Source organism: Taudactylus pleione, unplaced genomic scaffold (genome assembly GCF_031769625.1).
Source record: "Taudactylus pleione unplaced genomic scaffold, aTauple2 ptg001003l, whole genome shotgun sequence".
In the NCBI taxonomy this organism is placed as follows: Eukaryota; Metazoa; Chordata; class Amphibia; order Anura; family Myobatrachidae; genus Taudactylus; species Taudactylus pleione.
The window spans coordinates 123,798-185,111 of record NW_028285404.1 but is presented as its reverse complement, the minus strand read 5'-3'; the positions used below and the strand labels follow the sequence as shown (position 1 = coordinate 185,111).

Below are 61,314 nucleotides of genomic sequence, written 5' to 3'. Positions count from 1 at the left end.
GGAAAAATCCAGGTAAACGGTTTCAGCCCCAGAGGCGCTTAGCCATGGCTTATCCGTTTGCGGACAATTATTTTTCTAAGAGGGAATCCCCTCCACAAGTGGATTCACGTGTCACACGCCTAGTCAAAAGTGCCACGTTGCCTATGCCTTCGATGTCATCCATGAAGGATGTCACTGACCGCAAGGTGGAGATCTGCCTCAAATCCGTTTATTCCCTTGCAGGGGGAGCATCCAGACCGGCTATGGCCGTGTGTTGGGTAGCCAGAGCTATGGAGCGCTGGGCGGATAATTTGGAGGCGTCTTTGGACTCTGACTGTTCGGCTGAACAGACCAGGTTGGTGGGCAATCTCCGAGTCTCGGCCACTCACATTAATGAAGCGGCCTTAGATATTTGTATGCTCACCTCTAGGATCTCCTCTGCAGCCGTGGCTGCTCGTCGCACCTTATGGTTGCGTTCTTGGAAAGCGGACGCGGATTCCAAAAAGGGATTAGAAGGTCTGCCTTTCAATGGAGAGGTACTATTTGGTCCAGATCTGGACAAAATAATAGCTACATTGGCAACAGCAAAATCTGCATGTCTTCCGTTTGCTACGATTCCTTCTAGTGCTGGTGGGTCATCCTTTCGGCCTCACAGGGCCCAAGGTAGGCCTAAAGCACAGTCCTTTCCACGGCAGGCTGGGACCAAGAAATTGTCCAAGCCCAAGAAACAGGTCTGGAGTACCAGACGTCCGGCTCCTAGGTCAGATGACAAACCTGCGGCCTGACGGTCCGGGCCTCCTTTTGGGGGATCCTAAAGTGGGGGGCCGCCTGCTTCAGTTCGCCCAGTGCTGGTCGAGGACTACGACAGACACTTGGGTTCAGGAGGTGGTCTCTCACGGGTATGTCCTCTCCTTTCGGCACAGGCCTCCATCCCGGTTCTTTACCACAGGCCTTCCGCTAGACCGGAGCAAAGCCTCGGAACTGCGAAAGGTTTTGCACACTATGCTCCAGGCGGGAGTTATAGTGCATGTTCCAATTTCCCAGAGGGGCCTGGGTTTCTGTTCCAATCTATTTTTGGTGCAGAGACCCAATGGGTCTTACTGTCCAATACTAAACCTAAAGGCCCTCAACAAGTCCTTGAGGGTGCCTCTGTTTCGGATGGAGACCCTGCGGTCCATTCTTCTGGCACTGGAACCTGGGGACTACATGGTGTCATTGGACATCCAGGACGCTTACCTGCATGTTCCTATTCTTTTGCGCCATCAGCAGTTCCTCAGATTTGCAATCTGCAACGAACATTTCCAGTTCCGGGTGTTGCCTTTTGGCCTGGTGACTGCTCCACGGGTATTCACCAAGGTCATGGCGGCTCTTCTGCGGATGCAGGGAGTCCGACTGTTGCCTTGTCTGGACAACCTCCTGTTGATAGCGGGGTCTCCAGAGCTTCTTTTACACCATCTGGATCTGACGATTGCGGTACTGCAACGTCGCGGCTGGTTGATAAACTGGCAGTAGTCTACTCTCACCCCGTCTCAGAGGATCCTGCACCTCGGGGCCTTATTGGACTCCAGGCAGCAGCGGATCTTTGTGACGGAGGAAAAGATCCTGTCCAGATGGAATGGATTGCCTCAGTGTCGCAAGTCCCAGACGATGGTGCTCACTCCGGAGGTTCGCCTGTCTCTAACCTGGTGGTTGCAGACGACCCACCTCGACAAGGGTCGCCTGTTCTGGGTGGCGAACTGGGTCCCATTAACATCAGACACCAGTCTCCGGGGCTGGGGAGCTGTCACGGGTCCACACTTGTTTCAGGGCAGGTGGACTCGGGCAGAAGCGGAGCTTCCATTACACATTTTGGAACTCTGTGCGGTGTTCAGAGCTCTCCAGCTGGCACAGCCGGTTCTCCAGGGTCACCCTGTGCAGGTCCAGTCAGACAACGCCACCACGGTGACCTATTTAAACCAACAAGGAGGAACCCGAACTCGGGCAGCACTCGCAAAAGTGTTCCGTATTCTGGTCTGGGCGGAGCGCAATCTCCCAGCAATATCAGCAGTGTTCATTCCGGGAGTCCTCAACTGGGAAGCGGTTTTTCTCAGCAGGCAGGACGTGCATCTGGGAGAGTGGTCTTTACACCAAGGACGTCTTTCAGAGTCTGGTGGACAAATGGGGTCTTCCAGAGATAGACCTCATGGCGTCCCGGCACAACAACAAGTTGCCGGTGTACGGGTCTCGAACAAGAGACGAAAAGGCGTCTCTGGTGGATGCTCTGTCCGTCCAGTGGACGTTCCAGTTTGCCTACCTTTTCCCTCCGTTTTCCCTTCTTCCGTGGATGATACGGTAATTCAAACGAGAAGGAGGTACGCTACTGTTGATAGCTCCCAAGTGGCCCAGATGGCACTGGTTTTCCGACCCCCAGAGTCTGTCAGTAGACTTTCCTCTGAGGTTACCATTACGACCGGATCCTCTGTCACAGGGTCCTTGTCTTCACCTGGATCTGACTCGGCTGTCGTTGCCGGCGTGACTGTTCAAACGGTCATGCTAAAGTCCAGAGGGTTTTCTGGCTCTGTGGTGCAAACCATGCTAAGAGCTCGTAAACCTTTCTCGGCAAGAATCTACCATCGTGTGTGGCATATTTTCTTCCGGTGGTGTAGACCTAGAGGGTATTCCCCTAGCGAGTTCCGCCTGTCTAGGGTGTTGGCTTTCCTACAGGCTGGACTGGATCATGGGCTTCGCCTGGCTTCTCTGAAAGTGCAGGTGTCTGCCCTGTCAGTCTCGTTTCATCATAGGATTGCTGCGCTCTCTGATGTGCGCACCTTTATGCAAGGTGTTCTTCACATTCAGCCACCTTTTGTTCACCGGTGGTGCCTTAGGAGTTGGCTGTGGTCCTCAGAGTTCTCCAGGGATCGCCGTTTGAAACACTGGGCTCAGTGGACTTTAAATGGCTTACAGCTAAAACCATATTCCTTCTGGCCACTGCCTCGGCCAGAAGGGTTTCGGATTTAGGGGCTCTCTCTTGTAGACCCCTTTTTCTGATTTTTCAGAGGAATAGGGCGGTGCTTCGCACTCGTCCGGGATTCCTTCCCAAAGTGGCATCCAGTTTTCACATCAATGAAGAAATTGTTGTACCGGCTTTCAATTCACCTGGACTTTCCGTGGGTGAAGCCACTTTGGATGTTGTGCGGACCTTAAAGATTTATGTGGACCACACTTCTTCGTTTAGGAAGTCGGACGTCTTGTTTGTCCTCCTATGGCTTCCGTAAAAAGGGTTCAAAGCAGACTTTGGCAGGCTGGATTCGTATGGCAATTTCAGAAGCTTATCTTCATGAAGGTCTTTTAGTTCCCTCCTCTGTGAGGGCTCATTCCACTAGGTCTGTGGGGCCTTCGTGGGCAGCTAGTCGTGGTGCCTCTGCAGTTCAGATCTGCAAGGCTGCTACATGGTCTTCTGTCCATACCTTTGTGAGGTATTACGCTTTTGACACCTTTGCCTCTCAGGATGCTTCCTTCGGGCTGCGGATTCTCCTCTCAGCACAGGAGCGTCCCCACCCTTGGAGGATACTGCTTTGGGACATCCCCAAGGTATCCTGGGGATACCCTATGGACCCTGCAGTAGAAAATAAGAGATATGGTAAGAACTTACCCTTGTTATCTCTATTTCTACGAAGTCCATAGGGTTCCACAGGACTCCCGCCCTGTCGCACCTGTACTGCAGATGGGCTTTATTCTGGTCACCTGTTTTTCCGTCTCCCTATGGTGAGAATGTGATGCTTGTGAGTGTCCAGATCTTTCTTCTCTCTCTTTCTTCTCCTCCTCCGGCCTATGGCTTGTGACGTAACTGAGATGCCTTGGCCCGGGGGAGAGGTATAGGAAAGGGACCCAAATGCATTCTGGGAGGCTGAAAACTTTAACTCTGTGGTGCCTGTAGACTGACGTCATCACCTATACCCAAGGTATCCTGTGGAACCCTATGGACTTCGTAGAAATAGAGATAACAAGGGTAAGTTCTTACCATATCTCTTATTTTTTGCAGGGTTAACCCGGGCAGCTCCCTGGTGTAAAAGGGGAGAGGGTTGGATCGCCGGGTCAAGTGACCTGGCAATACAACCCAGGTAACTAGCAGGGTTTAACACGGGCGTAGCCCGTGAAACCCTGCTGTGAGAACAGCGCACTCCGGGTCACGATGACCTGGAGTGCGCTTGCTATCCGGCCGATTGGTCTGGCTTCAGTGGCGCTTGGAGATGACGTCATCTCCAAGCGTCCACTTTCACGCCGGGAAAGCCGGGTCTATGCAGACCCGACTCCGGTGTGAGCGGCGCCGACTTGAGAATATCCAGAGTCGGCGCCGGCTAAATTCCGGGTCTGATCCGGATAGGAACTCTGGGCCTAATTCAGACCCGCTCGCGAGCGCTGAGCGCTCGCAAGCGGGTCGATGTTGGCAAAGTGCGCATGCGCACGACGGAGGCGGCTCCGTCGTGCGCATGCGCGAGACCCGAATAACGACGGCCAAGCAGTCGTTATGGGAACGCCTACCGTCTGGACGGCCAAGCCGTCGTTATGGGAACGCCGTCCCATGGGAACGCCTACTGTCTGGGTCCGGCCCCACTGACATCACTAGTGATGTCAGTGGGAGTGTTTTTGGCTCTGATAGAGCTAAAAGCACTCCGGGCTTGCGGCAGACGAGACCCTACCACAAGGGTCTCGTCGCAAGCCCGATGGTCGCGATGGTCTTGACCATCACGACCATCTTTTTGGCCGCTCGCATAAGCTGTGGGTGGTCACCCACAGCTATGCGAGCGGCCAGGATGCCGCTCCAATTTTAGGTAGGCCGGCCCTGTTTCAGAGCGAGCGCTCTGGTCAGAGCGTCCGGCTCTGAATTAGGCCCTCTGTTCCAACTCTGGGTCAGACCCGGAATTTTGGTGGAAAAGGGGTACTACTTTCTGTTATAGGTCACAAGGGAAAAAAACTAATTAATTAATATTGTGAAAGAAACAAATATTTAACTGACAAATTTAAACAAAGTACATGCAGAATCTACCCTATAGTGGAAAGAACACCCCAATTATACAGCAGCTGATAAATAAAAATACAATTAAAAATAAAATAAATAAATAAAAATAACAGTAATAATGATAATCAGTTTGAATCCCATTGAAACCAGAATCATACATGAACGTCAGATCATTGATATATCAACATAAATTTCAATTTCACATGTTTGATATACCATATGGTTAGTAAGATGAAACAATGGCCTTCATTCAGAGGCGGCCGTACGGTCTACGACCGCATGGCCGCCTCGATGTTTTGCCAGTGCGCATGCGCACGAGGGAGCCGGCTCCCTCGTGCGCATGCGTGAGACCCGCTACGACCGACAGCGCTGGTCGTAGCGGGTCTCTTTCCAAAGGGGGCGAGCTGTCGATGTTGATTGACAGCTCGCCCCGTTTGGAAGGTGGGCCGGGGGGGTGGCAGCCCAAACGGAGGCATTCCTATGGGAACGCCTACCATTTGGGGGCGGCCCCACTAGTGATGTCAGAGGAGAGCTTCCGGCTCAGACAGAGCCAGAAGCTCTCCGGGGCTTACGACAAGCGAGACCCTACCCTAGGGTCTCGTCGTAAGCCCCGATGGTCGCGATGGTCTCTGACCATCGCGACCATCACCGGAGCGGTCGTTAGAGCTGTGGGTGTAAACCCACAGCCTAACGACCGCAACAGAGGCGGGCGGTCAGGATGCAAGCGGCCGCCCAGTTTCTGAGCGACCGCTTGCATCCTCCGACCGCCTCTGAATGAGGCCCAATTTTCCATATATTAAGTATTCATCCTATAAATGACTAAACAATATACTAGAGATAATTTAAATATAAGAATATGAATAAAAATAAGAATAATAGAATATTTATGTAATAAAATGTATAACTTTTATATTAAATTGATAAGTAGAATTAAACTCTATGCCAATTATACCTATCTCAAATTGCTGAGTTCTAATGATAAAAATAATTCAATATTTATCAATGTAAAAATGAATCAAAATTATTCATATATATATATTGTGAAATTTAAAAAAAAATTTGTGAAAGGGTGACTATATGTAAATATATATAACCTAGTACAAAAGTACAATGCATATTATGTATACACATACCAACATGCATAACACATATAATGTGAAATCACAAATAACAAGTGCTATAGTGTGAATCTCCTATTAAAGGGTATGTTGATTATTGACATAGGTAAATAAATCCATATGTCTAAATAGTGTAAGGTGTCGAATTATGAAGAGGTTGTTATAATGTGAAAAACTATGTGAATAGTGATATAAATGGTGAAAAATAAGACGCAAAACCAAACACTAAAAAAATATATAACCACAAAAGTAAATGGATAATACTGAAAAAGCAAAAAAGTGAAAAAATAATAATAATAATGATAAATGTTGCTATGAAAGACACGTCAAAATCCCAGAAAAAACCCTGATATGTGCAAAAATGTGTGAATGATAAATACTTAATATATAAAGTGTATAATTGTGGTGGACTGGCAAAGGGTAAAAGATGGTCTATCACAGGTCAGATCACACTCGTGATCAACAAAAATAATAAAATTGATAAGAGAAGTCTTACATTAATATTAAATAATACTGACTTGTACCAAAAAAGGGGAGAGATAATGAGGATACAGGGCATATATGCATTATAAAAATACACTGTAGTTTATGTGTTCATTGAGACCATTATGTGAGAGGGAACCTAATTTAAAGGTCCACTCACTCTCTTTCCTCAAAAGTTCACTTATATAATCTCCTCCTCTTATACCCAATTAAATTTTTTCGAAACAGAACACTTTCAATTTGTGATTAGGATCATGATGTTGATGGTAGAAGTGCTTCAGGGCCGTAGCTAGGGTAGTGCGGCAGGTGCCATGGCACAGGGCACCACAGGGCAGGGGGCGCTGTTTGGGCCTGTCATATTTCTGTTTATTATCATTCTCACTTGTAGCTTCCTCTTATTTCATCCCCAGCATCTCCTGGCCTCTCCTATCTCTTCCCTGGCCCTTCCCCATGAGGCCATGGCCCTTTTTTGGGTGCATTATGTCCATTTGAAAAATTAGGGGGCGCCAATGCTCTTTCTGGCACAGGGCACCAAAAAGTCTAGTTGCGGCTCTGAAGTGCTTGGCCACAGTGGTGAGTTGTTTCATATTTCTCTTATCTCTATCCACATTTCTGATATTGCCCGTATGCTCCAAAATTCTGTTTTTAGCAAACGAGTGGTAATACCAACATATTTTTTGTTGCATGAGCATGTCAAACAGTATACCACATTGGTGGATTTGCAATTGAAATGATCCCGTATATGATAAGTGTAGCCAAATCTATCTTCTACAGATTCCATGGATGTGATGTATGGGCATGCCTTGCATGCCCCACAAGGGAAAGTTCCCCTGATACCATGTTCTGATGTTTTTTTCTCCTTGCTCTAGTGACTTTGCACCAAGGTGTCTCGCAAATTGGTCGATCTCCTCCAACTCATGGATACTTCATTACCTAATCTTGCTGCCAGGTCTGGGTCTGATCGCAAAATCGGCCAGTATTTTTGTATGGCCTTCTTAAGTTTTTTCCATTCATTGCAGAAATCGCCAATGAATCTATTTTCGTTCTGTAACTGTTCCTTGTGACCGCCAAAGATTAATAAGCCTCTCTTTATTCCCCTCAATGAGTTTTTAGATCTTTTGATCAACCTGTGGCTATAGCCACGTTCCCTCAATCGTGCTGTTAGTTCTATACATTGTGTATGATATTGTTCTTCATCTGAACAATTCCGTTTTAATCGTAGGAATTCTCCCTTTGGAATGTTTGTGATGGTTGGAGGGAAGAGCGAACTCGAGCTGAGGAGAACACTATCGGTTGCTGTCTCTTTCCTGTATAATGCTGTAGCCAGCATGTTATTTTTGTCACGATAGATGTTTAAGTCCAAAAATGACAATTTGTTCTTGCTGTGTTCTGAAGTCAGTCTCAAATTGATATAATTTGTGTTCAATTTCTGCACAAATTCAAATAGGAGATCCTCTGTTCCATCCCATATGATGAAGATGTCACGCCCACGTGGGAACTGTCAGTAGCCAGAGCCAATCAGCGGCCGCTCTACAGTCAGCGTGGCCACTGATTGGCTCTCGGGACTGCCAGCTCCGTGCATGTTCCGTCAGCTGGCATTCGGGAGCTATGAGTATGTGTGGCAACACACATACTGATAGCTGTTGCGTGGGTCGTGTATACTCATTTTGTTTTGCCAAGTACCTGGATTACTGCGGAGACCAGCGCCAGGATGTAGTTGAGTATGAATTTTTCTTTGCAGAGCCATGTTTTAAGGATATTCTACTGGACAAGGGGACAGATACATCTGGTATAGGTAAGTATGTGTGAATGGGTAGGTGTGTGTAATAAAGTTATACTGTCACGGTGTGTGTGTTTTGTCTTTTTATAACTACTTATTTTACAGTGAAGTTACAGGTGCCGCATGTCTGCTGGCACTTGTTGTTCCACAAGTGCAAAATGGCAGGCATGCTGGCACTTGTAGTTCCACTGTAAAACACAATAGTTTTACATTATTTGGCCCCCCTATTATCTCCATACCCACCAAGCTCGGGAGGGGGGGACCCTTCTTTGGGGGTCCCCGATCCCCGTGATCACCGGCTTGCGCTGACCGATTTGGGGTGCTAATGCTTTGGACCTGGAGCCCCGGTGATTGGGTCTCCGGGCTGTGGCATACACCCCAGTCGGTTGGGTCTGGTGCTGGTCTTAAATATAGGGGGATCCCCATGGTTTTTTTTACCCCTATATTTAAAACCAGAACTGGTCCCTGCAGCCTTGGGTTGGTTTCTAAAATACGGTGGAACCCTACACTTTTTGTTCCCCATATTTTTAGAAACCACCACTGCCTGGCAAGCCTGGGGCTGGTTTGGCTTTTGGGGGGGGGGGGGGCCTTATGTCATTTTATTTGTACATTTTTGCCCCGTTTTTTTACAGGTTAAACAAAATGGGAATTTTCGGGAAATATTCTAGGGGCCCCCCTAAAGATGTGTAGACATAGGGGATGACAAAGGGTACCGCCATTTTTAACTCCTGAAGGAAGTCGGGGTTTCTAATAGCCGTGGCAGGTGCGTAAATGCGGCTTTGAATAAGGTGATGCAGAAGCCCATGCCCATCTAATTTGGGGTACTTGAAAATGGGGTTCAGCATATTTTAAAGTTGCTAAAGTTACTTTAAAAAATCATGAAAAACCCACCTGCCGCAAACACCTGCAATCAAAAAAATACTTGGGGCATACTTGGGGACCCTCCCCCAGAGTCAAGGTCGCTATTTTTTAAGTTTGCACCCCAACTTTATGTTGTTTTGCCCCCTTTTTCAAAGTCAATTTCTGGGGTGTCCTTATTTTTTTTTGACACAGATTACCTTTGGGGGACTGTCTGAAGGCTGCACGGGGGTTCCTGAAATGTTGCACCCCAAAATCCCAATTCTGCACTTTTTACCGCCTGCCATTCATAGGCGATACTTTACCGCCTATTACATTGCATTGACTTAACGCCTAGGCGGAAAGTCTTTCAAACTGAATACGGGGTAAAATTGAAACAGGCGATAATGACGTCATCGGCGGTATATTACCGCAAATCCGGACTTAACGCCTCAAATTGAATACGGACCATAATTGTTTTGTGTGTGTGGACTCAGCGGCGCCCTCCAGTGGCCGGCGCCCTTAGGCAGCCACCTAAAGCTGTCTAATAGTAGCACCAGCCCTGCTAAAGGTTGATTTTGATTGATATAAAATCAATGAAAATCGATCAAACTCTATCAATATCGATGTGTTTTTGGGGCTAAATCACACATTTACTAACAGACAATTTTTGATTTAGTATTTTAAGCATTAGTAAATGTGTTATTTAGCCTCAGAAACACAACATCGATGTTGATCGATTTTCATCACTTTTAAATTGATCAAAATTGACCTTTAGTAAATACGGCTCTAAATGAGGAGCAGACTTTGTTCCTGGGTATTTGCTAAAATACCATAGTTCCCATACCGGCCTTGATAGCATAAATCTCTAAACCTGCATTAGGATAAAGGAGAATATAAAATAGAATGTACAGTTTACATAAATAAACAGCAAGTATAAATAGTGAAAAAACAAGCTACCCTATATTTATCCCGTAGTCACGCTTCCTCTTGCCAGCCTCAGAGCCTACCGCAAATGCAGGCTTTTGAATGAGAAGTTTCCAAACGGTTGTTTTTATAAAAAGAAACAAAACAGTATATATATATATATATATATATATATACACACACACATATATATAGCGTTATGTAGCTTGGCACTCTGTGATGAAAGCAAGTAAATGAATAAATCCTGGGTGCCTTCCTTTATAGTAAAATAAGGACTGGTTAACCCTTAAGGAAGAAGAGGCGGCACTCCATTCTTTTTTTTTTTTTAATCTCTCTATTTATCATAATAAATGACCAAAAATTCAGCAGTACCAATTATAAATTCTGTACAAAACAACAACAAAGAAAACATTTTTTTTTCTAATAAATCACATGTACATCAATATATTACTCAACTATCAGTTTTGCATTTTAAATCTATATTGTCAAAACTGACATAGTTGAAAATAAAACAACAAACGGATAAAAAATTCAAATAGAAATAATAGGTGGGGAAAAAAAAAAGGGGAGGGGTGCAGGGGCGGATTGTGGCACCGGGATATTTCCTGCTGGGCAGGTCCCCTCTCTCCTGTGCTGCTTTACACTGACCATCGACCGGCTGCTCTGACGGCCTCTACCGCGATCGGAGCTGAGCACAGAAGCTCATTTAGCAGTAAAATGTGAAATGGCCGCGGGAGGGCTACTGCAGCTCACGGCTCCGTCTCCGGGGTCAAGCAGCCACCACGCCCACCAGGGCAGGAGCAGGGAATGGGGCATAGGGCAGAGCAGACGCAGGACTGGCACCAGGACTCAGGAAAGCGAGCGGCCGCGAATGCCACGGGTTGCTAGAACACCGGAAATCCCCATGGAGGTCAGTCACTAGCCAAACACTAGAGAAGAGGGATCAGGGGGAGGCAACACCACAGCAGAGAGAGAGGAGGCCACAGAGCATATATACAGTATGTGCTTAAATAGAGACTGCACTACAAGATTCTTATTAATTATCATGACTGTATTGGCATAAACGTTGCAGAGCCCCTGTGGCTATGTTGACTTGATTGCCTTGAATAAAGAGCCACAGGGGCTCCGAAACCAGGTGGTGTATGCCAATACATGTATGATTATTTACAAGAATCTTGGAGTGCCGCAGTCTTTATTTAAGCCTGTCCATAATACTACTGAGGCCACCCAAGGAGTTGTATTTATCAGAGAGTGCCAGTAATAAAGCCCGAAACGAAACGTTGCAGCTATGATCTTGTGAAGGAAGTTTTATTTCTAAGACCGTTGAGTGCAGCACCTGGTGGACCATATTATTATTTGCAGCTGGCACTGCGGCAGTTGATTTCAGAGGGAAGGAGTGTGCTGAACCTGGTCGGTGATTATACATATATATATATATATATATATATTGTGATAGAAGCACTGGAGCAGTTTTGAAAGGCTTCTATGTCTGACCCAGATTCCTGTCCTATGTGTTTTAAAACCCCCAGGAGAAGTCTGTTTGGAAAAACAGACTAGAAATGTCGGCTTTAGTGAAAAGCCGGAACCTGAAAGTGGCTCAGATAAGCTGGGTTTTGTTATAGCTAAATGTCTCATACCTGGGAGAGCAGGCCCGAAGGCTAGTTTGCTCTGAGACACTGTGTGATACCACCTGTAAGTACTGTGGACGTGAACTTATTTAGTCTTCTGTTAGTGAGGGAACCGGCTGTCTAGTTAGAGCCCAGACGGGCTAGGATTTTGTTTGTGTTTAGTTTTATTTATGTGTCCAGCACAATAAAGACTGGCTCCAACCAGCTTGCACGAGAACCCCAGAATTGTGTCATGTTTCTCCGGCTGCTGTGTGTGTAAAGAGGGAGTCCATCTACCCAGGAGAGGGACCCCTATCCCGACTGTGTCACAATATATATATATATTATATATATATTAGGGATGTGCAGGCTCGGATAGGTTCGAGTTTGCACACCGAGTTCGGATTTTTCCCTCCAAAAAAACGGAACTCAGAACGAGGCAAAACGTCATCTTGCATGGACAAACATCATCATTCCCGGACAAAGTCCAGGACATCTAAAGACACACAAAGCGTGACTGCAGACTCTGTAGAAACTAAAAGTGGGTGTCTCAGTCCTTGCACATTCGGAAACATGGCTGTGCACCAGGGAGGGTACCTGTAACGTTCATCAGCATAAAGTCACAGATGAATTTGCAGCAAAAGACACAAGGAAGGCCGCAACTGCGTCCAACTCAGAATCAGGCCCTATGAGGAGGGATTACGCCCCCCCCCATGATAGACCCCACCCCCTCATCAGACCACGCCCCAATTAGGGCTGCTTCCATAAATTTCCCTGGCTGGCTTTCCGTCCCAATCCTCCCCTGGAGTGGTGGAAGGAAATGGCAACGAACAATGTACTACACAATCCTGTGAAGACCAGCTTCACTCTAATCCAGGCAGCCGCCTGGGAAATGTGGAATACCAAGGGTTCCAAATGCGTGAAATTTTAATACAGAATCATTGAGAAGAGCGGTTATATATTCCATGGAGACTAAGAACCACACTTTGTTAATAAGCGCTTGCATTGACGTGGCTTCGATTTCCTTCCAGTTCACAGCAATTAATAGTCTAGCCGCACTAAAAACATGGCCACAAGATTTGTTCTGAGGTTTGGAGAGGGATCTAGAGGGTTTGCAGAGAAGCATGTGTAATGGGTCCTTGGAGGGTGGAGACGCCAATCGCCTTATTCACCAAAGATATGACTTCATCCCAATATTTAGATATCATGGGGCAGTCCCACCACATATGCATAAAAGAAACAATGTGGCCAAACTGCCTCCAACAAAGATCTGACGTCGATGGAAAAATCTGGTGCAACTTGGTAGGGGCCAGATACCACCGTGAGTACACTTTATAAGAATTTTCTTTTATGTTGGTATTGATGGATGCTCTAGCCACCCACTGACTGACGTCCACCCAATTGTCATCCTCTAAGTTGATATCTAAGTCCCGCTCACTAGATTGCTCAAATGATTCTTTGAATTCGGAGGGTGAGGGGGTTAGCAGCGAGTAAAGACTTGATATAGAGGACAGCTGCCCCCGTTTGGTAGGCGGACCGTGGGGGGGGGGTTCCAAAACGGAGGCGTTCCTTTACGAACGCCTACCGTTTTGTGGGCGGCCGCACTGACATCATCAGTGATGTTAGTGGGGAGCTTCCTGCTCCATCAGAGCAGAAAGCTCCCTGGGGCTTACGAGTGCCCAGACCCTACCCTAGGGTCTGGTCGTAAGCCCCGATGGTGATCACCATCGCGATCATCAACCTGGTCGGTCATTAAGCTGTGTGTGGTAACCCACAGCTTAACGATTGACAAGGAGGCGGCCATTCAGGATGCAAGCGGCCGCCCTGATTCTGTGCGACTGCTTGTATCTAACGACCGCCTCTGAATGAGGTCCAGAGTCCTTGCAACCAGGATTGTAAATGCATCGACGTTCAAATGGAGTGGGTTGACGCATTTTGTGAGATTTGCAAAGTGAACGGACAAAACTACAGATTTGCATGTATGCAAACTGGAGGCTATTGGACGTGGCATACTTTTCACATAATTCTGTAAAATTTTGAGGAGCGAAATCACCTTGAATATGCATGATTCTAGTTATACCGCATGCTACCCAGGGACGTATATATGAAGACATGCATCCCAATGAGAAAAGTGGGTGACGCCACAGAGGAGTCAAGGGGGATGGGTAAGGTGCCAATTCTAGACTTTTATTCAGTTTGTCCCACACCTGTAAAAACGGTCTTCATGCAAGGGACTTCCTGGTCCGAGGCTAGTCACAAATTCGGGGGAATCCATGGAAGGAAACCAACTAATTGGTTACCCACCAGATCACATTCAAGTAGTACCCATTTTGTGCTACCTTCCATTGTGTGCCAAGACACTACGTGGCTCAGCTGCGTTGCAGTAAAATATCTGTCGAAAAATAGGAAGCCCCAAACCAACGATATTTGTTGATTTGGCCAAGCAAGCTCTGCGTTGTCTAAGTTTTTTTATTGGACCAAATGGAAGCTCCGCACAAAGATTGGATCTTACGGAGGTAAAAGGCCGGGACCGTAATTGGAATCGTCTGGAAAAGATATAATAGCCTAGGTAAGATATTCATCTTGACCAAATAACTTTGCCTGTCCATGAAATACACAGCGAGGCCCATCTTTGTATGTCCTTTTGAATCGCGTGTAGTAAGGGGGTGTAGTTAGCCTGAACTAACTGGTCGTATGTCTTTGTGATAGTTATCCCTAAATATTTAAATATTTTGGACACCACATATATTCAAAATTAAACTCTAAAAGTTTTTATATGTTAGGAGGAAGATTAAATGCAAGTGCTTCGGATTTAGTACTGTTCACTTTATGTTCTGAGTAGGGATGTGCAGGCTGGGATTAGTTCGGATTTTCCCGCCAAATTATGATTTTTTTTCCCGCCAAGAATCGGGTCTCAGAAAGAGGCAAAACGTCATCTTTCATGGACAAACATCATCTTTAATGTACAAACATCATCTTCCATGGACTTTTGTCAAGGAATGATGATGTTTGTTCATGAAAGATGACGTTTTGCCTCTTTCTGAGACCCGAAATTGGCAGGAAAATCCTAACTAATCCGAGCCTGCACATCCTTAGTTCTGAGCAAACATTATAAGAATGTAATTTGGCCTGTAGGTTAAGGAGGGTGGTCAGGGGTGACGTCAAGGTTATAAGCACATGATCTGCAAACAAAGAGAGGTTTTACTGTGACCTCTGTATCGAAACCCCCTGAATATCGGGAGTTATTTGGGATTTTGGCTGCTAAGGGTTCAATGCTCAGGACGTAAAGCAAATGCGAAAGATGACAACCCTGTCTTGTGCTGTTACCCAAGCCAAAAACCAGAGACGCAAGTCCATTGATTGAAATCAAAGCCGTTGGACCGTAATATAAGGCTTTTATAGCCGACATAAAGCCACCACTAACGCCATATGTCTGTAGGGCCTGAAACATGAATGGCCAGGATAACCTGTCAAAGGCCTATTCAGCGTCAAGTGACAATAATACAGCTGGTAATTTGAATTTATTGATGTAAGAAATTAAGTTAATCGTCCGTCTGGTATTATCCAGGGCCTGTCTCGTGGGCACAAAGCCCACTTGGTCGGCGTCAATCAACTGTAGTAAATATTAGTTCAGTCTATTTGCTAGGACCTTTACAAACAGCGTAATGTCAGCATTAATTAGGGAAATAGGCCTGTAATTGAGTCGACAAGTGGGGTCCTTTTGAGGCTTGGATAACACGATAATAACTGAGTTGAGGGAAACAGGGTGAAAATGCTCCCCTTGCATAATCCTATTAAATTCAGAAACCAAGTGTGAAGATATCAAAGCTGAAAAGGTTATGTAGTAGGCCGTGGGCAAACCATTGTGACCAGGGGGCCTTAGATGGTTTCTGTTATTTCAGGGCTATATTTATCTCCTCATCAAAATGGCTGAGTTCAATTTGGCAATAGCAGATTCAGACAGGTTAGGAAGTCTGCATGAGTCCAAATACTCCTGAACAACTGATGAAGGTGGAGTCGATGCCTGGTGGGGTGATTTAAGATTATACAGTGCTTTATAATAATTATAAAAGCAGTTGGTAATATCTGATGGGTCGTAGGTAAGCGCACCCTTACTATCGCAAACAGCCGCAATTGTTTGATAGGCCCTTTTAGCTTTTAATTTTGATGCCAACAGTGTAACGGGCTTATTACCTTTTTCGTACAATTTCTGATTTGCGCACCTAAGCAACTTTTCCGTCTGTTCAGCCAACACAGAATGAAGCTCACCTCTGATGCTCTGGAGCTGCTTAAGCACCTAAGCACCAATGAGGAGTGGGAGTGTTTGTGGGATTGCTCTAACTGTATTAATTGTATAGTTTAATGGACAATTCTTTTAGCTTGTTTTTATCCTGTGCGTAGCATATTTGACTACCGCTCCCCCCTAATAACTATCTTGTGAGCTTCCCATATTGTTGGATATGAGACCTCTGGAGTGACATTAAGATCTAAATAGTCTTTAATTTGGGTGCAAATGTAATCTTTGAATTGAGGGATTCGTAGGAGAACCTCATTCAATCGCCATGAGGGGCGACCCCTACTGGACTGCAATGGATCAATAACGGCCACAACCATTGAATTGTCCGACCACACTATAGGAATGATATCTACTTTTACCAATACATTCAAAATCCCACTACTTCCTAGATTCATGTCAATTCTAGAATACGAGTCATGTGTGGTCGAGTAGAATGTATAGTCTCTAGAGGACGGGTGGTGGGCCCTCCAAGTATCAAAAAGACCAGCCTTGGTAACTATCCTTCGAAGAGTGCCATAAGACAAGGGTGGGGAGCGTGTCTTGAGGTGCTTCTATCTAATTCAGGAGACAAAGTTGCATTCAAATCGCCCCCTAAAAGAACGAAACCCCTACGTAGTCTATGAATTTCAGCAATTAACATGCTAAAAAACTTTGCTTGGCCCACATTAGGCGCATACAGGTTCACGATAGTCACAATGTCCTATCTGTGCAACTAAAATCAGGTATCTCCCCAGAGAGTCTTTTTTTTAGATGAAAGAAGCTGGAAAGGGATCGATGAAGGGATCATAATAGCTACGCCATGTTTTTTAGAACTATGGATGGAGTGAAAGACATTGGGGTAGCATTTTGAAACGAGGGAAGGGTGGGAATTCCATTTAAAATGGCTTTCCTGTAGCAAAACTATGTCCCCCTGATGTGTCTGGGGTGTTCAAAACAGAAGTGAACGTATCCACTGATGTCACCAGCTCTGTTCCCCGGAAGTTGCTATGCCAAACTAAAACGCTCCCCCGCAACCAGACCCTAGAAATAAACAGTTGAAAAAGTGCATTAGAAAAAGTGTAAAACTGCTGGGTCGCGGTACTTAACAAATGTAGCTTTCATTTAATGCTTCTTGTCATTCAAAACTCCTAGCAGTTCAACAGGATTATGATGACAACAGGGTCTATAGATGGATCACTGGAACTGAGCCTATGCGCAGAGTTCCAGGATGACCCAACTGGCGCAATAAGAAAGGCCCTAAGGGTCAACATCAATCATCTCAGAGCGACAGCGATTTTGACATCATTGAATCAGATTAACGCCCCCCTTTAGTGGTGAAAACCTGCCGTGGCGGAAAGGAAGAAAAGACAAAAGAACCCGACGTGGGCGTCAAAACGAACGGAGGTTCAATAGCGACAACACAAAAAAGAAAAATTTATATTTAATCTATCGTCCCGTCCTTTAACCAAGAATGAAGAGGTTTCATAATTGAGGCAACAGTGCCCCCTACTGTTTTAATATTTATGTATATTTCTCAAAATGACCTTTATACCTGTTAAAATGCCTACTCAGGAGTGTTTCTCTCAGAAACAGTCTATATAAGCTGTAATGTGTCAGTATAGAATTAGCCTTATTCCTGGAACAACACTGACTGCAGAAGTGCTAGGACGTTTGAACATAATCCAGTCTCTAGATGCTGAGAGAAGGGCTCCTGGATTTGCTGATGTGATCGCTGTATCTACTGAATTAATCGACAACTGTAGCTAAGTATGATAATAAATTTACACTTTTATATTCAATTTGCTTGTTTAAGTATCATTTCTGGGAATCCACCCATCTGGAATCTCTTTGAACCCACCTGAAACAATAATGGACTGTCCTAGTATTGGTTCGCTGTGGTATCGTTCCAGGCTCCACGTTGGTCCGTGCTGAGTTTATTCGCAGTATCCTCCAGTGTGTCTTCCAGTGTTACCCACGTCCCGAATCCAGAGTGTGTTACATCTCCTCTCGCGTTTATTTTTCTCTTTTGTTCCAGTCTCTCTGCTTGTGACTTCCATAATCACCACCATATACCAAAGACCAGCGCTTTGATCTAGAGCTCTACCTGTGTCTGGATCCCTAGTGCATCTACTAACCCACGTCTGGGTCCTCAGTGCACCTATTACTGATATCTGCATCTGGATTCCCAGTACAACTATAACTGATATCTGCGTCTGGATTCCCAGTGGCCCTGTACTGATATCTGCATCTGGATCCCCAGTGCACTTATCCACTACCTGTGATCGTGACATTCCCGGAGTATCAAAGCTACTATACTCCCCCAGCGCTTCTCCTGTGTCTTCCTGTGAATTTGTTTCGTTCCCACTAGTACCGGATACCTGACCGGATACCAAAAGGCCGTCACTTGCTTGCCAGGTGCAGCTAAGCCCAAATCCCAATTGGAGGGGTCACTGGCGAACACCACCCGGTAAGTTAGACTCTACACCTTTGGTTAGGTCTCGTCAACATCCGGTGCTAGTGGATGAGGAAGACATATATACAGGTCCCCCGTCTCCTTTCCCCAGGGCCCAGATCCAAGCCCTCCGGCTGAGAATCCTGAGAACATAAGCATGACAGTAATGTGTTACTACAGGTGTTAGGGAGGGATTGTAATTCTACACAGGCGAGGGAGGGGAATGTGTTACTATAGGGATAATTGGGGGTAATGTGTTTCTACAGGATGTAGGTATGTGCCTGGTGGCCGCAAGGCAGCCGGTTACAATCCCGACGGCAGAATGCTGGCTAGGGATTTATGACAGGCGTCGACATACCGACGCCTGTCATAATCTCGACACCGGAATCCAGGACGAAGCGGGCGCGAGTGAGGTAAGTACGGGGCGCCCATCCTATCAGCGGGAGGGGGGGGTTTAGGTTTATGGACTCCTGGGGGGACTTAAGGTTAGGCACCCCCAAGGGAGGGTTAGGCACCCCCGGGAGGAAGTTAGGGTTAGGCACCCCCTGTGAGGGTTAGGTTAGGGTGTGGGGAAGGGGGTTAGGTTTAGACATCCCTGGGGGGAGGTTAGGGTTGGGCACTAAGATGGGAGGTTATGGTTAGGCACCTCTAAGGGAGGGTTAGGATACTTACCTCATGCTGTCTGGATTTCATCCAAACAGGCTCATGCTGTCGGGATTTCAACCGGTGACTAAACAATCCCATTCAGTTTCTACATAGCTGAGGGAATGGAATGTGTTACTACAGGGGTGAAGGAGCTTAATAAGTTACTACAGGGGTGAGTGAGGGTAATGTGTTACTTCAGATGTGAGGGATTGTATTTTTACATAGGTGAGGGAGGGGAATGTCGAATGTGTTTTACAACACAGGTGAGTGAGGGAAATGTGTTACTACACAGGTGAGGGAGGATAAAGTCTTGGTGCATACACATGGTCGGATCTGTCAGATGAACGTTTGAATGATTTTACCAACGATTTGAACATTTTGAACGATTGAACAATTTCAGACAGTATTAAAATAAATGGAATCATGCAAATCTGAAAGTAAACACATCAGATGTCAGATATCGTTATCTGACATGCGGGAACACACATTATTCATCGTTGCAGGCTGACATGTCAGATTTTCTTTCAGATATGAAAGATTTTTAAAATCGTTATCGTTTAGATCTGACAAAAAATCTGACCGTGTGTATGCACCATTACTATAGCAGTGAGAGAGGAGATGCTATAGAGGTGAAGGATTAATGTGTTACTTGAGCGGCGAGATGGAAATGAAAACCGTAAATATCTAAGGTCTACCCGGATGAAACCAGGTACATCAGCTAGTATAATATATACTATAATATATACGTTTGGTTATCCCGCACCTGGTGCAGCTGCTGCATATACTGAGACAGCCAGTAGTTTTGGAATATATAGTTTATATACAGTGCATCCGGAAAGTATTCACATCACTTCACTTTTTCCACATTTTGTTATGTTACAGCCTTATTTCAAAATGGAATAAATTCATTTTTGTCCTCAATATTCTACACACAATACCCCATAATGACAACATTTTAAAAGTTTTTTGGAGATTTTTGTAAATTAAAAAAAAAAACAAAAAAAACGAAGTAATCACATGTACATAAGAATTCACAGCCTTTGCCATGAAGCTCAAATTTGAGCTCAGGTGCATCCTGTTTCCACTGATCATCCTTGAGATGTTCCTACAGCTTAATTGGAGTCCACCTGTGGTAAATTCAGTTGATTGGATATGATTTTAAAGGCACACACCTGTCTATATAAGGTCCCACACTTGACAGTGTATGTCAGAGCACAAACCAAGCATGAAGTCCAAGGAATTGGCTGTAGACCTCCGAGACAGGGTTGTCTCGAGGCACAAATCTGGGGAAAGGTACAGAAAAATATCTGCTGCTTTGAAGGTCCCAGTGAACACAGTGGCCTCCATCATCCGTAAATGGAAGAAGTACAGAACCACCAGGACTCTTCTTAGAGTTGGCCCGCCGTCTAAACTGAGCGATTGGGGGAGAAGGGCGCTAGTCACAGAGGTGACCAAGAACCCGATGGTTACTCTGTCAGAGCTACAGCATTCCTCTGTGAAGAGAGGAGAACCTTCCAGAAGGACAACCATCTCTGCAGCAATCCACCAACAAGGCCTGTATGGTAGAGTGGCCAGACGGAAGCCACTCCTTAGTAAAAAGAAGCCACTCCTTAGTAAAAAGCACATGGCAGCCCGCCTGGAGTTTGCCAAAATGCACCTGAAGGACTCTCAGACCATGAGAAACAAAATTCTCTGGTCTGATGAGACAAAGATTGAACTCTTTGGTGTGAATGCCAGGCGTCATGTTTGGAGGAAACCAGGCACTGCTCATCACCAGGCCAATACCATCCCTACAGTGAAGCATGGTGGTGGCAGCATCATGCTGTGGGGATGTTTTTCAGCGGCAGGAACTGGGAGACTAGTCAGGATAGAGGGAAAGATAAATGCAGCAATGTACAGAGACAGTCTGGATGAAAACCTTCTCTAGAGTGGTCTCGACCCCAGACTGGGGCGACGGTTCATCTTTCAGCAGGACAACGACCCTAAGCACACAGCCCAGATACCAAAAGAGTGGCTTCAGGACAACTCTGAATGTTCTTGAGTGGCCCAGCCAGAGCCCAGACTTGAATCCGATAGAACATCTCTGGAGAGATCTGAAAATGGCTGTGCACCGACGCTTCCCATCCAACATGATAGAGCTTGAGAGGTGCTGCAAAGAGGAAACTGCGAAACTGCCCAAAGATAGGTGTGCCACACTTGTGGCATCATATTCAAAGAGACTTGAGGCTGTAATTGCTGCCAAAGGTGCATCAACAAAGCATTGAGCAAAGGCTGTGAATACTTATGTACATGTGATTTCTTAGGGTTTTTTTTATTAAATTTGCAAAAATCTCAAAAAATCTTTTTACATGTTGTTATTATGGGGTATTGTGCGTAGAATTTTGAGGACAAAAATGTATTTATTTAATTTTGGAATAAGGCTGTAACATAACAAAATGTGGAAAAAGTGAAGCCCTGCAAATACTTCCTGGATGCATTGTATATAGGCACCCCCGGGAGCATCAGATCTATACATCCTGTCACACCACCAGTTGCTGCCTGGTTGACCCTGCCTAGTGCCTGCCATCAGAAGCTTCATCCCTGTGTCCGGCCAGTGGCTGTCCTCAGGGGGAAGAGGATATAGTGCGTACCATTGCGCAGGCAGGAGGTGGGCGCACTGAGTGTCGGTAGTGTTGAGGTGCTGCCCCCCATAATGCCCATCTGGGATTAAAGGTCCTCCGGACAGATCTTCTGTTTTCTGGACTGTCTGGAGTAATCCCGGATGGGTGGTGACCCTACCCCAACTCCCTGCTGTAAGATGGCGAAAACCACGATGACATGAATGCGGCTCCACATCCCCATCAGAGAGGGTTCAACCCCCGGGACTCCCCCAGAGAGGCTGTTACAGACGTCGGCATGTATGACACAGCTCCCTCCCTTACACATAACCGTGTCCCCTTCTCCTCCTGTATGTGCCGCAGTGACGCCGGTTTGTGTTACCACTTGGCCAACAGGAAAGTTTGTGTCTCTGCGTTACTACATAATAACCTATAATAAGAGAGAGAGACAGCGAGAGCTGCAGCACATAACACATACATACATGCATGAGATGTGCTGTACTGTGGGGCTGCTCTGTACTCACTAACAGGAACATTCCCAATGATAACATATATGATGGCAGCTTAGGTGACAGCTGTGTATAACACAGAGACCTCTTATCACATCCTATCTCTGTCACATAGCTCCTGTTATTATTACACCAGGGGCAGGAGAACTACACATCCCAGCATGCCCTGCCACAGTGCTGCTGTTATAGGGCATGCTGGGATGTGTAGTTCCTCAGCAGCTGGAGTGCCACAGGTCACCTGCCCCCTGGTGTAGAGATCAGAAAGACACTGACCACAACACAGATACATTACACACATCACCAGCAGGAGAGGATCATGGGAAACATTGTATTCTAATAACAGCCAATCAGCAGCCACACAGACGTCTTATAAAATAAAGGCGGCAAAAGTTACCTCCTGATCACGTGATGTCTCCTGTGCAGGCGCCATTTTGTGTAAGACCCCTTATGTTTCAAAGCGACTGATGGTCTTCAGGAAAATGTCCGTAGTAACATCAAGTCTAGTCATTAAATCATATACTACCTCTAGTGTTCAAATAGAAGTCCACTTCTCCTCCTCCATGCGTGGCTGTGATCGTGATGCTTGCTATCACACAGGCAGATTACTTTACCTACTAGTCCACGAACCTGAGAGAGACCCCATCGCCCAGAGACCACCATTACCTGTATTTAGGAGCTCAGTATTATCAGGTGTAGTAGCAGTGTGACCCGTGTACAGTGATCAGCGTGTGACCCGTGTACAGTGATCAGCGTGTGACCTGTGTATAGTGATCAGTGTGTGACCTGTGTATAGTGATCAGTGTGTGACCTGTGTATAGAGGTCAGTGTGTGACCTGTGTATAGTGGTCAGTGTGTGACCTGTGTATAGTGGTCAGTGTGTGACCTGTGTATAGAGGTCAGTGTGTGACCTGTGTATAGTGATCAGTGTGTGACCTGTGTACAGTGATCAGCGTGTGACCCGTGTACAGTGATCAGCGTGTGACCCGTGTACAGTGATCAGCGTGTGACCTGTGTATAGAGGTCAGTGTGTGACCTGTGTATAGTGGTCAGTGTGTGACCTGTGTATAGTGGTCAGTGTGTGACCTGTGTATAGTGATCAGTGTGTGACCTGTGTATAGTGATCAGTGTGTGACCTGTGTATAGTGATCAGTGTGTGACCTGTGTATAGTGATCTCTCTACTTCCGTGTTTGGCATTGGCACTTGTACTGGGAAGGAATGGAGATAGATCCTAAGGGTCCCGCTTTGCTAATATCCCCACTATAGTAGCCCCTAGGCTGATGCCAGCGTCGGGTGTTAGCAGACTGGCCAAGCTTGGTAATTCCTGCAGCGTGGCAGCTCCTCGTAGACACATATGGCAGCTGCTTTATAGACAGAAATGGAAAGAAAACACACCTGCAGCGGTCGCTCTATTTCAATTTCTTGGTATCCTTAATTGTGGGTATCCCCCCAATAACACGCGTTAGCCTGTAATTATCCTTTAATAAATATGCCCCTTATTGTAACATTAAAGTAACAATATAGATGGAAATGACCTAATAAGCAGATACAGCCGCGTTCCTTACACAGTGAGGGAACAAGTGACTGATGCTTCCACCACATAAAGGCTCCGTGTTCATGTTATTGATCAACCAAATATCTTTCCCTATATAATAACATATGTTATAATGATATGTAGTCTTCATTCTAGCACCCTGCACCTGCCACAACCCGTGCAGTTCCTCTTTCCTGCCTGGGGTGTCACACTCTGTTCTGGTGCTTCTAGCACATTCTGGTCTGTATATCAGCAATGTGTTGCATCAGATGAGTGTGCTAGAAGCACCAGAGCAGGGAGTGACACCCCAGGCAGGATAGAGGAACTGCACGGTGTGTGACAGATGCAGGGTGCTAGAATGAAGACTAATATGTGATATAGCATTATCTGTACCCTCAGACATGTCCTATCACTTACCACTAATCAGTAACCTGCTTCCCATATAGGACAAATAATAGTTATATACTGAGACAATAAGATGTTATAGTGTAATATTATCTCTCCTCAGTGCGCGGCCAGAAACCAGCTTTTCCCATTACCCTCTGTATGATTTCTGTGACCAATACCAGTAACTACATGTAAGGAAATGACTGGTGCCTGGATGACTGGAGAAACCAGTATATAAGTATAACATACACCTGAGGCTCCTGCAGCTGTGACTCACATCAATGTGTCTGCTCCGCTCGGAAGCGTGAACTGTGCATCACATCAAAGGATCCGTCCGCAAAGCGTATCTCTATGCAAGATTGTCTGTTACATGTGTACTCTGCGGTGTTTCTAATAATTCTTATATCTATTCCTAGGTAGCTGAGCTGTGAGGTACCGGAGAGTCTTTACTAACAACCACGTGACGGTGACACCCGTCCTGTATAAGTTATGGAATCACAGAGGATGGACAAGGACAGGAGTCACATGACTGAGAGGATATTAAACATCACCCTGGAGATTATCTACCTGTTGACTGGGGAGGTGAGTGAGTCTGGGAGTGTCACAGTGACATCACTCTTATCTCTATTACTAACACAGGGACCTGACTGGGGAGGTGAGGGAGTCTGGGAGTGTCACAGTGACATCACTATTATCTCTATTACTAACACAGGGACCTGGCTGGGGAGGTGAGGGAGTCTGGGAGTGTCACAGTGACATCACTCTTATCTCTATTACTAACACAGGGACCTGACTGGGGAGGTGAGGGAGTCTGGGAGTGTCACAGTGACATCACTATTATCTCTATTACTAACACAGGGACCTGACTGGGGAGGTGAGGGAGTCTGGGACTGTCACAGTGACATCACTCTTATCTCTATTACTAACACAGGGACCTGACTGGGGAGGTGAGGGAGTCTGGGAGTGTCACAGTGACATCACTCTTATCTCTATTACTAACACAGGGACCTGACTGGGGAGGTGAGGGAGTCTGGGAGTGTCACAGTGACATCACTATTATCTCTATTACTAACACAGGGACCTGACTGGGGAGGTGAGGGAGTCTGGGGGTGTCACAGTGACATCGCTCTTATCTCTATTACTAACACAGGGACCTGACTGGGGAGGTGAGGGAGTCTGGGAGTGTCACAGTGACATCACTATTATCTTTATTACTAACACAGGGACCTGACTGGGGAGGTGAGGGAGTCTGGGAGTGTCACAGTGACATCACTATTATCTTTATTACTAACACAGGGACCTGACTGGGGAGGTGAGGGAGTCTGGGAGTGTCACAGTGACATCACTCTTATCTCTATTACTAACACAGGGACCTGACTGGGGAGTTGGGTAACTCTTTGAAAGTCACAATCTACACATCATAATAAATTAATATCTCTTAATACACAGGATTACATAGTAGTGAAGAAGACATCTGGGGAGTATGGGTCACCCAGCAGACGTCCCCGTGTGTCGGAAAGATTGAGAAGGATCCAGAGCCCCATCACGGTGCCTCCACCTCACTCACTGATACATGAGAGACACAATGACCAGAAGATCCTGGAACTCACCAACAAGATCATTCAGCTGCTGACTGGAGAGGTGACTGCTGGGAATGGGACATTATACAGTAACACCAGGGGATGTGTCTGGGTGATGACTGGAGAGGTGATTGCTGGGAATGGGACATTATACAGTAACACCGGGGGACGTGTCTGGGTGATGACTGGAGAGGTGACTGCTGGGAATGGGACATTATACAGTAACACCGGGGGACGTGTCTGGGTGATGACTGGAGAGGTGACTGCTGGGAATGGGACATTATACAGTAACACCGGGGGACGTGTCTGGGTGATGACTGGAGAGGTGACTGCTGGGAATGGGACATTATACAGTAACACCGGGGGACGTGTCTGGGTGATGACTGGAGAGGTGACTGCTGGGAATGGGACATTATACAGTAACACCAGGGGTTGTGTCTGGTTGATGACTGTATCATTGTGTGTCTCAGGTTCCTATAAGGTGTGAGGACGTCACTGTCTATTTCTCCATGGAGGAGTGGGAGTATATGGAAGGACACAAGAATCTGTACATGGACGTCTTTATGAATCACCGGCCTCTAAATTGTTTAAACATTGGAAGGGACAAAAGTCACAAAATTCGGAAAATGTTGAACCTCACTGTGGACATCATCTACCTACTGACTGAGAAGGTGAGTGGTCCTGGGAGTGTCACAGTGACATCACTATTGTCTCTATTACTAACACAGGGACCTGACTGGGGAGGTGAGGGAGTCTGGGAGTGTCACAGTGACATCACTATTATCTCTTTCTACTTCAGGGTCCATAGGGGGTCCACAGGGTTGACCTTGGGGTTATAGCTGGAACAGGATCCATGGGCACCACACAGTTAAGCTTTTAGCTCCCAGGATGCACTTGGGTCCTCCTCTATACCCCGCCCCCGAGCCACAGGCACCTCAGTGTAAGCTGGTGCCCGGCCGGAGTCGGTCACCGCGCAGGAGGGCTGCAGGAGCAGCCCCCAGAAGCTTTTTATTTTAAGTTAAATTTTATTTATTTGTAATCTATTTTTACTACAGACGGCAGCGAAGGGCTGTCTGTACAGACGCCCACGCTGCCGCTCTGATCCCCGACTGGCGCCGCGACGCCAGTACTGATCTGGGGATCGCGGCGGGAGGACAGAGTCCGTACTAGCCGGACTCTGTCTACCTCCCAGGACTGCTGCCGGAGTCGCCGGGGATTCAGGTAAGCCGCACGTCGCTGGCTAGCGGCGGCGCGCGGAATGCCTTAAATGCAGTCCTTTAGCCTCCGGTCCGGGGGACAGACCGGAGGCTGCTGGCAGTGGCGGCGGGCCCCCCCATAACCCGTGGGACCACTAAACCACCAGGGATAACCGGCAAGCGGGAAGCCAGCATCCCTGGGGTTAATGGCCAGCCAGGGGAGGAAGCCTTCCCTGTCAGCGGCTCCTCCCCTCAGCTCAGCGCGCCTTTCAGCACGCAGTCTGGCGTCGCTGAGCTGCAGATTCCTCGGCCACTCCTCCTCTGAGGTCTCCAGCGGCCATTTTCCCAGTGGCAGCGCAGATCTCAGGGAGCACGCGGACCGGTCCCCCTGTGTACCTCTCCCCTGATTAAGGACAGCGTACACAGCACTATAGCCTTCCCAGACACTGAATCTGGGCAGGTTGATTGTAGTGTAAAGGTGCAGTGAGTATATCTTCCTGCATGGTATGTGACTTTTTGCTAGTGCTGCCTGTCTGTGCTTATTTTCCGCTTACTGTCAGCTTATACCTATCCCTTTACTTCTCCTACAAGCCCTGCAGGTGTGTGGGGGAGGGGCGTTTCTACTGACCTCACTTATATAGATCACGTATTTGTGAGGTCCGTCACATACAGTTGTGTGCTACTCAGTGCCATATTGTGGGCTGTTGTTCAGCACACCGGTGAGTGCGTTTTACTTCTACCCTGGTGCCAGATATATAATATATTCTGTCATGTCAGACGAGGAGGTTGAGCGCTCAGTGGCTCCGGTGTTGGCCTCCTGCGGACGCTGTTCTGCAGGAGTAGATAGGGAGGATTTGTCACAGGATGGCCTGTGTAGTCGATGCCAGGTGGCTCCTGGCCCATCCAGACCTTCTCTGGCGCAGGAACCACCGTGGGCGATGTTTTCTCAAGTGCTGGTGTCTATTGCGGACCGTCTGTCGGTCCCGACTGCTCTCCCTACTAGGGCGGTGCCCCAGCCGACCATCCCCCATTCCCCGGGTGTCCCGCAGTTATTGCGGAGTCCTCCTGGGTCTCAATCAGTTGGTCCCTATGCGGGGTTGCCTATGTATATACAGGCTTCCCCTGTGCCGCAGCAGCCTGTGGTACCTTTTCAGGCCCCTATGGCGACGCCTCCACCATGGGTGGATGTGCTCTCCAACTCCGTGCAAAATTTGGCGGCCGCTTCCTCGGCTTTTCAGTCAATGTTGCAGACTGACATGCCTTCTAGGATTTCTAAACGCCCACTCATGACACGGGCTGCTCAGGTATCGGACTCAGAGGGTTCCTCAGATGATGGGGAGGTCCCTGATGACACTGACTCGGACGCCTCGGTCCAGGAAATGGATACCAAGTCGTCCATTAATGTGCGAGCACTAGTTAGGGCGGTGCGAGCTATTCTTCTTATAGAGGATGAGGCACCGGTTCCTAGGTCGAAGTTTCCTAGTTTCAAAAAAACTAAGGTGGCTTCTGTGGTGTTTCCCCTGTCGGATCAATTGACGGATCATATGGCGGTAGCTTGGCAGGCGCCCAGTAAGAGATTCCTTCCTCAGAAGCGGTTGGCTTCTAATTACCCCTTCCCTGAGGCACATTGTAAAAAATGGGAAACTCCACCGGCGGTGGATTCCCATGTCACCCGTTTAACTCGGGGCGCCACCTTACCATTACCGTCGATATCCTCGCTGAAGGATCCCACAGACAGGAAAGTTGAGACTTGCTTAAAGTCTATTTACTCCCTCTCCGGGGCGGTGGCCCGACCGTCCATGGCCATTTCCTGGGTGGCCAAGGCCATTGAGGGGTGGGCCAATGCATTGGAAGATACCTTCCCGGACGACGCTCCGGATGTCCAGCGGGCGTTGTTGGGACAAATGAGGGACGCCGCTTCTTACATTGGAGAAGCTTCTTTAGATGCTAGTCTGCTGACCTCGCGGGTATCGGCTGCAGCGGTGTCTGCCCGCCGATCCTTATGGTTGCAGTCCTGGAGAGCGGACTCTGATTCAAAGAAAGGTCTGGAGGCCTTACCTTTCAATGGGGAATTACTATTTGGTCCGGACTTGGACAAAATAGTGGACACCCTGGCTAAATCCAAGTCGGCCTTCCTCCCTTCGGCGGCACTGCCTGCTAAGGTTCGGAGTTCGGCTTTTCGTTCCTTTCGGGTTCAGGGTAAGGCGAAAGGTCAGTCCTTCCCGAGACAGTCTGCGAGTAAGACGGCCTCTAAACCCAAGAAGCAAGCCTGGAGTGCTCGGCGCCCTTCTTCCAAGCAGGAAGATAAACCTGCGGCCTGATGGGACGGGCCTCCCTCTGGGGGACCTCAGAGTGGGAGGCCGACTTCTATTTGCCCAGTGCTGGCACAATACCACCACGGATGCCTGGGTTCGAGAAGTGGTCTCCCAGGGGTACGCCCTGTCTTTTCGGCACAGACCACCCCACCAGTTTTTCTGCACAAGTCCTTCTCAGAACAAGACCAAGGCATTACAGGTTCAGGAGGCTATAGAGTCCTTGCTGAAAGCAGGGGTCATTGTTCCCGTTCCTCTATCACAACGAGGGACGGGGTATTATTCGTCTCTGTTTCTGGTGCAGAAACCCAATGGTTCTCATCGCCCTATCCTCAACTTGAAGTCTCTGAACAAATTCCTCAGAGTTCCCAAGTTCAGGATGGAAACGTTACGTTCCATCATTCTGGCGATGGAACCGGGGGATTACATGGTGTCCCTGGACATCCAGGACGCCTACCTCCATGTTCCGATAGCATCTTCACACCAGCGGTATCTGAGGTTCGCTATCCTTCAACACCACTATCAGTTCCGGGCGCTACCCTTTGGTCTCTCCACGGCACCGAGGGTGTTCACGAAGATTATGGCGGTCATGGCCGCACATCTTCGGAACCAGAATGTACGGCTGCTGCCGTACCTGGACGACCTCCTGTTGCTGGCGAGCTCCCCGGAGGTACTGCTTCAACATCTCCACCTGACGATCGCTTGCCTGCAAGCACACGGGTGGTTGATAAATTGGAAAAAGTCCTCCCTGATTCCATCACAGCGGATGGTTCATTTGGGAGCCCTGCTGGATTCGCGTCAGCAAAGGATCTTCCTGACTCCGGAGAAGGTCGCCTCACTACAGCTGCGGATACGCAGTTGCCTGAGCCGTTGCCGCCTGTCGGTCCATTCGGCTATGAGAGTTCTGGGGTCCATGGTGTCGACATTCGACATGGTGGAATTTGCCCAGTTCCATTCCCGGCCCCTGCAGGGGCTGATTCTATCAGAATGGAACGGGTTACCTCACCGGATCCGCTCTCAGGTGCTGGTGTTGTCTCCGGACGTTCGGCTATCTTTGGCTTGGTGGCTTCAGACAGCTCATCTGGTCGAGGGGCGCCCATTTTGGATCCCGGACTGGGTCCTGCTCACGACGGATGCCAGTCTCCGGGGTTGGGGGGCAGTGACCGGCTCTTTGTCGCTTCAGGGTCGTTGGTCAGCGGAAGAAGCACTTCTCCCCATCAACATCCTGGAACTGCGGGCAGTATACAAGGCCCTGCAGTCGTCCGGCCCCGCTCTTCACGGAAGGGCGGTACAGGTGCAGTCCGACAACGCCACCACGGTGGCGTATATCAATCACCAAGGCGGAACTCGCAGTCAGGCAGCGATGTCGGAGGTGTCTCGTATCCTGTCTTGGGCGGAGGGTCACATTCCAGCGATCTCGGCGGTCTTCATCCCCGGAGTCCTCAATTGGGAGGCGGACTTCCTCAGCCGTCACGACGTGCATCCCGGGGAATGGTCGCTTCACCCAGAGGTGTTTCAGCTACTCGTGGACAGGTGGGGACTGCCGGAGCTGGACTTGATGGCCTCCCGTCACAATCACAAGTTGCCCGTTTACGGGTCAAGGACAAGAGACGCAGGTGCAAGTCTGGTGGACGCGCTGTCGGTGACATGGACGTTTCACCTGGCGTATCTGTTTCCTCCGATATCCCTGCTTCCTCGGGTTCTGCGGAAATTCAAGCAGGACGGCGGCATGCTCGTGCTGGTAGCTCCGGCGTGGCCCAGACGTCCTTGGTACTCCGATCTGAGGAGCCTCTCCATCGACGCTCCGTATTTTCTTCCTCAACGTCGGGACCTGTTGCCTTTACCCGGATCTGGGTCTTTGACGGCGGGGCTCTTGAGACAGCCATCTTGAGGTCTCGGGGCTTCTCCAGTTCGGTTATTGGTACGATGTTCAGGGCACGCAAGCCTGCTTCAGCACGGATTTATCACAGAGTGTGGCACACTTACTTTCAGTGGTGTGAGTCCAGACTTTATGATCCTCAGGTGTTCCGAGTTTCTAGGATCTTGGAATTTCTTCAGTCAGGATTGGATCTCGGCTTACGCCTTGCATCTCTGAAGGTTCATGTGTCCGCCTTGTCCGTGTGGTTTCAACGGCGGATTGCAATACTACCAGACGTTCACACCTTTTTCCAAGGTGTTCTCAGGATCCAGCCTCCCTTTGTGCCTCCTGTGGCTCCTTGGGACTTGGCGGTGGTGCTACGGGTCCTGCAGGGTCCTCCGTTTGAGGCGGTGGAGCTCAAGTGGCTGACATTTAAGACTGTTTTTCTCCTGGCAATTGCTTCGGCCAGGAGGGTGTCTGAATTGGGGGCGCTTTCCTGTCGCCCTCCTTTCCTGATTTTTCACCAGGACAGAGCGGTGCTCCGCACTCGTCCTGAGTTTTTGCCCAAAGTGGTCTCGAAGTTCCATATTAATCAGGAACTTGTTGTGCCAGCTTTTCAGTCCCCTGATCTTTCAGCTGGTGAGACTTCCTAAGATGTGGTCCGGGCGCTTAGAATTTATGTAGACCGGACGGCTTCGGTTAGGAAGTCTGATTCCTTGTTTATCCTCTTTGGTTTTCACAAGAGGGGTTGGCCTGCCAACAAACAAACGTTAGCCCGTTGGCTTCGTTCCGTTATTTGTGAGGCTTATGCACAGGAGGGCTTACCTGTGCCAGCCTCTGTTAAGGCTCATTCCACTCGTTCTGTGGGTCCCTCTTGGGCTGCTAGACGTGGCGCTTCTGCTGTTCAGCTGTGTAGGGCGGCCACTTGGTCTTCAATTCAAACGTTTTTGAGGTTCTATGCGTTTGACACCTTCGCCTCTCAGGATGCATCCTTTGGGCGCCGGGTACTCCTTTCAGCACAGGAGCGTCCCCGCCCTTAGTTGTACTGCTTTGGGACATCCCCAAGGTCAACCCTGTGGACCCCCTATGGACCCTGAAGTAGAAAACAAGAGATATGGTAAGAACTTACCTTTGTTATCTCTGTTTCTACGAAGTCCATAAGGTCCACAGGGCGCCCGCCCTGACGCACCTGGCTTCAAATGGGCTGTGTGGCTGGTCACCGGTTTTCCGTCTCCTATTGCTGTGAGTATGGTTTCTTGTGTGTTCCAGTCTTCCTTCTCTCTGTTCCATATTCTCCTCCGGCCTAGGCTGCTTACCAACTGAGGTGCCTGTGGCTCGGGGGCGGGGTATAGAGGAGGACCCAAGTGCATCCTGGGAGCTAAAAGCTTAACTGTGTGGTGCCCATGGATCCTGTTCCAGCTATAACCCCAAGGTCAACCCTGTGGACCCTATGGACTTCGTAGAAACAGAGATAACAAAGGTAAGTTCTTACCATATCTCTTGTTATTACTAACACAGGGACCTGACTGGGGAGGTGAGGGAGTCTGGGAGTGTCACAGTGACATCACTATTATCTCTATTACTAACACAGGGACCTGACTGGCAGGATGGGTAATTCTGTGAAAGTCACAATCTACACATTATGATACTAGTGTTCCCGCTAGGATCAATAGTGAGATGGGCTCTGGTGGCACTAGTGTCTGCGCCTGAAAAGGGGTACGCCACCGGCCGGTGTAAGGGGCGAGGCCCCGGCAACATCACTGTTGGGGGCGGTGTGGCATCCTCGACGTCACTTTAGGGGGCGTGACAAGCCGCTGCCGTCACTAATAGGGGCCTAGGTGCTAGGCTTCCCCCGACGCTGTTCCTTAATGTGAATAGATGCTAAAACAGCCTAGCGTGAATTACTGTCTCTCAATATACAGGATTACACAGTAGTGAAGAAGACATCTGGGGAGTATGGGTCACCCAGCAGACGTCCCCGTGTGTTGGGAAGACTGAGCAGAACCCAGAGGCTCATCACGGTGCCTCCACCTCACTCACTGATACATGAGAGACACAATGATCAGAAGATCCTGGAACTCACCAACAAGATCATTCAGCTGCTGACTGGAGAGGTGACTGCTGGGAATGGGACATTATACAGTAACACCAGGGGATGTGTCTTGGTGATGACTGGAGAGGTGACTGCTGGGAATGGGACATTATACGGTAACACCAGGGGATGTGTCTGGGTGATGACTGGAGAGGTGACTGCTGGGAATGGGACATTATACAGTAACACCAGGGGATGTGTCTGGGTGGTGACTGGAGAGGTGACTGCTGGGAATGGGACATTATACGGTAACACCAGGGGATGTGTCTGGGTGGTGACTGGAGAGGTGACTGCTGGGAATGGGACATTATACGGTAACACCAGGGGATGTGTCTGGGTGGTGACTGGAGAGGTGACTGCTGGGAATGGGACATTATACAGTAACACCAGGGGATGTGTCTTGGTGATGACTGGAGAGGTGACTGCTGGGAATGGGACATTATACAGTAACACCAGGGGATGTGTCTGGGTGGTGACTGGAGAGGTGACTGCTGGGAATGGGACATTATACGGTAACACCAGGGGATGTGTCTGGGTGGTGACTGGAGAGGTGACTGCTGGGAATGGGACATTATACGGTAACACCAGGGGATGTGTCTGGGTGGTGACTGGAGAGGTGACTGCTGGGAATGGGGCATTATACGGTAACACCAGGGGATGTGTCTGGGTGATGACTGGAGAGGTGACTGCTGGGAATGGGACATTATACAGTAACACCAGGGGATGTGTCTGGGTGATGACTGGAGAGGTGACTGCTGGGAATGGGACATAATACAGTAACACCAGGGGATGTGTCTGGGTGATGACTGTATCATTGTGTGTATCAGGTCCCTATAAGGTGTGAGGACGTCACTGTGTATGTCTCCATGGAGGAGTGGGAGTATATAGAAGGACACAGGGGTCTGTACAAGGACATGATGATGGAGAATCACCGGCCCATCACATCACTGGGTAAGAGGAGACTGTCATTTATTATAAAGGAGAGAGTGCATCTAATACTTAGTAATGACAGCATGCGCCTGACTTTCCCTGAGCCATGCTACATATACCTGTGTAATTACATATAACATTATGCACTGTATGGGGGGTGATCTGATGTGGAGCTGTCAGAACCATGGGTTGTAGTAAGTAGTGGCAGTGAGTAGGGTTAGATTTATGGGGCCTAAGTTGAAACAGAAGGCAGACAAAATAAAGTGGCTATATGGTCTTGTTGAGCAGGAGATGGTTTTGAGGCAAATCTCCAGTGAGTAGAGGTGGGGTGGGGGGTAAATGAGGGATGGTATTGGAGGGTGCAATGAAAAAGGGGGCATACATGGGTAGGATGAACGAGATGGGGGTGGGAAAAAGTAGAACAAAAAAGGGGAGGTATAGAAAGGAATGGTTGGTGTAGAGAGTATAGGGGTAATAGAGAGGGTAAAGAAAAGAGATCACAGGGTCAAGGCAAGTCCAGGAAGGATTATGATATGAAACATGTACCATGGAGACCAAATTGCATTGGAACTTGACCACTGTGGTGTTCAGGAGGCTGGTTATGTATTCTATTTTAGATACGAACCAGATCCTATTCACTAACTCCTTATCAGATGGTTGGCAAGTTGATACCTAGCGGCTCAGGTAATATGTAGAATCCATTTGTTGACATGTAGCTCTCTGGTGGATAGGGGCACATAAAAGCATATTGACCAGGTTGAGAGAAAAGCTGAGGGGTGCCCCTGAGGCCATCAGCGACTGGGACCTTCGCCCAAAACGGTGCGATTCGTGGGCAAGTCTACCAAATGGGATAGAAAGTGCCAATATGTCCATAACGACACCGCCAACAATGACGAGGCATTGGGGTAGATCTGATGTAGTCGCTCTGGAACAAGATACCGCCGGCTGTACACCTCTGGACCCCAGCGCTGTTGCTCCATCACCCCTCCGCGGTGTCGCAACTCCAGCCATAGGCCTGGTACTTACGGCGGGGGACCTCCATGGGAGGACCCCAGACTGCAGCCGGGACAGGGTAAGGCGGGTTCCCGCTTGTGGTAATCCACGTCTTTGCGCAGTTCTACCTCCGGTCTCGGGAGACAGACCGGAAGTCCTGCTGTGGATACTAGTCCGTCCGGGACTCCGCTAGACCACCTGGGCTAAATTCACTGGTGCAGGTTAAAAGGCCAGGGAACCGGCGGTTGATATCGGCATAGGGGAGGCCAGCCCTCTCCCTATGGCTCCTCCCCCCCAGCTCAAGGCACCATTCTACTGCTTCTTACCACCTCTAAGCTGTTCCTCCTTCACCCCTAACGCCTCAGAGAGTCACAGCGGCCATTTTCTTCAGCAGCCACAGGTCTCCGGGAACGCTGGGTCCAGTCTCCATATATACCTCTCCTAGGAGCCAGGTTATATACAGCGCTATTTCTTACTAGCCACTGCGGTCTGTGTAGTTGAATCTAGTGCCCATTGCAGTTATAGTTATACTCTATGTGACTTGTGCTAGCGCTGCTGTCTGTGTTTTCTCTCTACTGTCAGCTTATACCTTTCCCTTTCATATATAACCCTGGGATACTGGTGAACTACAGTAAACCCCCTATGCACATCTACCTGTATATGTGAAGGATGTTGCATATAGTGTGTTATACTGTACTTGCAGTTATGTCTAGCAAAGGCAAGGGTAACAAGCAGTCTGCTGCTCCTATACTGGTCTCTTGCAGGTCCTGTTCAGCAGGATTATCCCAGGAGGTTTTAATTCAAGATGGTCTATGTCCATATTGTTATACTACACCAGGCCAGTCGGCCCCTCCAGCCCCTGTTCAGGAACGCCCTGTGCTTCCTTTTTCACAGGTGTTGGCAAAATTGTGGACCGCTTAGTCACTTTAAGCGACAGATAGTGGTTTTGGCTTTCTGAACTGAATGAGCGAAGCATGGAATACGCCAAGTAAAAAGTTTCCGCTCTCAATACGCCTGGTTTCTTTTTATCCTATTCCAGCAGTTGATTGCGCTAAATGGGAAGTTCCCCCAGCGGTAGGTTCCCACGTGACGCATCTAGTTAAAAGCTCTACTTTACCTATTCCTACAGTATCCTCCCTTAAAGGAGACGACTGATAGAAGGATTGAAGCTTGCTTCAAATCTGTGTATTCTCTTACAGGAGCTATTACTCGTACAGCCATGGCCACTGCCTGGGTGGCCAAAGCCATTGCGAGTTGGGCAGATGCTCTATAGAACTTATTTCCCTCTGATGCTTCTCGGGAACAGCTGTTCTACATCTCATACATCAGGGATGCAGCCTCCTATTTAGGAGAAGCGGCTTTTGATGCTGGTCTAGCTCCCAAGGCATCTGCTACTTCGGTGGTAGCCGGCGCTATTACTTGGCTTCGTTCATGGAAGGCCTACACGGACTCTAAGAAGGCCTTGAATTCACTGCCTTACACTGGGGAGATCCTGTTTGGACCAGAGTTGGACAAGATTGTGGCTACCTTGGCAGCTTCTAAGATTGCTTTCCTGCCCTCGGCATCTAACCAAGGCTTTGGCTGTCATCCTTAAGGTCCTTTCGTCCCCAGGGAAAAGCTAAAGGTCAGTCCTTTCCACAGCAGTTTACATCCACAAAGGTCCAGGACCAAGCACGCCTGGGCTACTAGATGTCCAGCTGCCAAATATGCGGACAAGCCTTCAGCCTGACGGGGCGGGCCTCCCCCTGGGGAATCCCAGGGTGGGAGGCCGGCTTCTTCAGTTCACCCAGTTCTGAGGTCAGACCACCACAGACCGGTACTAGAAGTGGTCTCTCATGGGTACGCCCTCTCATTCCTGAGAAGTCCTCCCCAGCAGTTTTTACACAGGCCCTCCATCAGAACCGAGCAAAGCCCTGCTCCTCCAGACAGCCATTCAGTCCTTGCTTCACTCGGGGGTACTAATTCCAGTCCCATCGTCACAGCGAGCGAAGGGTTAAGACTCTATACTTATCTTGGTTCAGAAGCCCAATGGGTCTCATTTGCCTATCCTCAATCTCAAGTCTCTGAACAAGTTTCAGGGTGCCCAGGTTTTGTATGGAAACCCTCCTAGCTATGGAACCTGGGGAATTTATGGTATCTCTGAACATTTAGGACGTTTACCTACATGTACCTGTAGCGACCTCTCATCAGCAATATCTCCGGTTTGCTGTCCTACAGCAACATTTCCAATTTCAAGCACTGCCTTTTGGGCATTCTACAGCTCTGTGGGTCTTTACCAAGATCATGGCAGTCCACCTTCGTCGTCAGGAGGTCAGACTACTACCATACTTGGACAACCTCTTGCTTATTAGCATGCTCTCCAGAGGTCCTTCACCGCCATCTTCAGATAACCGTTGCCTTTCTACAGAGACACGGCTGGTTGATCAACTGGAAAAAGTCTTCACTGACCCCTTTTCAAAGGATGGTCCATCTGGGAGCCCTTCTGGATTCTCCGGTTCAGAAAATCTTCCTGACAACAGACAAAATCTCTGCACTGGAGCAACGAGTGCGCAGGTTACTGAACGGTTGCCGAGTGTCAATTCACTCATCATTGCAGACCTTGCGGTCCATGGTATCCACCTTCAACATGGTGGGAGTTCGCTCAGTTCCACTCCAGGCCCCTACAACACCTAATCCTTTCCAGGTGGAATGGGCTGCCCCATCTGATCAGATCCCAGATAATGGTATTCTCTCCGGAAGTTTGCCTATCCCTCTCCTGGTGGTTTCAGACGTCCCACTTAAACAAGGGTCGCTTTTTCTGGATCCCGTACTGGGTGCTTCTCACCACAGATGCAAGTCTCCGCGGGTGGGGCGTAGTGACCGGCCAGCACTCCTTCCAGGGCTGTTGGACTCCCACCAAGGGGTCTTACCAATCAACGTCCTGGAGCTCTGAGCTATGAACAGAGCCCTCACTCTGGCTCAGGACATTCTTCAGGGCAGGCAATTACAGTGTAACAACGCCATGGCAGTGGCCTGCCTCAATCACTAGGGAGGCACTTGAAGTAGGTCGGCAATGGCAGAAGTGGCACACAGTCTCACATGGGCCGAACATCTCCTGGCCATCTCTGCGGTGTTCATCCTGGGATTTTCAATTGGGATGCGAATTTCCTCAGCCGTGACGTGCACGCCGGGGTTTGGTCTCTACACCCAGAGGTCTTTCAGCTCCTGGTGAACAAATGGGGTATACCTGATGACCTCAAGACACAACCACAAGCTTCCTGTGTACAGTTCCAGGACAAGGGACCCCGAAGAAGCCTTCGTAGATGGCTTGTCAGTGAAGTGTACCATCTGGCGTACTTCTTCCCTTCAGTCTCCCTTCCTCGGGTGCTTCGGAAATTCAAGCAAGATGGCGGCACTTTTGTTGGTAGCTCCGGCTTGGCCCAGACGCCATTGGTACTCCAATCTTCAGAGTCTCTCCATAGACGCTCCTTTCCCACTTCCTCAACAACCGGACCTGTTGTCTCAGGATCCCTGCCTACATCCGAACCTGGCCCGTGTGTCTTTGATGGCATGGCTCTTTAGCGACATCCCTCCTGAGGTCCAAAGAGTTTTCTCGCTCTGTGGTCCAGTCCATACTCTGAGTGCATAAGCCGACCTCCGCCCGGATCTATCACTGGGTGTGGCATACATACTTCCAGTGGTGTGCTACCAGAAGCTATGACTCTCAGCTGTTTCGTATTTCTAGAAATCTTGCCTTTCTTCAAGCTGAATTGGATCTCTGACTGCTCCTGGCCTCTCTGAAAGTGCATGTCGCTGCTCTGTCCATCTGGTTCCAGCGTAGAATCGCTCCAATGCCGGATGTTAGCACCTTCCTTTAGGGTGTCCTTTGTATTCAACCTCGCTTTGTCCTCCGTGGGATTTGTTAGTGGTTCTCCTCGCACTTCAGGGGCCTCCATTTGAACCCTTGGAATCGACCTCAAATGGCTCACTGCAGACTTTTTTTCTTCTGGCTATTGCGTCTGCTCATAGGGTATCAGATTTGGGGGCGCTCTCCTGTCACTTTCCCATTTCTGATCTTTCATCAGGATAGGGCTGTTCTTCTAACTCGTCCTGGCTTCCTTCCCAAGGTGGTCTCTCATTTCCACCTTAATGAGGAAATTGTAGTCCGGCCTTCCAATCACCAGTCCTCTCGGCAGGTGAGGCCTCCTTGGATGTGGTTCTTGCTCTGAGAGTCTGCGTGGAGTGTACTAGTTGACTTATTCTTTGTCCTATATGGATTCCACAAGAAGGGCTAGTCAGCTAACAGACTCTGGCTAGATGGCTTCGCATGACTATCTCACAGGCTTACACGCAGGCTGACCTTCCTGTGTCTACTACCGTTTCTGCTCATTCAACTTGCTCTGTGGATACCTCCGTGGGCAGCCCGCTGTGGCGCTTCTGCCAAACAACTATGCAAGGTGCCCAAGTGGACTTCTGTCCACACCTTTCTTAGGTTCTATGCCTTTTGATACATTTGCCTCTCAGGATGCTTCCTTTGGATGCCGGATTCTCCTCTCAGATCAGGATGGTCCTCGCCCTTGAACAACTGTTTTGGGACATTCCCATTGTCTCCCCTGTGGGAGCCCTATGGATCCTGAAGAAGAAAAATAGAGTTATGGTAGACTTACCTTTTGTTAACTCTTTCTTCAAAGTCCTTAGGGTCCACAGGGTGCCCTGCCTGACACACCTGGCTTCTATGGGTTTCTTCTCTTGGTCACCGGTTTCTTTCTCTGTTGTGTGTGTGTGTTTCTTCCTTCTTTCCTATCTTGCTCCTGCCTTGGTCTTGTGTGTGGGGTATAGGAGGAAGTAAAGCCTATTGTCTTCCCTGTGGATCCTATGGACTTCAAAAAAAGAGTAACAAAGGTAAGTCTACCATAACTCTCCTTATGTCTTTAAAAGCAGCTATTCAGATCGAAAGCTCTGAACAAGGAGGAAAGCTTTGTATAGGAAATCAAAGGTTTTAGTTATATGGATCCATGGTTATTTAAGGGAATCCTTTGCACTATTTTATGGCCAGATAAATGCCCATAAAGGGTTAGTTCACAAAATCGGTTTGAGAGAGAGTTTGTCAGGATGAGGAGGATGTCGTTGGCAAAGAGGGAAAGCTTATAATGGGAGCCGCCTACAACAATGCCTGAGATATCCGGGTTAACCCTAATTTTAAAAGCCAGAGGCTCTATAATGAGTGCTAGTATAAGAGGTGAGAGAGGACATTTCTGCCTGGTTCCGTTCGTGACTGTAAATGAATAGAGTAGGCTCCCGCCAGAACTGTAGTGTAAGAATTGTGGTAGAGGGCCTTAATGGCTTGCAAAAATATGCCTCCAAATTCAAACTGGAGAAGTGTGTGGACCATGAAGGACCAGGAGACCGTATCAGAGGCCTTTTCCACGTCCAGGCCCAAGATCGATGATTAGAGTTCGGTTAAGTTAACATGGTTTACAATTTATACTGTGCATCTAGTATTATCAAGTGCTTGGCTGTAGTGCACAAAGTCCACATGGTCTGGGTTACCCAGGGAAGGAAGCAAGGGATTGAGCTTATTTGCGAGAAGTTTGGTGAACTGTTTCAAATCAGTGTTTAGTAATCTAATGGGACAACAATTAACAACCATATAGAGGTCCTTGTCTGTTTTCGGAATACCAATAAGTTTAGCCCTGGTGGTGTCCAGGTGAAAACAGTTGCTATCTAGGATCTGGTTAAATATGACGGTGAGATGTGGACAGACGATTGGTAGGTCTTGTAGTAGGAAAAGGGAAATCCATCTGGACCCGGCTCTTTGGAGGGTTTTTGTGATTCAGGGGTATTGGCAATTTCCTCGGTGATAGGTAGCTCTTAGGCAATAGAAGTGGAAGGGGAAACCTTGGGCAGGGCACAGGATGAGATGTATACAGAAGGGGATGGGTCATCTACCAAGGGGGGCTGTCCCTGTATACTCCTTTTCCACTGCCGCACTAACCTGAGTTATTACAGGATCTACCTGGGTCGTGGCTCAGTGGAAAAGGGTCCATCTTCAAGTGCCGGCAGAAGAGTCCCCTGCACACGGGTGCAGTGTGAACAGTGCCAACCTGGGAGTTACCCGTGTCGGTGGCGCGGTGTGAAAGGAGTCTGTAGCCGGGCCTAACCCGGTTTGGAATCCTGTTCCAAATCCACGGGTCGGACCCGGGATTTTGGTGGAAAAGACAGTCAAAGTAGTCTTTAATAATAATTATGGTTGTTTTGTACCAAAGGGCACCAGTGGGGTCCTGAATCGCTTAGAGAGCTGAGGCGGTCTAGCGCGCTTTAAGTCAGTTGGCTTTCAAGCTATTCGCCTTATTACATTTTCTACTTCAGGGTCCATAGGGTATCCGCAGGATACCTTGGGGTATAGGCGATGGCGGCAGACATCCGGGCACCACAGAGTTAAGTTCTCAGCCTCTCAGGATGCACTGGGGTCACTCTCTCCTATACCCCGCCACCGAGCCTCAGGCACTCAGTTTTCGTCGGTGCCCGGCCGGAGTCTGATGCACTGTACAGAGGGGGGTCTGTTAAGGCCCCTGAAGTTTCTTCCAGCAGCTGTGGCTGCACACAAATGAGTGCACAGCATGGACAGTCAGTACTGACGTCCATGCTGTCACTCCTACACCCTGCTGGTACCAGAACGCCGGTACTGACCCGGGGATACTGGTGGGTATCTGGGGTCACAGCTAGCGATGACCCCGGTTACCCGGACTGTGGCCGATTTACGGGGGACAAGGCAAGTGGTGGGGTCCCGGGACGGGTCCCCACTGAACAACACAGTCCAAAGTCCCCGGGCAGGGGGCTTCCTGGGGACTGGCTGCAGCGTGGAGCCAGGCCACAGAAACCTGCACTTCCACTAACCCCTGGGTCAGTGGGCCACGGCGATATCGGATGTCCTGGGGAGCGCGCCTTCCCTGCACTGCAAACGGCACCTCCCCCGCTGCACACGGCCTCTCCACTGCGGTCTGGCATCTGCAAGCGCTCCTCCCTCGGACCAGCCTCCTTTCTGCTCCTCGGCGGCCATTTTGTAAGGACTTGGCAAGCGCTGCTGGACGCTGATAACTGCGACATCGTGGTCTGGGTCACCCTGCATATCTCTCGTCCGGTGCAAGGTCAGAGTATGCAGCGCTGTTTCCTACCAGGCTGATGTCTGTGTAGTTGATCACAGCGCTGGTAGTGCAGGGATTAATCTGCTAAAGCCCTTGCGGTGCGGTGTTGCAGGGTGTTATTGCCTCACTATACAAGAAATTGTCAGTGTGGTGTGTCACATACAGCTCCAGTTCACTCATCATGTCTGACAGTGAACGCGATTTTCCTCTTCAGCCAAAGTGTACTATATGTCTTGTACCACTAGTGGAGGGTGATGGCGACTTTGAGGGGTTATGTAAGGCGTGTTTTAGACTGGCACGGCCGATTTCTGTCACTGCACCTGTGCAGGAGCCGCCCTGGGCTTGTTTTGCTAAGGCACTTACAACCCTGGTGGGCCAGCTAGCGACGCCCCCTGCGTTTCCCCAAATGGGGTTGTCACAGCAGTCTATGGTGTCGTCTCCCATACAGGGGTTCCCCAGAAAGTAGTACCCCAGAGTCTACCACTCTCGCCCCCTCAGGCCACACAAGAGCCTGCATGGGTTAGTTCATTGTCCACTTCGGTGCAACACCTGTCGGACGTTTTAAAACAGGGGGAGCCATCATTGCGGCCGCATAAGCGACAGCTGCAATCTCTGACTGATCACTATGATCGGGATGATGTGTCGTCTGATGACGGAGAGATGCTTGACCTCTTTGACCAAGAGGTTTTCAGTACTAAGGAGACGGCCTTATTTATTGAAGATGACGAACCCACCGTGACCAAATCCAAATATGCCTTTTTCAAGGATATCCAAGGTGACGCTACGGTATTTCCCCTATCTGGTCAGCTAGTGGATCATTTAGAGGAGGCGTGGAATACTCCAGGTAAACGTTTCCAGCCTCAAAGGCGTTTGGCAGTGGCATATCCCTTTGCGGAAAATTATTGCTCCAAATAGGAAACCCCTCCATAAGTGGATTCTCATGTAACATGTCTGATGAAGAGTGCTACATTGCCTATGCCCTCCATGTCCTCCTTTAAAAGATCCTATGGATCGCAAGGTTGAAATATTTCTCAAATCTATGTATTCCCTTGCAGGAGGGGTATCCAGACCGGCTATGGCCGTCTGCTGGGTGGCTAGAGCCATGGAGCGTTGGGCTGATACTTTGGAGGCGTCTCTGGACCTGGACTCATCACCTGACCAGGTGGAGTTGGTGGGTAATCTCAGGGACTCAGCCACTTACATTAATGAGGCGGCCTTGGATATAGGTCTTCTTGCTTCTAGGATCTCCTCTGCAGCTGTGGCAGCACGTCGCACCCCGTGGTTGCGTTCTTGGAAAGCGGATGCTGATTCCAAGAAGAGTTTGGAGGGTTTACCCTTTAATGGAGATGTCATTTTTGGCCCTTATCTGGATAAAATTGTGGCTACTCTGGCGGCTGCTAAATCTGCGCGCCTGCCATCGGCTACAGTCCCATCAGGGTCGGGTTCTTCGTCCTTTCAGCCCTATAGAACCCAGAGTAAGCCCAGGGTGCAGTCCTTTCCGAGGCGGCCAGCCGCCAAGAAACCTACAAAGCCAAAGAAGCAGGCCTGGAGTACCAGACGTCCTGCTCCCAAGTCCGACGACAAGCCTTCGGCCTGACTGGACGGGCCTCTCTTTGGGGGACCCCAAAGTGGGAGGCCGACTTCTGCAATTCACCCAGAGCTGGTGTCTGACCACCTCAGACACATGGGTAAAAGAAGTGGTTTCTCAGGGGTACGCCCTCTCCTTCCGCAGGAGGCCTCCCAGCAGGTTTTTCACCACGGGTCTTCAGTCTAATCAGGACAAGGCCCTGGAATTCAACAAGCTATTGCGCTCTATGCTCCAGGATGGGGTCATAGTGCTAGTTCCTTTGTCTCAGAGGGGATTGGGGTATTACTCCAATCTTTTTCTGGTACAGACACCCAATGGGTCCTACCGGCCAATACTTCACCTCAAATCCCTCAACAAATTCTTGAGGGTTCAGCGATGAAGCCTGGGGATTTCATGGTTTCACTGGATATTCAGGATGCTTACCTGCATATCCCTATTGTCTTGGCACACCAGAGTTTCCTCCGGTTTGCAGTGGTCTAAGACCACTTCCAATTTCAGGCACTGCCCTATGGTCTGGCCACGGCGCCTCAAGTGTTTACCAATGTTATGGCAGCTCACCTGCGGATGCAGGGAGTTCGCTTATTACCCTATCTGGACGACCTCCTGTTGTTGGCGCAGTCTCCAGAGAAACTTCAGAGCCATCTGCAACTGACAGTCTCTGTATTGCAGACTCACGGCTGGCTGATAAATTGGAAGAAGTCCCCCCTGGTACCATCGCAGAGGATGCTCCCACTAGGAGCTCTGTTGGACTCCCAACATCAGAGGATCTTTGTGACAGAGGAAAAGATCTCTGCATTACAGGCGAAAGTTCCCCATTTGCCTGCGGAGTCGCCGGGTATCTATTCACTCGGCCATGAGGTTACTGGGTTCTATGGTGTTGATGTTCGACATGGTGGAGTTTGCCCAGTTCCACTCCAGACCTCTGCAGAAGTTGATCCTCTCCAGATGGAATGGGTTGCCCCAGCGGATAAAGATAAAGGTGCTTTCCCCGGAGGTACGTCTGTCTCTGGCCTGTTGGCTGCAGACTACTCAGCTGAACAGGGGGCGTCCCTTTTGGATTGCGGACTGGGTCCTTCTGACGACGGATGCCCCATGCAGGTAGTCAGACAATGCCACCACGGTGGCTTATATAAATCGCCAAGGAGGGACCCGCAGTCAGGCGGCTCTGACAGAGGTGTCCCGCATTCTAGCCTGGGTGGAAAGGCATCTCACTGCAATATCGGCAGTGTTAATACCAGGAGTCCTCAACTGGGAAGAAGACTTTCTCATCCGTCAAGACGTGTATCCAGGAGAGTGGTCTCTTCACCAGGAGGTGTTTCAGCTACTGGTGAACAAGCGGGACCTACTAGAGATAGATCTCATGGTCTCCCGACACAACAACAAACTGCCGGTGCTCGGGTCAAGAACAAGAGACGCAGAAGCTTATCTGGTGGACGCTCTGTCGGTCAGTTGGACCTTCCAGTATGCGTACCTCTTCCCTCCGTTCTACCTTCTTCCTCGAGTGATACGCAAAGGGTCCTTGTCATCATCCGGACCTGGGTCGGCTGTCTTTGGCGACGTGGCTATTGAGACTGCCCTCTTGCGGTCCAGGGGTTTTTCCAGCTCGGTGGTCAACATCATGCTACGAGCTAAGAAACCTTCATCTGCCAGCTTCTACCATCGAGTATGGCGTGCTTTCTTTCAGTGGTGTCGCCCTAGAGGTTATGCTCCTCGGGGTTTTTGGTTATCCAGGGTGCTGGCTTTCCTACAGGCAGGTTTAGATCAAGGTCTTCGCCTTGCTTCTCTGAAGGTGCAGGTGTCGGCACTGTCTGGTATACTTTCATCGTAGGATTGCTACGATTCCTGATGTCCGCAACTTTATGCAAGGTGTACTGCGTATTCAGCCTCCCTTTGTTCCACCTGTGGAGCCTTGGGATCTGACTGTGGTCCTAAGAACTCTTCAAGTACAGCCATTTGAACCACTGGGCTCATGCTTAAGACCGTTTTCCTTCTGGCCATTGCATCGTCCAGGAGAGTTTTGGAATTGGGGGCCCTGTCATGTCGCCCTTCATTTTTCATAGAAACAGGGCGGTGCTTCGCACTCTTCCGAAAGTGGTGTCTAGTTTCCATATCAACGAGGAAGTTATTGTGCCGGCCTTTAATTCTCCGGAACTTTCGGTTGGTGAGGCCACCTTGGATGTGGTGCGGGCCTTAAAAATTTATGTTGACCGCACTGCTTCTTTTAGGAAATCCGACTCTTTCTTTGTCCTTTTATGGCTTCTGAAAGAAGGGTTGGCCTGCCACTAAGCAAACGTTGGCAGGATGGATTTGCCTGGCTATTTCTGAAGCTTATGTTCATGAAGGCCTTCCTGTTCAATCTTCTGTTAGGGCTCATTCCACTAGGTCTGTGGTTCCTTCGTGGGTAGCTCGACGTTGCGCCTCAGCGGTTTAGCTTTGCAAGGCAGCCACGTGGTCATCTGTCCATACTTTCGTACGGCATTATGCTTTTGATACCTACGCCTCTCAGGATGCTTCCTTCGGGCGGCGGATTCTTTTTCCAGCACAGGAGCGTCCCCATCCTTAAAGGATACTGCTTTGGGACATCCCCAAGGTATCCTGTGGATACCCTATGAACCCTGAAGTAGAAAATAAGAGATATGGTAAGAACTTACCCTTGTTATCTCTATTTCTACAAAGTCCATAGGGTTCCACAGGACTTCCGCCCTGTCAAACCTGTACTGCAGATGGACTTTGCTCTGGTCACCGGTTTTTCCGTCTTTCTGGTGAGAATGTGATTTCTTGTGTGTTCCAGACTTTCTTCTCTCTCTTTTCTCCTCCCCTGGCCTATGGCTTGTGACGTAACTGCCTAAGGCTCGGGGGCGGGGTATAGGAGAGGGACCCCAGTGCATCCTGGGAGGCTGAAAACTTAACTCTATGGTGCCCGGATGTCTGCCGCTATCGCCTATACCTCAAGGTATCCTGTGGAACCCTATAGACTTCGTAGAGATAACAAGGGTAAGTTCTTACCATATCTCTTATAGGATTAAAAAAACAATATAAAAAAATAAGATTACTGTGAAAGCCGTCTTAGTTGTTTGTATACAGCGTCTGTAGGAGTGCATTTGTTGAGACTCCTGCCTATGGACCGTTTCGGAGAGAATGGACAGAATTTAAATTTTTTGCACTTTCTCTGGGAGGTGTTTAATATGTTCGCAGACAGCAGATTTATGGTGGGGGGCTGCAAAAGGGCAATATCGATCCTAGAGTACGAGCGATGGTGAGTAGAAGGTGTAGTCTCTAGAGGAGGGGAAAAGAGCGTCCAGCCGAATTTCATAATATGTTTGTTAGATTGAGAAACAGGACAGGAACGGGGGTGAACCTATCCAAAGACTGTTTGAGAAGGCTATTAAACCCCTCCAAAAAAAAAAAAAGATTACTCTCCCTCCATTTGCACAGTGTGGCAAAAAATGAGTTGAAGAAATGCCTTTGGCCCGTGATTGGGGATTAAACATTGGCACTTAGAGGTGCTCCAGTCTGAGTACAGAGTACAACATTGTGGAGAAGAGCTTAGATTGCAGGGAGGGGTGTCCATATTTACAAAAGCAAGTTTCCTGTAGGAGGACTATATGCGTCTTGAGAGAATGGATCTTTGAAATAACTGCGGCCGTTTCTGGGGAGTGTTGAGATCCCGGACGTTCATAGAGGCTAAAGAAGGTGGCATTGCAGGAAATAGTAGAAATAGTCTAGTAGAAAGCAAATGGACAGAAGCTCCTGATTCATTGGGTAGATGTAGGTTGGAGGTGGGGTGTGAGAAGGGCCAATAGGGTCTTCCGACACAGTAATTAGGACAAAGGCGGCCGCCAAGGTGTAGATCGTGTTATCTAAAACATCTCCAAGGAAAAACAGAGAAGCAAACAATCTAGGCATAAGATACTGCCAGGTGCATGGGGAGAAGGGTCTAAAGAGTAAGGGTGGGGGCAACAGCGCTCCCTGGGTGTGTGAGATATAGTAAAAGAGTATTGTAAAACTAAACCGTGGAGACTAAAAACATGGATGCCTATCAAAAGGAGTAACTGTACACAATTCAACAAATTGGTAATAAACACATAAGAATACAACATCCACTGAACATGAGATTATTATCAATCAGCCCAGAAGACAGTTACTGTTTAGTCGAAGAGGGGATCTAATCAACTGTGAAACGAGCAACGTCCTGCTACATAATTCGTCACCGATACAGTACAGAAGTCAGTAAGGTACCACTACTAGGGGTTTGGACCATAATAAGAAAAAGACATGAGTATCGTCTTTCAGGAAGTATTGGTCACCCTGCGGAGGAGGACCAGATTCATCCAGGTGCGTCAGTAACTCCTTGCTTTCCCGAGGGTCACATATGATGAAAGTGTGGTGTTGGGAAGACTTAGTACCTCTAGTAAAATGTTGGGAAATGTCTCCACCCCTTTTCTTGGAGGTTTTGAGTTTGGAATTCTGCATGATGAGAATGACAAAGATAGACACTCTGGAGTAGTTAAGACAAAAGTGCAGCAGTTGGGAGCCCGTGTGCAGTAAATAACCGAGAAATACCAGCACTGAGTTCTTGTGTTCACAGATTATTAGGGGTTGAAATGGCCAGGGGACACAAGGCCAGCTGATCAAGGGGTCATAAATGGGGAGCATGGTCCTGAATCAACGAGTGATGTGGCAAGAGTATTCCTCTGAGGGGGATATGGGAGATGAGTAGGGGGCAGAACTGGGAAGACTCAATGGAGTGTGCCAAATCTCAAGCCTTGAGCAAAGCTCCACAGTCCGGGGGCGCACAGAGGCTAATAGGGCTGCAGAAGCTGTAAAGTAATGGAGGTAATGCAGGAGGAGATGCAGCCCCCAGCTGGGAGTCTCCCGCAGATCCAAATCTTTCTCTGCCGCTGTGCTTGGACCCGCAGCTGTGGTGGCAGGCAGTAACACAATAGAAGCACCCGGCGTGGTATCACTTGTGACCCCAGTATCCAAATACCTGAGGGGTCTAGTGGGAGTGGGAGGGAACTGGGCGATCCGCAGTGATGGGTTTCCCACCGTCAAAAAAAAAAAAAAGGCAGGAGTGACCAGCCAAGCAGGGAGTTGCCTCACTGTCTACAGTGTTCCCAGCTCTGGCATGCAGGTCCAGCCTCCAGGCCAAGAGGGCCAAATCGTGAACGTCCGACCGGTAGTTAGCAACAAGAACTGGAGAGTCGCGTAGAACCGCCAGCTGAATCCCTATTCCAGGTTTCAGGCACACTCCAGTCTGGGGAGCCATGAAAGGGGACAGGTCTCAACCTGCAGAGATGGAAACGTCCCCCGGCTTTGCGATCCATGTCTCCCAGCAGCAGCACCCAGTGAGTAGTTTGGAGCACGTGAAAGGCCCCCATTAGAGGGGAGAGGAGCCCAAATTATTTTGGAAGCAGACCTACGCTGGGAGCTCAAGCAGATCACGTCCTTTTTGGCTGCAAGCTAGGCCATGCCACCTTTTTTACTTCTTATTTTAAATGGATACAAGTAGTACATATAAGTCATATATACAGCATTATAAATACAAATAATATCCTTTATATGGGGCCACAAGGGATCTGCAGCACCTTTAGAAATGACAAAAAAAACAGTATGAACAGAAAACACAGGATGAAAGTGACATACAATACAGAACATTGCAGAACATGGACATTGTTTAACAACATTGCTGCGTCAGCAGTCCTAAAACTCAAATATGCAGCAGGGTGGCAGAACCCAAAGGTTGGGTGCTGTTATAGGCAGTGGGGTGGGTGTGGTGGTAGAAGCAAGGAAAGGAAAAGCACATGAGGGAAGAGGGCCCTGCCCGTGAGAGCTTAAAGTCTAAAGGAGGGGGCAGAGAGATAGGGGTGACACAGAGTGGAGAGACAGTGAGAAAGGGGCAGTGAGTTAGGATGAGATCTGGAAGGCTTTGATGAAGTAGTGGGTCTTGAGAGCCCGTTTGAAATTTTTTAGATATGGAGAGTTTGATAGGAAGAGGAGAGAGTTCCAGAGGTGAGGAGCAGCATGGGCAAATCTTGGAGATTAGAGTAAGTAATCATCTGGGAGGAGAGGCAGCATTCATTGGTGGAGTGAAGTGGACAGACAGAAGTGTGGGAAGATTATCATCTCAGACCTGGACATGTTAAGCTGAATAAAGCACTGGTACATCCAAGAGGAAATAGCAGAGACAGTTGGAGACACGAGTGAGGAGAGAGGGGGTGAGGTCAGGGGAGGAGAAGTAGATCTGAGTGTCATCAGCATAGATATGATATTGGAAGCCAAAAGAGCTGATGCGCTCACCTAAAGTGGATGTATAGAGGAAGAATATAAGCGGTCTAAGAACAGAACCTTGGAGGACACCTACTGGCAGAGAAAGTGGGTGGAAGTGGAGTCATGAGAGGAGACTGAGAAAGAACAGTCAGAGAGGTAGGAGAAAAAGCCATGAGGGCAGTATCGCGCATACCAAGGAAGTAGAGTATTTGCAGGAGGAGAGAATGGTCCACAATGTCAAAATCAGCTGAGAGGTCAAGGAGAATGAGCAGAGAGTAGTGCCCCTTGGATTTGGCAGCAAGGAGTTCATTGCATACTTTCTTGAGGGCCGTTTCAGTGGAGTGGAGAAAACGAATGCCAGACTGAAATGGGTCAAGCAGGGAGTGAGAGGAAAGAAAGGCGACAGTATGCTCAAGGAGTATAGAGGCAAAGGGGAGGAGAGAGATGGGGCGGTAGCTAGATAGTGTCAGGATCAAGAATGGGGGAGACAAGAGCATGCTTGAATGCGGAGGGGACAGTGCCTTATGAGAGAGATTCAAGAGATGGGCAAGATGGGAACGGGCAGCAGGAGAAATGGAGGAGAGGGGAGAGGGTCAAAGGGGGGGGGGAGATGGAGGGGAGGACCACATCAGGGCCATGACCTCATCTCCAGATGCTGGGGAGAAAGAAGTCAATGGTAAAGTGGATGGGGAGAGGCTGGGTGGGAAAAGATGGGATGTGATGTCCTGACGTATTTCAATTTTGGATGTGAAGTGAGTGGCATAGTTAAGGGTCGAGATTGAAGAGGGGAGACGAGGAGGGTGGTGGGCAGAGAAGGGAATTTAAAGTGGCGAAGAGACAACAGGGTTTGGGGGACTAGGCAGAGATAAGGGTCTTGATATGACTGTTTAGAGAGGGAAAGCGCAACACTGTAGGTTGAGTGTATAAATTTTGAAATGGAGGAAGTCCGCATTGGAGCCCGATTTCCTCCACTGACGCTCTGCGGTACGTGAACACTTTTGCAGGTATCTGGTGGATTTGAATGCCAAGGTTGATTTTTGGATCTGTGAGGGTGATTAGTAACTGCTGGAGCAACAGAGTCAGGAGCAGAAGTAAGAGAGACATTGTATAGGAAAACTACTTGGTCAGGGCAGGAGAGAGAGACCATGGAAGAGAGAAGTGAGTCGATCAGGGAGGATAATGATTCAGCATAATTTTCCTCAAGGTTACGCTAAGTGATTGTAGCCTTGGGAGGCAGAGGTGGAGAAGGGGTGAGGGATAAGTTAAAAGAGAGAAGATGATGGCAAGATAGAGGGAATTTGGAGTTAATGAAATGAGAAATATCACCTTGGTGAGTGAAGACAGTCAAGTGAGTGCCCACTCACATGGGAGGGTGATGAGGTCTATTGAGAGAAACCAAATGATGATGTTAGGGTAAGGAGTTTGGAGGCAGAGTGGTCAGTAGGGACATTGATAGGGATATTGATAGTCACCTAAAATGATGATGGAGGAATAGGTCTGTAGAGAGGAAGTGGGGAGCCAATAAGCAAAGTTGTCAAGGTTTTTGGAGGGTTGGCCAGGGGGACGATAGATGACTGCTACACCAAGGTGAACTGGTTGGAAGAGGTGAACAGTGTGCACCTCGAATGTAGAGATTGAAAGGGATGGTACTGAGGGTGAGATTTGGTAGGAGCACCCAGAGGATAGAAGGACCCATGTACAAAGTTTTCTTTACAAAAGAATGAAGAATACATATATATTGTATGTTCTTGACATACAATTAAATACCACTTGTCTAAAGAGGTCCAGTGTATCATGAAGGAGGTATGTAATTTTCTCAATGCATGCAACATGCCAGATACAGCTTTTGACCGCTGGGAGTGGCGTGGGCTGTGTTCCGTGTGCTTCCAATGGGACAAATTATAGATATGGAAGCTGCTAGGACATGGAAAACCAATTTCGTGGAGGGCTTAGATAAGTCTTGGGAGATAAGAAAATAGTACAATCCATGGGTCCTTATTGAGTGGAGCTTCCAACAGAGTCGAGGTCCTCGTGTATTTTGTCCCAAAATAGAGATCTGAGGACATACCCCCCAAATATGACAGTTTATGGGGCCTCTCTCATGAAAATTTTGTTTTGTTCTGAAGTATTGGAATTTTAGAATTGCATCCCATGGTTGAGTTGGCGCTTGGGAACGGGGACAGAGAGGTCATAGGGCTGATGCAATCGGAAGTGGTCCTCAGGAGTGGCTGGGCATAGGTGGGTAACAGACTTTTCAGGTAATTACTATGTTTTACTATGTTCACCTTCTTGTACGCCTCTGATCTGGATATTGTTTCTCCTGTTGTCTGGATCCTACTTTTATTGTAACTGACGGAAATATTTATTTTTTTCAACTGGTTTAAATCCGCTTCTGCCCCCTGTTGGCAGGAAATTACCTCCTCCATCTTTATATCCAATTCGTCCATTCTGTCACTTATTTTTGGGCCTGATTTATTGATGTACGCAGTTCTTACAGTATATAAATGCTGCAGGAGGCTTCTTGTGTAAATCCTTCTGTTGACTTCTGTGATCCGCTGCTGCATCTGAAGACTCAGCCATCGCATCACTTGCATAAACATCTGCCATAGGAGTAGCCTTCCAAGGCCAGACACTGGCCTTCGCACTCGCACAAGACACAGACGACAGGCCTCCGTTTTTGGAAACTCTTCCCGTCGCCGCTCTGAAACGGTCGCAGCCTGTCAACCAGGCTGCGTCTTAGGGGGCACTGCATCGACGACACAGGACCCGTCCTTCACAAGCACAGAATGGGTCCTGTGCATGTTCGGTCTTCCCACCGTCGTAGATGTACACAAGAAGGGCATGTGTCCTCCTAATATTAGTATGGGTGATGCATTTACATCATATTATAATAATAATAATAATTTTATTTATATAGCGCTTTTCTCCCGCAAGACTCAGTCGCTTTACAGACATTAGAAAACATGGTGCATTGTTCAAGGATTAGGTGTTGCAGAAAATAGAGAACCACATGGAGATAATTAAAATCAACCAAAATCTAGAGAGCACAATATGCATAATGCAGGGTTGGTGCAAACATTTTGATTTAATAACTTCCACGGGTCATATATTCCACCAACAAAAGGTAACAGATGAGGCAGCCATCTTGGGCGCACTATGTAGAAGAGATGAGACAAAATGGGTGGTTGCAGCATCCTAATGCTAGGAGTAAGGTCCCACCATAATCGTCAGGTCCATGTATTTTTTTCATCCCATCTATGAGTGTACCAGGTGAGGCAGCCATGTTGGGCGCACTACGTAGGATTACCGGGGGTGGAATAGGTTATAGAAGGTTATAGACACAAAATGGGTGGTTGCAGCATCCTAATGCTAGGAGTAAGGACCCCCACCTTAATCGTCAGGTCCATGTATTTTTTTCATCCCATCTACGAGTGTACCAGGTGAGGCAGCCATGTTGGGCGCACCACGAAGGTTACGGTGATAAGCCGTACAAGGATCCAAGGCATATTTGGGAAAACTGACGTGTGGGGCAGTATGATGTATCCAGTATGAGTAGATCTATGTGAAGTACATCCTGCCTATGGAGGATGCACTTCATTGGAGGTTTAACACGCAGGCATATCATACAGTGGGGCATGGTTCAAAACAGGGAATACTAAACACAGCAAACAGTGATGCAGTTTGGGCATGCTATATATGGGTGACTGAAACATTTGTAATATAATACACCCTGACTGAATAGATCCACGTGTTTGTTCATACTGCCCAAGAAATAACCATCCAAGGCAGTCCTCTGGGGCGCACTGTGTAGGTTACATCTGGCAGGGTGTGCAAGTAGCAGAAGTATAACATCCGGTCAAAGAGAATATAAAAATAATGAATGAGAGGCTAAATACAAAGGTATAAAAGGCCATCTTAAAAGAATAGTGACAGCATTATAAGGCAAAAAAACCATGTTAAAGTTAATCAGAAATGAAAAATAATAGTGTAAACTGTAACAGGTAACATGACTGCACCTAGCGTTTCCCTCGTTCGAGTGTGAGAGCCTGTCGCATCCAGAAGTTTGTTGCGTGCGATTGGGATGCGACAGGCTCTCACTCCAGAAGTTTGTTGCGTGCGATTGGGATGCGACAGGCTCTCACTCCAGAAGTTTGTTGCGTGCGATTGCGATGCGACAGGCTCTCACTCCAGAAGTTTGTTGCGTGCGATTGGGATGCGACAGGCTCTCACTCCAGAAGTTTGTTGCGTGCGATTGGGATGCGACAGGCTCTCACTCCAGAAGTTTGTTGCGTGCGATTGGGATGCGACAGGCTCTCACTCCAGAAGTTTGTTGCGTGCGATTGCGATGCGACAGGCTCTCACTCCAGAAGTTTGTTGCGTGCGATTGGGATGCGACAGGCTCTCACTCCAGAAGTTTGTTGCGTGCGATTGGGATGCGACAGGCTCTCACTCCAGAAGTTTGTTGCGTGCGATTGGGATGCGACAGGCTCTCACTCCAGAAGTTTGTTGCGTGCGATTGGGATGCGACAGGCTCTCACTCCAGAAGTTTGTTGAGTGCGATTGGGATGCGACAGGCTCTCACTCCAGAAGTTTGTTGCGTGCGATTGGGATGCGACAGGCTCTCACTCCAGAAGTTTGTTGAGTGCGATGGGGGGGTGGGGTTGAATTGAAGATGGACTGGTAGTATTCCTGAGCTGCAGTGTTTTGAGAAATTGTTCTATTTTGGTTTAGAAAGTAGTTCAAAGTCCAAATTATGATGTCATTTATAAGCCTGGGAATCCCCCATATATCCCTGATGAAGGCGACTCTTGAAACATGTACTGATTATTGTAACTATAAATTTGTTTGTCCTTTTTATTCCCAGCAGATGGACCCAATAGTGGGAATCCCTCGGAGGAACATCTCATTTTATCTCCAGGGTGTGAAATAGAAGATAATGACATCACACGAGATTCTCCAGGAGAGAACCCCATTACCCTAAATATATACCCAGTACTGCACAGTGCAGATACATCATCTGGTCCCTCTGTGCATGAGGAGTGTTCTCCTGATACCTCAGACACTGTTACACATAGCACAGCTCATAGAGGTTCCAAAGGAGAGGAATGCATTGCACAGAGTAGAAAATCTATTAGATCTCAACCGGCTCACCCAGGCAAGAAGCCATTTTCATGTTCCGTGTGTGGGAAATGTTATACACAGTGTTCAGCTCTTCATAATCATAGAAGACTTCACACAAAGAAGAAGTCGTTTCCGTGCTCGGAGTGTGGGAAATGTTTTACATGTAAATTAACTCTTGTTAACCATCAGAGAACTCACACGGGTGAGAAGCCATTTTCATGTTCTCAGTGTGGGAAACATTTTGGACATAGATCAGTTCTGACTGTACATAAGAGAACTCACATGAGTGAGAAGCCACTTTCGTGTTCTCAGTGTGGGAAACATTTTGGACATAAATCAGCTCTGGCTGTACATAAGAGAACTCACATGGGTGAGAAGTCGTTTCCGTGCTCGGAGTGTGGGAAATGTTTTGCACGTAAATTAACTCTTGTTGACCATCATAGAACTCACACGGGTGAGAAGCCATTTTCATGTTCTCAGTGTGGGAAACATTTTGGACATAGATCAGTTCTGGCTGTACATATGAGAACTCACATGGGAGAGAAGCCACTTTCGTGTTCTCAGTGTGGGAAACATTTTGGACATAAATCAGCTCTGGCTGTACATAAGAGAACTCACATGGGTGAGAAGCCATTTTCATGTTCTGAGTGTGGGAAATGTTATACATGTAAATTAGCTCTTGTTAACCATCAGAGAACTCACACGGGTGAGAAGCCATTTTCATGTTCTCAGTGTGGGAAACATTTTGGACGTAATTCAGCTCTGGCTGTACATAAGAGAACTCACAAGGGTGAGAAGCCATTTTCGTGTTCTCAGTGTGGGAAACATCTTGCACATAAATCAGCTCTGGCTGTACATGAGAGAACTCACATGGGTGAGAAGCCATTTTCATGTTCTGAGTGTGGGAAATGTTATACACGTAAATCAACTCTTGTTAACCATCAGAGAACTCACACGGGTGAGAAGCCATTTTCGTGCTCTGAGTGTGGGAAACATTTTGCACATAAAACAGCTCTGGCTGGACATCGGAAAATTCACACGGGTGAGAAGCCATTTTCATGTTCTGAGTGTGGGAAATGTTTTGCACTGAAAACAGCACTGGCTAGACATCAGAGAACTCACACGGGTGAGAAGCCCTTTTCATGTTCTGAGTGTGGGAAATGTTTTGCACTGAAATCAATTCTGGTTATACATCAGAGGTGTCACACGGGTGAGAAGCCATTTTCATGTTCAGAGTGTGGGAAATGTTTTGCACAGGCATCATATCTGGCTGTACATCAGAGACATCACACGGGTGAGAAGCCCTTTTCATGTTCTGAGTGTGGGAAATGTTTTGCAAATAAACAAGCTGTAGTTGTACATCAGAGATGTCACACGGGTGAGATGCCCTTTTCGTGTTCTAAATGTGGGAAACGTTTTGCACAGGCAACATCTCTGGCTGTACATCAGAGACATCACACAGGTAAGTAGCAATTTTCCTGTTGTGGGAAACGTTTTAAATTGAAAGCTCATCTTTTTAGAAATCAAAAGACTCACAGAGCTGAGAAAGTGTTTCCGGGTCCTGAATGAGGACGATGTTTTAGACAGAAATCAAATCTAATTGGGCCACAATTCATGAACGTTTTGAGTTTGGAAATGGAAAGTGTTTCTCCTGCCGCACATTCTTCATTGTCCTCTCCTCCCTGATCTTTTTTGCTATATAAATGTGTGAAGTAGTGGCCATATACTAGTGTTACTACTGTGTCTGTGTATTACTGTCCTAGATATTGTATTCTTGCATTTTATTATTACTCCTCTGCACTGAACGAAAGTCACTTTTGTATTGCGGAGTGCAGTTTTTGGATCTGGTGCCCTAAATGGTATAAAAAAATGTAGGGGTTATAGTTCTCGAAGAGTTAACTAAGGATAACTTTATATTAACTAATAACAAACCTTCAGACCTACAACCTGACAGAACTATAAGTATCAGCATGTCCTGGCAACCAGGGTCTGCTGGTACCTGTAGTCTTTCTTTCAGGCTTGCATTCTACTTGCAAACAAACACTGCACCTGTAAGGAGCCATATGACACCAAATGACAGGATTCGAGCCCGTTCTTCTAATTAAACAGTAGTAGTTTTGCCCTGATTGGTCAGAGCGTGTAAAAAGCTTCTCTGATCACGAGCAGCTGTTTTTAGCCGCAATCAAGTACATTGATACATTGTATGAATGTAGTGCACTGTATTTATGCATCAGCCCTTTAGTCCTATCAGAGAAATTGATAGGACAAGGATAGGACATTGATGAACAGCGCCATCATCGGGACAGGACTGTCCTATGTGAGGAAGTCTTTTCCGAATTGCCCACGTTCTGGTGGAATCAGGGAGGCTGGAGTGAAACCTGTGTGTTCCTTATTAGCAGTGAAGGTGTGGAATTCCACATTTACATAGAGCCAGCTGGAATAATCACTGGAGCACAGGAAGGGTTTAAAACTCCCACACTCCTGCTACCGGACAAGCTGGCCGGACGATAGGCCAGGGGTGGTGGTTAGCATTAGGGTGCCAAGACCTGGAAGGTCCACAGATATTGTAACTGCTGACTGTTAAGCACAAGGAGTGCTGGGACATGTACTTTTATGCTTTATGTTATTTGTTTGTTATGCTAAAGTGTAGTGTTTGCTGCCATTAAAGACACTGTTTTACCGTATACCTACCTGTCTGGAGTCCTCATTTCTATAACCCATGTTCAGGGCCGGTGCTACCATTAGGCAGCTTTAGGTGGCTGCCTAAAGGTGCCGTCCACTTCAGGGCGCCACTGAGTCCACACAAAAAAAAAAAGGATGTCTAAATTTCAGTCCGAGCCAGGACTACTGATGACCAAGGCTTAGTCAGCAGTAATGGTGGCTGTCCCTTCTCTTCCAGTACTTCCCTTTCCTCCAGGTGCCAACATGTCACTTAACATAAGAAGCAGCTGCTACTGAATGGAGCCTGGTAAAGTATGTTAATTACTTTTTGGCAAGGAGAAAGGAATAATAGGTGGGTGAGTGTGTGTAGACAGACTTAGTGTATGGGGGTGGTGGGGGTGGTTTTATTGAGTGCTGACAAGGTTAATGTGTGTGTGTGGGGTTTAATGAGTGCTTGCAGGGTAAGTGTGTGTAGTAGGGTTTCATGAGAGCTGGCAGGGCAAGTGTGTGTAGTAGGGTTTCATGAGAGCTGGCAGGGTAAGTGTGTGTAGTAGGGTTTCATGAGTGCTGGCAGGGCAAGTGTGTGTAGTAGGGTTTCATGAGAGCTGGCAGGGTAAGTGTGTGTAGTAGGGTTTCATGAGTGCTGGCAGGGCAAGTGTGTGTAGTAGGGTTTCATGAGAGCTGGCAGGGTAAGTGTGTGTAGTAGGGTTTCATGAGAGCTGGCAGGGTGTGTGTAGTAGGGTTTCATGAGTGCTGGCAGGGTAAGTGTGTGTAGTAGGGTTTAGTAAGTGTGTGTAGTAGGGTTTAATGAGTGCACACAGGGTTAGTGTGTGAGGGGGGTGTTGCTGTTACTGAGTGCTGGCAGGGTAAGTGTGTGTAGTAGGGTTTAATGAGTGCACACAGGGTTAGTGTGTGAGGGGGGTGTTGCTGTTACTGAGTGCTGGCAGGGTGAGTATGTGTGGATGGGTGCTGAAAGGGTGATTGTGTGTGGAAGGGGTTAATTGAACAGATGTGTGACATAAGTATGTATTGGGGCACATATTTGTGGAATAAATTATTTGGGGGCACAGATGTATAGCATATAAAGAATTTGAGGCAAATCTGTGGCATATGTATTGGCATTGTGTGGCATATTTCACGGCTATGTGGCATACAATAATTATGGTGCGCAGTTGTGTGGCATATGTATTGGGGGCACAGATGTGTGGAATATTATGTATTGGGGCACATGTCTGGCATTATGTACTGGAGGGATTGATGTGTAGTATAATTATGAAGTGGGGATATAGCTGTGTTGTATATAATGAATTTGTGGTACAGATGTATGGAATATGTATTGGGGCACATATGTCTGGCATTATGTACTGGAGGGATTGATGTGTAGCATAATTATACAGTGGGGCTATAGCTGTGTTGTATATAATGCATTTGTGGCACAGATGTATGGAATATGTATTGGGGCACACATGTCTGGCATTATGTACTGGAGGGATTGATGTGTAGTATAATTATGAAGTGGGGATATAGCTGTGTTGTATATAATGAATTTGTGGCACAGATGTATGGAATATTATGTATTGGGGCACATATGTCTGGCATTATGTACTGGTGGGATTGATGTGTGGCATAATTATACAGTGGGGATATAGCTGTGTTGTATATAATGAATTTGTGGTACAGATGTATGGAATATTATGTATTGGGGCACACATGTCTGGCATTATGTACTGGAGGGATTGATATTTTTTTCAAAAGAATATACAAATAAATTGTTTAAAAAATCATACAATGTGATTTCCGGAATTTTTTGTTCTGATTCTGTCTCTCACGGTTAAAGTGTACTTATGATGGAAATTACAGACCTCTCTCATCTTTTACAGTGCAATAAGTTGCACACTCTGTGGCTGTCCAAATACTTTTTTGCCCCACTGTATATAGATATTTCTTCTTCAGGGTCCATAGGCTCCACAGGCAGACCTTGGGTTGAATGTCATCCGTTCACCACGCAGTTAATTTTTCTCTCCCAGGACGCGCCGGGCCACTCTCCCTATACCCGACCCCCCCGAGCCAGAGGCACCTCAGTTTCATTTGTTGCCCAGCCGGAGTCGGGTCACTGTAGACGCAATGGGGCTGTTTTTCAGCCCCAGAAGGTTTAATTTTTTCTGAAAGAACTTAGGACCTCATTCAGAGTCAGTCGTTGCGGCCGCACGGTCGTACGCCACCGATGTTCGCTAAACTGCGCGTGCGTAAAGTTTGCAATGCGCGTGCGCAAACTAGACGCTACGATCAGAAATTTCTCTCTCCTTGAACACAGCCAGGTCGGTAGTTTGAGTGACAGATTGAGGCGTTTGTGGGTGGTAACGGGAAGGTGCTTGAAAACGGGGGAGTGGAGATCCGAACGCAGGCGTGCCTAATTATGCGAACGGCGTTTAATAGGAGTGCATAATTAACAAAGCGTCATGGCACACGTGACATGGGAGGTTTGTACACTGACATGATCGTAGAGCTTAAGAGAGGGTATGGTCAACCTTAAGCTCTACGACCAGTTCCGATGGTCTCGATTAATCCTTATATGCCCGGAGATGACGTGTAATGTGTACGAGAAGGGGGCGTATTTTTTTGTCTTCCGGCCGCTTCCTCCCCTTGGTCAACCAGCTAACGATCCGATCTTAGGGACGCAACATGCGAGTGCATCATTTGCATATCCGGCCCCTTTACCCATGCGACCGTGCGGCCGCAACGACTGACTCTGAATGAGGTCCTTAGAGCGGGCAGCGCCGGACTGTCCATAGGACGTCCGCCCTGCCGCTACATCACAGCGCAGCACCGCAACACCAGTACTGATCTGGGGATGGCGGTGGGACCCCGAGGTCTGTGCTAGCCAGACCTCGCGGGACTCCCTGGACTGCAGCTGGGTCTACAGGGAACAGGTAAGAGCGGATCTCCGCTTAATGCAGTCTTTTCCTCCTGGTCTCAGAGGACAGACCGGAGATGACGGCAGTGGAGCCAGGCATACTAGTAACCCTGCGCTTCCACTAGACCACCAGGGACTTGTAAGCTGGTGTCCCAGGGGTTAATTGCCGGCCAGGGGAGGCAGCTTTCCCTGTTCAGCGGCTCCTCCCCTCGGCTCAGCACGCCTTTTCACTGCGGTCTGGCTTTGCTGAGCTGCTCTCCTCCAAAGCCATGCCCCCTCAGGTCTCCGGCGCCCATTATGTTGGTGGCAAAGTCGCAGTTCTCCCTGGTCAGCATGTGCCGCGTCCCCCTGCATATCTCTCCCTTTTAGGGTCAGCGGATGTAGCACTATAGCCTACCAGACACTGAGGCTGCGTAGTTGATTATAGTGCCATAGTGCAGGTTCTTTTCTGCATTGTACATCACTTCTGCTAGCGCTGTCTGTTCTTTCACAAACTGTCAGTATATATATCTATACCTTTTTCTCTGATTCAATGCCCTATCCTACA

General features: G+C 48.1%; 1 protein-coding gene across 3 annotated transcripts; it reads left to right on the top strand.

Annotated features, from left to right (window-relative positions):
- Positions 1-22,761: 22,761 nt before the first annotated feature.
- On the top strand, positions 22,762-59,580 carry LOC148454337 (uncharacterized). 3 transcript variants are annotated; one of them, XM_088461018.1, is made up of 8 exons: positions 22,762-22,899; positions 24,250-24,319; positions 24,545-24,710; positions 25,578-25,769; positions 26,179-26,379; positions 32,997-33,188; positions 33,994-34,117; positions 54,936-59,580. In XM_088461018.1, exons 3-8 carry the CDS (start codon positions 24,618-24,620, stop codon positions 56,660-56,662), a joined length of 2,529 nt encoding a protein of 842 aa, XP_088317144.1. In that variant the 5' UTR covers positions 22,762-22,899; positions 24,250-24,319; positions 24,545-24,617; the 3' UTR covers positions 56,663-59,580. The 3 variants fall into 3 exon arrangements, with proteins under 3 accessions (XP_088317144.1, XP_088317145.1, XP_088317143.1); XM_088461019.1 differs by lacking the exon at positions 24,250-24,319 and having other exon boundaries at positions 54,939-59,580; XM_088461017.1 differs by lacking the exon at positions 24,250-24,319.
- The last annotated feature ends 1,734 nt before the right edge of the window (positions 59,581-61,314 follow it).

Excerpts from the sequence above, each read along its gene's own strand:
- LOC148454337 (XM_088461017.1), top strand. The coding sequence starts at position 24,618 with ATGGAATCACAGAGGATGGACAAGGACAGGAGTCACATGACTGAGAGG. Across the intron at positions 26,380-32,996 it reads TCTACCTACTGACTGAGAAG|GATTACACAGTAGTGAAGAA; the intron begins GTGAGTGGTCCT and ends CTCAATATACAG. Across the intron at positions 34,118-54,935 it reads CCGGCCCATCACATCACTGG|CAGATGGACCCAATAGTGGG; the intron begins GTAAGAGGAGAC and ends TTTTATTCCCAG.